At 39.1% G+C, this 72,089-nt stretch overlaps 1 protein-coding gene across 2 annotated transcripts; it reads left to right on the top strand.

Annotated features, from left to right (window-relative positions):
* Window positions 1-22,735: 22,735 nt before the first annotated feature.
* On the top strand, window positions 22,736-65,604 carry GCH1 (GTP cyclohydrolase 1). 2 transcript variants are annotated; one of them, XM_046009391.1, is made up of 6 exons: window positions 22,736-23,229; window positions 47,132-47,241; window positions 51,411-51,466; window positions 63,160-63,191; window positions 64,070-64,154; window positions 65,308-65,604. In XM_046009391.1, exons 1-6 carry the CDS (start codon window positions 22,890-22,892, stop codon window positions 65,432-65,434), a joined length of 750 nt encoding a protein of 249 aa, XP_045865347.1. In that variant the 5' UTR covers window positions 22,736-22,889; the 3' UTR covers window positions 65,435-65,604. The 2 variants fall into 2 exon arrangements, with proteins under 2 accessions (XP_045865347.1, XP_045865348.1); XM_046009392.1 differs by lacking the exon at window positions 63,160-63,191.
* The last annotated feature ends 6,485 nt before the right edge of the window (window positions 65,605-72,089 follow it).

Raw genomic sequence — 72,089 nt, 5'->3', positions numbered from 1 at the left:
CAGTGCAGAGAGCCACTGTTCCTCTGTCTTGTGGTCTGTGACAGCCAAGGAGACAGGCTGGCAGTGCCTGACGAAGGCAAGCTGGACACAGCTGGATCAGAAGTTAACATTTTCCATTTCTTGTATGACTTACTTTTCTTTAGGCTGTCCCCTACACTTGGGGCAAGATCATAACCTAATTTAATGTCTGTTACTAAAAATCCAACAGTTCTTTTTCCATTTGTTTTGACCGGAAATGAATCTCTCTTAAAACATATCATTCAGAGCACCTGTGTGGCTCAGTCGTTAAGCGTCTGCCTTTGGCTCAGGGCATGATCCCAGTGTCCTGGGATGGAGCCCCGCATAGGGCTTTCTGCTCAGTGGGGAGACTGCTTCTCCCTCTCCCACTCCCCTTGCTTGTGTTCCCTCTCTCGCTGTGTCTCTGTCAAATAAATAAAATCTTTAAAAACAAAACAAAACAAAAAACAACAAAAATCCATACCATGCATTTATCAGTAGCATTCAGTGATTGCTTAGTATATGAGAGGAATTGATCTCAAATAAATAAAATCTTTAAAAACAAAACAAAACAAAAAACAACAAAACCCATACCATTCATTTATCAGTAGCATTCAGTGATTACTTAGTATATGAGAGGAACTGATCTTACATCATCTTGAACGTGGTTCTATTCTCATCCTCGTTTTTTACACATAAAAGGGCTGAGTTTAGAAGCTAAATAACTTATGCAAGTTCACATCATTCGTAATATAGGTTTTTTTCAAGTACAAGCTAAGGAAAAGTACCTTAAAAGTAAAGAGTAATTTACTTATCTATGCCTGGTACAAATTTAAGACCCTGGCAAAGGTCATTTGAGAGTGATTATCCTTGAGTGAGCCTCCGTAGCTCAGGGGTTAGAGCACTGGTCTCGTATCCTTGAGTGATAGTGGATAATGATGTACTCTATTGTTAATAAGAGATTTATCAAAGTAACTGGATAGTAAGCTATTTTTTTTAAAGTGGCTACAAAAATTTTGTTGCAACATGGAAAAATTCATAGAATACAAAGCAGGTTGCCAATGGAATATAACAATATGAAATAAAAATAACCATCTATATACAGGAAAATAAAAAGATTAAAAAGAAATATAGCAAATTGATAACAATTGTGGTGAAGTTATAGGAGATTTTAACCCTATCAAAAACATCTATCATTATTTTTCAAATAAAAAAGCTGTACATTATTATTTTAAAATGATTAATTTGCTTAGCAATCATACAGCGAATACGAAGGTAAACATCTTTCTTACAAGAATCCAAACAAAATGAAGTTTTAAAAATTTGATTTGGAAGGATAAAGAGAATTTAAAGTGAAGGATATTTACACTTAAAACATGGAAAATTTATATACTATTTGCTAAATGGTTTGGCAATAACTTGACTGTTGTTTTGCCTTAAAGGTACTTGTCAGCCTGTTCCCAGTGGAAAGAAAGAGAAAATGTCAAGGTAGACTCTTGTGCAGAAAAATCAGATTATTTCCTGGGTCTCTCTTGGTCATCAATAGCTGTTGCAAGTCTTGCCTTTCCTCCCGGTCAGAAAATCCTGGGAGGGAATCTGTTCTGCTCTGTTTGCATGGCACCAAAATACCTACCCAGCTGCTTTCGCAGAGACTATGGTGGCCTTGGCTATGGCTCTTTGCTCTGTATCGTAAAATCCCAAGAGAAAGACAGTGTATAAACATAACATTTACTCATTTCCCTTAAGTAGGCATAATCCTAATGTTTGTGGAAGGTTACAGAGTCACTTGATGCAGGAGCCAGGTGGCAATAAATGACAAAGGAAATTCAGCTGAATTGGTTCAAGATGTGTGTTGCTGGGAAACTATGTCTAGGGGCAAATAATTGTATTGATTCCTGGGAAATGGTGACACTATGCAAGTGAACAGACAGGTGCAGCCGCACGCTCACAGTTAGGCTTTTTGTTCTTAGAGAGATGAGAGATTATATGAAATACAATTATTTTGCTCTTATTTTGTTTAAAGGTGATGGAAGATTTTAAGGGAAAAAAAGAATAAAGAATTATTTGCTACTGGGTGCCTGGGTGGCACCGTTGTTTAAACGTCTGCCTTTGGCTCACGTCATGATCCCAGGACCCTGGAATCAAAACCTGCGTCCGGTCACCGCTCAGCGGGGAGCCTGCTTCTCCCTCTCTGCCTGCTGCTCCCCCTGCTTGTTCTCTCTCTCTCTCTCTCTCACAAATGAATAAATAAAATCTTAAAAAAATATTTGCGGGCGCCTGGGTGGCTCAGTGGGTTAAGCCGCTGCCTTCAGCTCAGGTCATGATCTCAGGGTCCTAGGATCGAGTCCCGCATCAGGCTCTCTGCTTGTCAGGGAGCCTGCTTCCCTCTCTCTCTCTCTGCCTGCCTCTCTGTCTACTTGTGGTCTCTCTCTGTCAAATAAATAAATAAAATCTTTAAAAAAAATATTTGCTATAATCGTAATAATTATTAATAAGGCATTTTGCATTCATTATTTTCAAAAGAAATTGTCCCTTTTTGCACGTGAGGAAAATATCACCCAAAGAGGAGAGGTTAAGTATTTTCTCAAGGTCACACAATATAGAGAAGAGTTAGAAGATTTGGAATCTAGGTCTGTCAGACTTCGGCCTGGACTCCTTTCATCATAGCTGCCAAGTGATCATCTTCCTTGTGGTTAGAGGAAAATACTAAAATAAAATAATAAGAACTTCTCTATGGACTCAGAGGATATTGGACATGGCTTTAGATTCTGTTTGTGGGAATTGGATATATGTTTACCAGTGAAAAGTGTTTCTGATGTTTTCCTAATACATACTAGAGGAAAACAAGTGAGAACCATTTAACTTGCATGTCATTAGAGTTACTCATTCTCATCATACAGATGTCAACCTTCTTAACTGCCTCTTTGCAGCGTATCATAGATAAATATTGCGATGCCTGAGGAGGGTTACATTCTCTTGAGAAAGTCAGACAGGGGTCATGAAGGGCAAGTGGGACAAAAAAACTGCCACAGGCTGATATCCAAGGACTGAGGGACATCAATGATATGGAAATGGCCAAGCATCCCACTGGAATTTGGTCTTAGGGCAAGGCAACAGATGGAAGACAAATGGTGTGTGGAAGAAAGTGTCCCAGTGACAATCTAGGTTCTTGGTTGTCAGTCCTGGGTGACATTGGAGACAGGAGGGAAGTCTTCCATTCTTTTTCTCCTAGGACAGGCACTGTGTCTGGAAGAGAGACTGCTGATCGTTTGGCCTGCCTTTTTTCTCCACAGGGGCTCAAATGTGGGTTGGTCCAGCTGGGGCTTCATGATACTCACCAGTGGAACAAATTAGTAACATTCAGCAAATAAAACCCAGTTTCTTCCTCTGTAAAATGGGAATAACAATCCTTACCTCTGAAATGTTGCTTCCTGCTAAATTTCTCTGGCCTCTTTCCTAACAATTACCCCTGTTCGTTTATTGAAACTTGGCAACTCATGTTGATCTGTTCTTTTCAGCTGATAACAGAGATCTGATCCTAATTTTCCCCGGGGTCCAGGCTAAGCCCAATTAAGTGAACTTTCATATCTTGTTTAAAGGTACATTTGGCTCCTCTATAGGTGTCTTTTTTTTTTTTTTTTTGGCAATACTTAATGTTTCAGTTTAATTTTGGCACATTAAAGGGTGACTATCCGGGAAACTTGGATTGTGGGGTAGGGGAAAGAGGGCATTAGGAGTCAAGGGGAAGTAACTCAGGGCTGTTATTCCCTACTCCATTTTATGGGGTTCTCCAACTGCTGACATCCAAATAAACACAGGCTCAAATCCATAAGATCCTGTATCCAAACTGATGGGTAAATTGTGATAGTGAAAGAAAATGATGAAAATGAAGATTTCATTTTATTTTTAAATTTATTTATTTGTCAGAGAGAGAGAGAGCGAGCGAGCACAGACAGGCAGAGTGGCAGGCAGAGGCAGAGGGAAAAGCAGGCTCCCTGTCAAGCAAGGAGCTTGATGTGGGACTTGATCCCTAGACACTGGGATCATGACCTGAGCTGAAGGCAGCTGCTTAACTGACTGAGCCAACTAGGTATCCCTGAAGATTTCATTTTAAATGCCTTCTGTTATGTTGCAAGAAGGGCTGCCAATCAAAGCTTGATTAGATCAACCCCTTTGATTAGAACAAGGCTCGCCGCAGTTTTTCAATGGAAAAAATTGTGTGTTTAACTAGCAGAAACTGAATTTTCATTTAAAATGGACATAAGCAGGCCTAAATGGTGAATGGATCAGAGTAGAGGGAAAGATTTCAGGGTATCTCTAGTTGGACAAGGGAACTAGGCCAAGTGCCGTGTAACAGTACAATGGATCCTCTTCAGTTATATGAAACACAGTTTTTCACACCTTGCAGTTAGTTCCTCCTCTGGCACTAATAACAGTATTTCTCAAATGCCCATGTGGGCTGTTAATGACATGTTGTGCTTCTGCACAAACTATTGGAATCTTAAAATCTGGCTTCAGTCTTACTGATTTCTCAACTGCATGCCTTTCAACAGGCTTTAACATCTAAAACAGACAACAAATAACAACTGCCATTCACAAAGGGCCTAGAATCTCTCAGGCACAGTACTGGACTCTTCCGTAGGTCATTTCTTTCAATTTTCACAAAAATCAAATATACTTACATACGGAAACGTGCCCAAAACATAAGCGGAAAGCTGAGTCAGTTATCACTGCTCCCGTCTCTCAACGAAGACCCTCCCCTCTCTCAAAGATAGCCAATACCTTAACTTCTAACATCTCAGATGAGTTCTCCCTGTTTGTAGAATTAATATCAATGGGATCATATTATGTAGGTTATATTTTAAAAAGTTATTTCAGTAACTTTATAAGGAGGATATTGTTAGTCCCATTTTCCAGAAAATGAAAATGAAGTAGAGTGGTTAAGGGATCTGCCCAAGGCACAGAGCTTCGAATAAGTGGCTAAATTGTAATTCCTCAAGCTTGTCTGAATGCCAAACTGTTTTCTCTCTCTACACAATTGCCCAAATCAGGATGAATGGCTTTTGGAGGCTCTTCTTCTCAATCTCTGCCACTGCTCACAGGTTTCCGTGTAAAGGATCTATTAGCCTAGAGTGTAGCTAGACTTTCTCCTTTGAGAAAAGTGAGACTTTCTCACACTTTGAGGCAGTGTGGCTCGGGGATATGGGGTGAGGGTTGAGTTTCTCTGCCTTCTGGTCATTTCTTTCTTTTTATTTTAAAGCTTTTTTTTTTTTTAAGATTTTATTTGTTTGACAGAGAGAGACAAAGCGAGAGAGGGAACACCAACAGAAGGAATGGGAGAAGGAGAAGCAGGCTTCCCACTGAGCAGGGAGCCTGATGTGGGGCTCAATCCCAGAACCTTGAGATCATGACCTGAACCGAAGGCGGATGCTTAACGACTGAGCCACCCAGGCGCCCCGTGGTCATTTCTTGATTTGTGTTTGATCCTTATTTAGTTGGACACCATTCCTGGCCTAGCGACTAAAGGGCCTGTTCTCTTTTATGGTTTGAATCATATTTAAGGTAGGTGATTACAACATACAAAGTTGGGAATATCTCTGTACACCCCTCCAAGTTTTTGGTTGTATGCGGTGGCTCATGGAGCTTTTAAAATATCCTCAGAAATAAGGACAATCATGAGAGCCAGATGCTACTTGAATGACTGGAGCTTGGGATATACTGTTTAAACACATACTCCTATTGTGTTAGCATTCTGAAAGGTTTCACTGTTCTAAGTAAACTATGTTTCCCAAACTCACTCACAAATGTTACATCTGCCTAGTCTTTTAAAATTGTGTAGATTTCAATAAGAAGATATATGTATATATTATTGTTACACACAAACACACTCAGTTGGAAGTACATTTCATTTCTTTAAATAATCATTAATATTAGCTGATAACAAAAGCGAGAGGGCAGAGTTTGGCAGATGTGGAAGAAGCCAAAAGAAGAGGAAAGAAACGGGTCAAGTAAAACCAGGGAGTCAAGAAAAGGAAATTGACTTAGCCCTCAGAGGAAAGTTGATACAGCTCTCCTTATAGATTCTTCACAACTTTGCAGACCTACAGACCCACGTGATGCTATTTCCCAAGACCCAGGACTTAACTATGGTTGCTGGGATATATCCCTTTTTCTAATTCCATTGCTTAAGCCTGTCTCATCTCCCTCATACCTCGTAGCACCTGAAAGCCAAAGACAGCTCTATTTAGAGGCTGAAGATTGGGAGTGGGAGTTTCTTATTCATCGGAAACTGATGGGCACTGAGGCTTTCCTGCTTAAGAATACCTCCCTACCAGCCTAAATTGTAACAGTTTTTGTCTCTAGGCTTTCTCACGAAAATGTAAGTCTGAGACCTGAACAGGACAGTACATTAACTCAGAATTTTTTAGGGGGATCTGATGGGTATAAACAAACATATATAACATTGGTAACTCAGAATTTTTTAGGGGGATCTGATGGGTATAAACAAACATATATAACATTGGTATTAATGATCACATTCCTTAGATTTAGAAAAGCAATTTGTACTCTATAGTCGGAGTATGAAGAAATTGTTAGGGCTTTAGATTGTTAGGTTAATTAAACAAGGAGGCCATTAGATTGAGGTAACTTTAATGTCTTTGTGGCCTGAGCAAGCAAACCAAAACTCAAGCTTGTAAATGACTCAAGGGAAAGAAATCAAAACCCAAGGACAATCAATCACAAACAGCCAACTACACTTTCCCAAATAAGGTAACTGTTTAAGCTCTCGCCAACCAAATCATTTCCTTGCTTTGGTTCCATATCTTCTCTATAAAAGTCTTTTCCCTGGCTCCTTTTGGTGGAGGCTTCCTAACTACTTCCAGTTTGGTGCTGCCTGACTGGAATCAATTTTTGCTCAAAATCCTGAAAATTTAATATGCTTCAGTTTATCATGTAACAGTATAAACTCAATCCATACATCTTCAGTTAGGAGTTTCCTTTGTGGACCAAACTTTTCCATGGGTATGAAATGATATAGAACTGCTACAAATGGCTACGGGTTTGTTGAGGACGCTTTGGGATTTTGAGATAACATGTGTAGAGGGGAAAATGTTAGTTTGAGTTAATATAGAATTCTTTCCAGGGAAGCAAGTTGTCCATGATAAGCAAAATATCTTTTGGGAGTAGAAAGTACAGGATCATCAGGGCTTAGTGACGCTGAGACCTAGAGTATAGATGAACTAATTAACAAAATAAATGGACAGGAATGTAATGGTTGCCATGGTGGGCAAATAGAGCTAAACCTGAAAAGAGGGGAAGTGGTAAGAGAGGGACCTGGCATCTGAAGAGAGATGGGAGCTTAAGCAGGGCTGAAGTGGGATACGGCCAAAGGTTGTCTGATATTTTTCTATTATCTAGAGTGATGTCTACGTACTATAGTATGCCAGAGAATTCTTAAACTGTCATAGTAGTGGTGGGTGTTAGACTACTAATACAGTAATCACTAAAAATTTGACTTGTAACTTACATCTGTTGTGATTAGGTTTAACTTCATATAATCCAAAACCTGTAAATACCAATGGTATGAATACATAAATGATTAATTTTCTTTCTTGTAAAAGTCCTGAGGTAGATAGTCCAGGACCCCTATGGTTGCTCCACAACTATCCGGAGCCAAGTATCATCTTATTTTTCTAATCTGCTATCATTAGTGCACTCATTTTGAAAGTTTCCTCATGGTCCATGGTTTAAGATGGCTGTCAGAGCCCAGTCATCACCTTTGCTCCCAGGAATGGTAAGGGGAAATGTCAAAAGGGCTTCCATCAACTGTATGCCCCTTTTAATTAGTCTTCCTATCTATCTAACAACTTCCGTTTGCATTTCTTTAATCAGAACTACTATGACTTGTTTCTGGGTGGGAAAAATTCAGATAAAAAATTTCACAAAAAGAAATGATGAATAATGAGCATCTATTTCCATTTTTTTTTTGTTTTGTATTGAACTTCTGTTCAGATTAAAGTTCCATTATAAAGGAAGGACTAAGTGGTAAGAAACAACTTCCATGCTTGATGAGTACCTAACCATCTTTAAGATGCATAGCAAATGCTTCCTTCTCTATAAAGCCCTTTCCTAACTCAAATATTATTTCAAATTACTGCTTCCCCTGTACTCCCCAAATATTTCACACTTACCTCTTTAATTGTATTTATTATACTTTATTATAATTAGATTTACACATCTGTTTCCTTTAGTAGATGAAAAGGTCCTTTTCCCATTATCCTTTGTACTTCTCCAAAACCTAACATTATATTTGGCATACAATGGACAATCAACAAATGTTAGTCAAGAATGAAAGGAAAAAAAGTAGAAAGGTAGTTGTAGATAAAAACTCAGAAGCTCTGGGAAAAGTAACAGGGTATCATATTTAAAGCATAACTAGTGTAAACAACCATCCTGGTTTCTCAAGAATGAGGGGTTTTCTATGCCTTCAGTGCTAAAACTAGGGATGTACCAGGCAAACTGGGATGGGTGTCATCTTACAGTAGACCCTGGTTGTCAAATCTAGACACTCATACACTGAATCAAACAAGAAAAAACTAGAAAGTCAAAGGGAATGGCAAGATCATTTCTCTAATAGTGGTAAACAGTCCTTAACAGCTACAGAAAGGAATCTGGAGGCTTTGAGATTAGAAGTCATCAGAGAAGGGTCTAATTCCAGGAAAGATTCAGAGTTGTTTTTATTAAAATGTCGGATTTTCTCTAATCAATACAGAGTTCTACAACAATGATGTCCGTTAAATACTGACAAATCAGATAAATATGCAGGATGCCAACATCGTATGATTGACATTTCCATCATTTTTGGTCTGGCTCTGAGGTCTAAATTATATATCCCAGTTGTATTAATTAGAACATATGTTCTGTTTCCAATAATGGAATTCCAAAACACCAGTGACTTAAACAAGAGGGGAATTTATCTTTCTGTCAAGTATGTGACTGGACTGATATAGTGGTTCTGCTCCACAAAGTCACTAAGGCTCCAGGCTCCATCTATCTGGTTTTTCCATTATCTCTAGGGGATTGCTTTGTCTACATAATCCATTAAGCCCCTATGTTCCCATTCCAGGCTACAAGAAGTGAGATGCAACCTGAAAGTTGAATACATTCTTTTTCTTAACATCCCATTGTCCAGCTGAGCACCTATCCATACCCCCAGAAATCAGTGTCCTCATCTAAGTGTGAAGGTGTCAGGAAAGTATCTTCACTGAGGGTAGCCATGTATCCCAATTAATATTAGGATTCTATTGCTTTAGAAGCAGGGGAGAATGGAGATAGAGACATCTAGAATTCTCTGCTACCCAGTCAATATAGTAACCAGCAAATGTTTATGCCTTACTGTTATAATAAAACAAATTTACAATTTTTTAAAAGCATTAAGTACAAACATTAATCATTCCTACAGAGAGCCTGCCTCCATGGGGCCATGATGCCCAACCCAATCACCTTCTCACAGGTAGGTAGAAGGAGAAATACACAGCAAGGTCAACCAAAAACTTTAAAATCCCAAACTCATAAGGTAATAACAACCATGAGAGGGCAAGATCAGAATGAGGATGATGACAAAGAATGAAGAAAATTAACACTGAAGTAATATTAAAGTGTGGTAGTCAAGAGCTAGAACACTTGGATTAATCCTGGTTCATTCATTTTATTCATTCTATTCATTCATTCTAATTGCGTGATCTCAGATAAGATGCCTAACTTACATGTGCCCCCTGTACCTACAAAACTAATAGTTTCCCACTAACAGAATGAACATAATAGTAATCTTTTTTTTTAAAGATTTTATTTATTTATTTGACAGATAGAAATCACAAGTAGGCAGAGAGGTAGGCAGAGAGAGAGGAGGAGGCAGGCTCCTTGCTGAGCAGAGAGCCCGATGCGGGACTCAATCCCAGGACCCTGGGATCATGACCCAAGCCGAAGGCAGAGGTTTTAACCCACTGAGCCACCCAGGCATCCCCAAACATAATAGTAATCTTATGTTATGCTCTTGTAGTGAAGAATAAATCACATGATAAAGTTCTTAGAACAGTGTCTGACACATGACAGCATTCAAAAAGTGCTAGGTAGTATTATTGTCTTATGATTTGGGCTAGGCCTGGCTATCAGAAAGTCCAACTTTATGTATGCATGTGTGTGTGTATATCTTTTAAGAAAACCCTATGCCTAACATGAGGCTCAAATTCATGACCCTGAGATTCAGAGTCACATGCTCTACCAACTGAACCAGCCAAGTGCTTCTACAACCTAGTCATTTAATAAATTATTTATTTATTTATTTATTTGTCAGACAAATCACAAGGAGGCAGAGAGACAGGCAAAGAGAGAGGGGGGGAAGCAGGCTCCCTGCTGAGCAGAGAGCCCGATGAGGGGCTCGATCTCAGGACCCTGAGATCATGACCTGAGCTGAAGGCAGAGGCATTAACCCACTGAGCCACCCAGGCGCCCCCATTTAATCAATTTTTAAATTATTCACTTTCTTGAAGGAAGGATGATAAACAGATAATGGTAAAACCAACAAAAGCAATGTCCTTATTTGATGCACATTCTCAAGTGAGACAAGAAAAAGATGGTAAGAGTGTCCCATTTGTTTAACAAATTCCTTTTAGTTTTCATATGCCAGGCACCATGCAAAGTACTTGGAGTCATTCCTTTCTTTTATGTGCCTGAACTAGAATGGATTCTATAATATAAAATGCAAAGAAAATATAGAGGACCATTCTTCTTATCCAATAAGGAGTCTGGGGGTGGCAGAGCTCGTCTAGAATGACTTGGCAATACTCTCAATGGACAAGATTCCGTCTGTCTTCCTAATCTGCCACCATACTGCTGACTGAGGCACAGCAAGCAAGGTATAACAGAGACAATTTGATCAAATGCCTTGCCAAAACAGGGACCACTAGCTTTCCAGCTTCCCACAGGTGGATCTTTAAACCCCTCTGTCCAAACACTTAGTTTCCAATTTTACCTGTAGCTTTTGGCTTTTAATGATAGGGACCCAAACACTAGTGGCACAAATTGTTTCACTTTTCTCAAGTAGTGGGGAGACTGGAGGGCCATGGTCCGGGGCTCGAATGGAAGCTATGCGGTGCTATCAGGGACTTAGTATCTTCCTATCTTTCTGCTCAGCCATCTTGAACATGTATGTGGCTTCCTGGGTAAAGATGACTAATCCACTTCTAGCAAGGCTTCTGCATTCCTGCTAAGAGAAAGAATGTGAAGGACATAAAGAGCCTATCAGCTGAGCACCCATCCATACGCCGTGAAAGATCTTTCCCAGAAATGCCACCCAGTGACTGGTAACTCTTTGGGTAGAATGATGTCATAAGACCATTGAAAATGCAGAGAGCTTGGAAAATACGTGTTTTTAGCCAAGTCTAGCCACATTGTCTCTCTGAACTAAGCTGGAGATCTCTCAGTAAAAAAACAAGGCAAGAGAGAATACTGGGTAGACATCTAGCAGTGACTGCAAGAAACCAATGGTCAAGCCAGTGCAGGGCTTCCTCTTGCCATAAGACACCTCTCTGATGAGAGATCATGGCTTCCCTCTACATGTGATTCTGCAAAGGATCAACCACAATCTTGAAAGCATCAGATCATTACAAATTTGAATGTATCTTCCCAGACACCTCTTCGGGTAATAAAGATATTTTCAATTTATATAGGATTCTTTCTCTGGTTATTTAACAAGTTAGTGGAATTTAAAAATGTATTAAAATTGCTTCAGATCCATCACTGTCTTGAATGATGTTAGGAAATATTTGCCAGAAGCCAAACATTTGAACAGCTTTAACCATAGCATCAGAAAAACTACAATTACATTCAGGAAAGAACTGCTTGATGTGTGGCATTAAAATGCAGTTCCCCAGGCAACTGAGAGGAAGATACATTCAGTAACAACAGAGCTTCCATGAATGGCTAAGATCTTACAGAATTTGCAACACCTTTTATTTATTTTTCATTGACAGTTAAATTACCACTTGAAAGCATCTGCTGACTAGAAAATAAATCCTCTACTATGGGTAAACTTGGCATCCTCCAGAAATAAGTGCCATGCTAATTGATAGAGGAGGTTGGGAAAAGTGGAAATTCTAGGATGAGATGTGCAGCCTTACCCTCAGACATGGCTGTGTTGGGGATGGCGCTCTTTGTAGATATATATGGGTCAGTGTCCAGATCAACTTTGTCTCAGATGACAGAGCACTTCCTCATTCTTTCCATCATACATGAGTTTGCCAGACTTTCATGTTGAATCCTGCTGTTTCACAATGTCTGGATGGGAGCTCAAAGTATGGGCATTTAGTGGGACATGTTTCTCAGTGAATAGGTATAATTCTGTACTTCCATGATCAGAGGTTGTACAAAGTGCATATGAAAGATACCAAACTTACAGTATTTACAGTTTTACCTCACAATCTATTACTGAAAAACTTAAAACAAATATTCTTACATTATTTTAACTTCTGATTGATTTTCAGTTAATCATGAGATAATATTAAGCTTTTCTGGTCTGAACTTAGATTTCCTTGGGTAAATCAACACTTAAATACTCCTTGTCAAGGGGTGCCTGGGTGGCTCAGTGGGTTAAGCCGCTGCCTTCGGCTCAGGTCATGATCTCGGGGTCCTGGGATCGAGTCCCGCATCAGGCTCTCTGCTCAGCAGGGAGCCTGCTTCCCTCTCTCTCTCTCTCTCTCTCTGCCTGCCTCTCTATCTACTTGTGATCTCTCTCTGTCAAATAAATAAATAAAATCTTTAAAAAAAAATACTCTTTGTCAAAAGGATCTTTTGATAGTTAAAATATTCTTTTTGCATTTTAAACGCCTTTATCATTGACAATGGCTAATATTTATCACTCAATTGTTATGTGTCTAGTGCTATTGCAAAACTCTACATGGATTGTCTCACACCCTCAAAACAAATCTATGAAGAAGGTCTATTATTAAACCAGCCCATTTTCCAGATAAGGAAACTGAAGCTTTCAGAAGCTTTAAGAAGCTTCAGTTTGGGGCCCCTGGGTGGCTCAGTTGGTTAAGCGGCTGCCTTCTGCTCAGGTCATGATCTCAGGGTCTTGGGATCAAGTCCCGCATCAGGCTTCTTGCTTGGTGGGGAGCTTGCTTCTCCCTCTGTCTGCTCTCCCTCTGCCTGCTGTACCCGTGCTTGTGCTCTCTCTCTCTGAAAAATAAATAAATAAAATCTTAAAAAAAAAAAAAAAAAGTTAGGAGACTTGCCATAGTTACCAAGTTGAAAACTGTTGGAGCCCAGGCATGAACCCAGAAAGTGTGACACTGCAGGTTTTTTTCTTAACCACTATACGACATGACCCTTATCTTTTTTAGCTAGTGAACTTAAGTAGTGATACTTTTTTTTTTTTAAAGATTTATTTATTCTTGAGAGAGAAAGAGAAATCATGTGTGTGAATAGGGGGAGGGGCAGAGGGGAGAGAGAGAGAGAATCCCAAGCAGACTCCCCACTGAGTGCAGAGCCTAAGGTGGGACTCTATCTCACACCCCGAGCTCTAGGACCATAAACTGAGCTGAAGTCAGGAGTCAGGCACTTAACCAACTGAACCACCCTGGTGCCCCATACATAGTTTTACTTTTTAAGTGGCAATGGTCTCTAGGATTTTTCTGAAATCAATAATTTTAAAAAAGCAGATATGTTGTAGAGGTAGAAACAACAAAGAACTTGTTGAATGAATGAATGTAAGCTCCTTGAGCGCATAGAGTTTTTGTTTTCTTTTTTGTTCACTGTTGCATTCCCTGTCCCTTGCACAGAGTCTGACGTAGAGTACATGTTCACTAAATATTGGTTGAATGAATGAGTGACACCTGATCTTGATGACATGATGGGACTAATGGGGCCATAGTAATGGAACCCTTTCTGAAGTTTATTGACTCAGCTAGAGCAGATTGCAAGCTTAATTTTGGTAATCTCCAAAACCACAAATATTTTGCACATTCTAGGCTTCAGACCAAAAAGGGCCCACAAAACATACCTAGAAATTGACTAAAATCCTGAGAGAATCAACTCAAAGTGAAAGCATTTGGACGATTCATGAAACTTTACATTTCCCTTTCTTGGCTTGGGATTCTCAACCTTAAGGTCCACATCTGGTTTTGGATCCAATGCAGAATAGGGGATATTGTCTCTAGGGGTCTTCTGTTGGTGCCTACTGACATCAACAAAGTTAAATGGAACATGGATGGAAAGAGGTTTGTTGCGTTTTACAGTGAGTGTGCAGATCGTCCTGAGTCAAGGCAGTAACTAAAGGAAGGAATCCCAGGACTGAAGCCCCACTCTTACCCCCCCCCCCCCATTGTCAAGCAGACTAAAGAATGCTTCACATCTAGCTCTCCCTGTGAATTCCACAATGTTAGCACAAGTTAGGGTGGTGACGCATGTGTTGCCTGACTTTTTTCATATCTACTCAGGAAATAGGAACTTAGATTTTGCATTCTCCAACCGTATTTCCTGTGCTGCAATTAACATGTAGCTCATCCAGAGAAGAAACACAGCTACAACAGCCTTTCCAGAGTGACATTAACCTGATTGCCCACTCTGGGCATCGGGATCCAATCTTCAGTTGGGGTACTATGTGACTTATTCCATACTTGGGATTTTAATGGAATTTATAACTGAGCCTACCCTACAGAATACGAACCACATACAGTTTATTGGAGTGGTAACTATGAATACCATACAGTGGCATTCTAATATGAATTTTCAGCTCTTCACTAAAAGCTGGTTGAAACCCTTTGCCAAATGGCAACCTATCAGAAATTCTATTTTTAATAGAAACACATTCATTTTATTTTAATGTAATAGGAAGAAAAGGGATCTGAAGCAAATCTGAAGGAAGATATGTTGAAAAATCTGTATTAGATTTCTCCAGAGAAACAGAACCAATAAAATATATATAGATATATAGAAGAGGAGATTTATTATAAGAATTGGTTCATTTTGGTATGTGGCCAAGAAGTCCCACAATCCGCCTTCAGCAAGCTGGAGGGCCAGGAAAGCCTGTGCTGTACTTTCAGTCTGAGTCCACAGGGCCTGAGAACAGGGTGGATGAGGGGGGCTGGTGGTATAAGTCCTCATCTGGGTCAGAAAGCCTGAGAACCAGGAGCACTGATGTCCAGCAGCTGAGGGTAGAAGATGGATGTCTCATCCCAAGCAGAGAGAGTGAATTTGCCCTGCCTCCAGGTTTTTGTTCTATTCAGGCCTTCCACAGATTGGATGGTGCCCACCCACCTTGGGGAGGGCAATCGGCTAGACTCAGTTCACCAATTCAAAAGCTACTCTCTTCTGGAAACACCTCACAGATGCACCCAGAAGTGTTTTACCAGGTATCTGAGCAACCCTTAACCCAGTCAAGTTGACACAAAATTTCTTTGTGGTATTTCTTTTAACAATTCCTTTAAAGTTAAAAAAAAGAAATTATAAAAACCATGAAAAATTTTTGGATTTTTTACCAATATGTTTCTGCCTATTTTTATTTTTTTAAAGATTTTTAAAAAAAATGTATTTGAGAGAGAGCGAGAGCGATAGAGAGAGAGAGAGAGAGAGAGAGCATGCAAGCTGGGGGAGGGGCAGAGGGAGAATATCAGAGTCCCCACTGAGCAGGGAGCCAGACACAGGGCTCCTGGATTCCGGGACCCCATGATCACGACCTGAGGCAAAGGTAGATGCTTAACTGATTGGGCCACCCGGGTACCCCTAATATTTTTCAGTTTAAATAATATTATTGACTCCTTTTTATGAAGGGTGAAGACTACCCATCTCCCTTCTCCAAATCTTGGTTTTGGTTAGTCATATTATTCTTATAATGTCCAGGTTTCATACTGTTCATATTCTGTTCTATAACAATGATTTCAAAGTGATTTAGAATTGGCTTTGTACTTAGAATTGTTTTAATATTTAACAAATTTAAATTGATTTTATATTTAAATTTTTACTGTAACTTCTTTATTCTTGAGTTCTTTATTTTGACTATCTCTTAATTAGCAGGATGTCATATCAAGTGGTTTTCTTTTTTTTTTTTTTTTTTATTATTTATTTATTTATTTGACAGAGAGAGACCACAAGTAGATAGAGAGGCAGGCAGAGAGAGAGAGAGGGAAGCAGGCTCGCCGCCGAGCAGAGAGCCTGATGTGGGACTCGATCCCAGGACCCTGAGATCATGACCTGAGCCGAAGGCAGCGGCTTAACCCACTGAGCCACCCAGGCGCCCTCAAGTGGTTTTCTCAATAAAGAACTTATATGAGCTGTGTTTCCTGAGTTCATACATGTTTAAGACAGTGTCCCCTTGTACTTAAATGCTCTCTTGAGTAGGTATAACTTACTTAAAGCTATAAAGCTGTCTCCTCCAAAAAAAAAAAAATTTTTTTTTTTTCTTTTTTGGCAATGACTGTTGCTGTGGAAAAACCAGAGGATAGCTTGTGTCTTTACTCCCAAACCTTTTTAGGCAGTTTGTTGTTTTGTTTTTCTGTGGATGCTTTAAAAATTCTATCCTTGAAACTGTCTTTATCCTTGAAGTTTATCCAGCTTGGCATTAAGCATTCTGTCTCAAATTTTTTCTAGAACATATTGTTCTAGGAAAATTATAGATATATTCTGCAAATTTTATTTTTAGTTTTTAAGAGAAATATCCTTTTTATTGAGATATAATTCAGATACCATAAAATTCATCCTTTTAAACTATACAGTTCAATAGTTTTTAATATATTCACAAAGTTGTACAAATATCACCACAAATTCCAGGAGATTTTCACCACCGCAAAAGAAACCATACCTGATTAGTGGCATGGCAACTACTAATCTACTTTCTGTCTTGATGCATTTGCTTATTCTAGGTATTTTGTACAACAGAATTACACAATATGTGACATTTTGCATGTATTTTTTTTTACGCAGTGTAATATTTTCAAGGTTCATCCATGCTATTGCATGTATCAGTACTTCATTTTTATGGCTGAATAATATTCCAATGTGCATGTATATCACACTTAGTATCACACTTTGTTTATCTATTCATCAGTTGATGGACGTTTGGATTATTTCCACTTTTTGGCTATTATGAATAATGAATAATTGCCATGAATAATGGTGCTATGAAGATTCATGTGCAAGTTTTGTGGGTTTTGTAACTCCTCGGTTTCTACTTGCTGTGAAATTGCTGGGTCATATGACAATTCTATGTTTAACTTTTTGAGGAACTGCAGACCATATTCTAAAGCAGCTACAATGTTTCATATTCTCGCTAGCAGTGTATGAGAATTCCAATTTCTTCACATTCTCAGAAACAATTGTTATCATCTTTTTGAATACAGCTGTCCTGGGTTGTGAGGCAGTATTCACTCATACCCTAATTTGCATTTCTGTGAAGGCTAATAGCATTGAGAATCTTTTCATGTGCTTCTTGACTATGTATATCTTTGGGAAAACATTCATTCAATTCTTCTGTCCACTGAATTACTGCCTATCAGTTCTTGGTCTTTTTACTGAGTTGTTAGAGTTCTTTTTTTTTTCCTAATATTTTATTTATTTATTTAAAAGAGAGAGAGAGATCACAGTACGCAGAGAGGTAGGAAGGGAGTGGGGGGAAGCAGGCTCCCTGCTGAACAGAGAGCCCAATGTGGGCTTTGATCCCAGGACCCTGGGATCATGACCTGAGCCAAAGGCAGAGGCTTAACCTACTGAGCTACCCAGCCGCCCTAGAGTTCTTTATATATTCTAGATACTAGTCCCTTATCAGATGCATGATTTGTAAATATTTTCTTCCATACTCTGTGTTATATTTTCCCTTTTTTGACAGTGTCCTTTGAAGCACAAAAGTTTTAAATTTTGGTGAAGTCTAATTTATTTTTTCTTTTTTCCTTAGTTACTTCCGTTTTGGGTGTCATTTCTAAGAAATCTAATTGGGTGATCCAAGGACATGAAGTTTTATGCCATGTTTTTGTCTAAGAGTTTTATAATTTTGGCTCTTATGTTTAGGTATTTGATCTAATTGACTTAATTTAGGTATATGATGTGAGATAGTGATCCAACTTCTTTCTTTTTTTTAATTATAGTTGACATACAATGTTATATTAGCTGCAGGTGTATAACATAGTGAATTAACAGTTCTATTCATTATAGAGAACTCACCATAATAAGTGTAGTCACATTTGCCACTATATGCTATTAGAATATAACTGACTACATTCCCTGGGCTATACTTTTTGTCTTCATGATTTATTTATTTTTTTAAATCTTTTTTTTTTAAGATTTTATTTATTTACTTGAGAGAGGAGAGAGAGAGAGTGAGAGAGCATGAGAGGGGAGAGGGTCAGAGGGAGAAGCAGACTCCCTGCCGAGCAGGGAGCCCTTTGCAGGACCCGATCCCAGGACTCCAGGATCATGACCTGAGCCGAAGGCAGTCGCTTAACCAACTGAGCCACCCAGGCACCCCATTTATTTATTTTATAACTGGAAGTTTATACCTTTTAATCCCCTTCACCTATTTCACCAATCCCCACCCCAGGTTCTTTTTTTTTAAACTACATACAAGAGGATGTCCACTTGCCCTGGTACCAATTGTTGAAAAGACTCTTTACCCCATTTAATTGTCTTGACACTCTTGTTGAAAATCAACTGCATATAAATATAAGGATTTTTTTCTGGTACAGAAATATGCTTGTATTATATCTTTGACTACATTCTCTCTCATTTGTTGAGCTCTCTATCTTTGGAACCCTAATTATTCTTATGCTGGATCATCTTTGTCTTCTCTAAAAGTTTTCATCTTTCTCTCTTATTCTGCATTCATTCACCTGCTTTCTTAATGTCAGTAATTACATTTTCTGCATTATCTATTTTATATATGGTTCTTTTTAAGAAATTCCATCTAATGATGGTCCTCAATTCATTTCCTTAGATCTTTAACTCCTTTTTCAATTTTATTATTCTATTATCTGTTATTTTTTATCATACTGAACTCATATTTTTAAAGTTGTTTTGTAGCATAAAACATTTGTGAGGAATTTTCTTCTGTTCCAGGAGCTTTATTTCCTACTCAGTTGCATTCTTTGTCTTCGTGTCTTCTATATGGTCCATTATTTCCACCATTGTTTAGTTTTGTTTGTTTGGCTATTGTATGTTTGCTATGGTTACCATGCTGTTTCTCTGTTCCATTCATGCATAATATTATTGAGGATGACTTCTTTGTGTTCACATTACTGTGGAAGCTCATTTGCTATCCTGACTCTGCTACAGTTTGGGGGTTGAGGTAACCGTGATATATGTTTTCTTCTGTAAGGGACTGTGAAGTTTGGGATGGTGTTCATCTGTCATAGAGCACACTCGTTATTAGTATCCCTCTTTTTAGCACATGCTAGTTCTTTTGAGGTGATTTAAGATCCTCTGCCAGGGACATGTGACATTTGGCATACATCTAACCTTCCCTTGTGAGGTAATTTTGGGCTGTGGACACCTTCCTCAACTCAGTATAGAGCCCTTGATCATTCCTTTCCATCTCAGAGAATCAGCTCAATGTTCCATTTTTCTCTCCAAATGTTGTTCCATTCCTCCTCAGTCAGAGGAGAAAAAAGATAAGGGCCTCAATTTAGTTTGCTTCCCCTGACATTTGGGGGATTTAGTGAGACATTTCAGGATCGTATTGACTTCACAGTCCTACTTCTGGAAGTTAGGAGTGGAATGATGACACTGTTCTTGTCCATCTCTCCACATTAATCAAGAAAATCCTCTAAAGTTTGAATCTCAAATATAAAATCTTCATCCAATGCATTTAAAGAAATTTTACTTTTTTCCAGGTACCATTGCTGAATGCCTAAGGTTAGTTTACCTGTTACCCTTGGTAAGTAACTATATATTTATATAGCATTACAGTATTCAATCTCTGTGTATCTTACTCATCTGCTTCTCTGTTCTGCTACTATCCTAAAAATGGGAGAATTAAAAAAAATTCCTTGGTTTTTTGATAGAAAGCAATTCCCAGGTTGGGTCCAAGGTGAAAATGGGTCCCTTACTGGATTAGAAAACCTACATGCCATTACAATTTCTGGCTGAGAAAGCTCATAGTTTTACTGTTGAAATAATTTGTGCTAATAAATTCTGGGGAATATGTCCCTCTTATTTTAGTTTATTCCTCCTTCTTCTCTCATTTCTACTTATAACCACCCTCACCAACAACCTACATTTCACTGTTAAACTGTGTCTATAATGGTGATTGTAAAGCTTCCTTGTATTACCTTCGGGCATTTGGCTGAAAGGCACTGCCTGCATTTAACAAGTAAATATTTCATAGAACAAATCCAGAGACTTTGTACTATTTGGTAACAAAAGTGCTGATGCCTCAGTGGCAGTGTTTATAAGGAAATTTAATTTTTAGGGTAAAAATTTAATTAGAAATTGTCTTTAGAGAACACTAGGTTAATGTTTACAAGTGCTTTTAAAGGTAGGCACAAGATTGCCACTAAAAAATCTTATTGAAAATGTCTCCACGGAATCCTTCTGCTTTTAAAAGCACCTCACTTGGTGTCTTTGTTTTCATTTGCTAAAACAAGGCCATTCTGTAATGTTGTCTCCAACTATGCTGAAACACTTTGAGATCCAGTGGATAACTCTGACCAGAATACCAGAGGACAGTGGGCAGTGCAGTTACAGGGAAAAAATGTTGCAGGATCTTGCTGGGGGGGGGGGGGGACTCACAAAACTGTTAGCAGACTAACAAAGAGCTCAAGGGATGGTCATATTTCTTGATTTATGTAGTTTGGTATTTAATGCATATAGAAATCCAATAACTATCTTTAAAAATCACATTGGCAAGAACACTTCTATTTTATTTATTTATTTTTTAAAGATTATTTATTTATTTATTTGACAGACAGAGATCACAAGTAGGCAGAGAGGCAGGCAGAGAGAGAGGCGGAAGCAGGTTCCCTGCTGAGCATAGAGCCTGATGGGGCCTGGCTCCCAGGACCCTGGGATCATGACCGGAGCTGAAGGCAGAGGCTTTAACCTACTGAGACACCGAGGCTTCTATTTTAGACTAAAACTTCTATTTTAGACTAAAGGTGCCAAGGTGGCCAAGGAATTTCCGTAATTCCTTCCTTGATGCTTAGAACAGGGCTATGTCTGGAGCAGATATCCAATAGATACTAATTAGTAATTACAATGACTGAGCCACTGTATTCGTATGGAACGATTTCAGTGGCTTCTCTCCTGGTTTGTATGATCTGAAGCTTTTTAATATCTGTATATTTGTCAGAAAGTCAGCATTAGAAACCCTCTGCAGCAAATCATACGTTATTAATTTGATTCGTGTTTTAAAACTTACCTTTGGCATTATGAAATAATTCCTCAAGTGAGGAAAACAGCCAATTAAAAAAAAAGCCCATTTTTTTTAATCTTAAGGAAAACAGTCAAAGCAGATGTCCCTGGTTACAAATCCAGCTGATCAATAACGTTTCACAATTTGTACCAACACTGGGGGAAAGGAGAGAGCTTAGCACGTCACTCTAAACCGATCAGTACCAAATTTCCCCAGAGCACAAATGGGTTTTTTTTTTTTTAAGATTTTATTTATTTATTTGACAGAGAGAGATCACAAGTAGGCAGAGAGGCAGGCAGAGAGGGAGGAGGAAGCAGGCTCCCCACGGAGCAGAGAGCCTGATGCGGGGCTCGATCCCAGGACCCTGAGATCATGACCTGTGCCGAAGGCAGCGGCTTAATCCACTGAGCCACCCAGGCGCCCCCAAATGGTTTTTTTTTTTAAAGATTTTATTTATTTATTTGACAGAGAGAAATCACAAGCAGGCAGAGAGGCAAGCAGAGAGAGAGGAAGGGAAGCAGGCTCCCTGCTGAGCAGAGAACCCGATGTGGGGCTTGATCCCAGGACCCTGGGATCATGACCTGAGCCGAAGGCAGAGGCTTAACCCACTGAGCCACCCAGGCGCCCCGACAAATGGGTTTTTAATCAAAGTCCTAACTTTTCTTCTCTTGTAAATCAATTTTTCTCCAGGCCCTCACAAACACCACCGTCCTAGATACAGAGACTCACAGGAGGACCACTTGGTGTAACACTCTCCCTCGGAGCAGCGAGAGGGTTCTCCTAGGTGGCAGGTGCGTGGGAAAATTTTTAACTAACCAACGCAGGAGTTTCGTGTCATATTATTCTCTTGCCCAAAAGCTTAAGAGTTGGTTTCCTTATCCACAGTCTGTTCCCCTCGAGGCCACCTGTTGGGGCCATCTTTTGCAGAGCGAGGGAACCAGAGCACTTCTGAAGCAGCGTTTTCTTCGCCCAAGAGAGGGCGGACCGTGCGCGCAGAGCATGCCCCCCGGTCGCCGAGGTTCCAGCACCCGACGCCCGCCTCCTTTCGGATTCGGTTCACACGGCAACAGCCCGAGTGGTCCACCCCTTCCTCCCGGCTGGCGCCGGAGGTGTCCTCTGCGAGGCCGCTTCACCGCCCCCGGCGGGGGTCTTTCCGGAGCTCGCCGGGTCCATTTCCCCCGCGCGCCCCTCCCTCGGGGCCGCCCCAGTGAGGAGCCCCGCGGAGGACAGGCGAGGGGGCGGGGCGAGCGCCTGACGCGCGGAGGCTTCGGCCAATGGGAACGCCCCGCGGCGCCGGCCGAGCCTCCCGCAGATAAAAGGGAGGCACGGCCGCGCTCTCCAGCCTGCCACTGTCCCTGGCGGAGGAACGTGTCCCTGGCCGGTCGCCTACTTTCCTCAGGTGATCCTGGTCACAGCTTATTGCCTGCGGCCGCCGCGCGCTTGACTGTCACTCCTCGAAGCGTCCCAGAGTCCCTCCGGAGCGGCAGCGGGCGGGTCCATGGAGAAGGGTCCGGTGCGGGCGCCGGCGAAGCCGCGGGGCGCCAGGTGCAGTAATGGGTTCCCCGAGGGGGAGCCGCCGCGATCCGGGCCGAGCGGGCCGGCCGAGAAGCCGCCGCGGCCGGAGACCAAGAGCGTCCAGCCGGCGGACGGCTGGAAGGGCGAACGGCCGCGCAGCGAGGAGGATAATGAGCTGAACCTCCCCAACCTGGCGGCCGCCTACTCGTCTATCCTGCGCTCGCTGGGCGAGGACCCCCAGCGGCAGGGACTGCTCAAGACGCCCTGGAGGGCGGCCACAGCCATGCAGTTCTTCACCAAGGGCTACCAGGAGACCATCTCAGGTCAGTGCGCCCGCCGGCGTCGTGGGCGCGGGCTGCTCCGGCTTGCGGGCACGGAGTAGGTGGCCGCGGGAGGCGCGCGTCGGCTCGGGGAAGTTTCCGGAGTTGCCTCACTCTTGGCAGAAGATAGAGTGTTGTCACCTCCAAACCCCACCTTCGGACCTGGCCCGGCTCTCCCGCCCAGGCGAGGGCCCTGTGCCCGGCGTCCGGCTCAGCGGTCCTTGCGGGGTCCTCCGGATCCCGCGCGCAACCCTCTCCTTGAGCCTCGGGTTGCGGGGACCGCGGTCACTGAGCTACCTGCCAGGTGGGAGGCTGGAGCCCCTGTCGCCCAAGCGCCCAGGGCCGGATGCTTGAAGCACTTGCCGAACCCAGACTTGCCAGGATTAGGATCGCCTGGCGCTTGTGGAAGGGAGGGCTTCCTAGGTCGTCCCTCTTCTCGAGGTCTAATTTTTTGATAGGTCTGGGGTGAAGCTTTGGCTTGGTCTGCTTGGAGCGCGGGGGTGATTCTTTGTGGCAAACTCGGAGACCCGCACTCTCAATTGACTTGCTAGGGCACCGGAGTTTTGGGGAAAGTTCTAATTTTCTCTGGTCCACTGCAAGTTAACTCCCATCTCAGGACTTTCCCAGGATTTGGCCCAGCTCAGGGCATGGACTTGCCCAGAGTTTGAGGCGTGACGTTTTGCTGTCCCCATTCTAAAAGCTCAAAATCAATAAAGTGACTCTCTGGGAGTCGGGAAGTTTCGCTGGGCTCTGGGACCCCGAATCGGAGTACCTCTAAGTTGGATTTGCCCAATGTTATCCGTGCCTGAGGGGGGTCAGACTTTCACCCAGAAGGTTGGAAAGCTGTAGGGGATGGGGGAGGGAGAATGGAAAATGAGGACTTTAGTGCCTATTTGCTGGGCGAATGGTGCTGTTCTTTACAAAAAAGAGAAGGAAAGCTTCTGACTTCTGCGACTGGGACCAAGGATGTTGTTTTCCAGCTTAAATCTTTGGTGCCTCTTGGTGACATTTAGTTATTTGGCCTAAGAAGCCTCTACCTTCATTGTGTCTCAAGGAAGAACAGTGTTGCTTTGCAAGGTAACTTCCCTGCCCCCGTTATTTTCTGGATGGCCTATCCGGTGACTCCAATAGATCCCGGGAAGAGCTAAGTTATTTTTGCTCAGTCTTCCACACCCCAGAGGAAGGGTGGGAAATCAGTGTGAGAGGGGTGGGGCCCCAAAAGGAAATAATACTACATACTAAAGCCAAGAAAGTCCTAGTTCTGTGTCCAGGTTCTCTTTTTTACCTCTTGATGGTAACAGTTCAGAGACGGAAAATCCGAATTTCAAACTGCAAAGACTGAAGAATAAGCAGCCTTCATTTGGTGAATATTCTATCATTTTGTAACATTCCACAATGTAATGAAGAAACCTCTTTTAGGGACTTACTCATTCTGCCTCTTGTGGACACTGAATGCAGTCCCCTTCATAACATGGGTCAGACTTTGGGAATCTTGACCAAATTCACAGGAGAGAGGTATTTCTGACTCTCAGACAGGTCACAAAATTACCTAAAGTGGTTCACAAGGTTTATTTAAATAAGTGGTGAGCATACGTTTGTCTTATGAGCCATAGGGCTAATGAATCCAAAAAACACTTGAATCTACCTTAGAAAATGGTTTTACACCTGTTAACTTATTACTTCAAAAGTGCATGGGCCTAGATACAGAAAGCAGATTAGGGGTTGCCAGGCCCTGGGGAAGAGGGTAGAATGGGGAGTGGCTGCTTAAAGGGTTTCCCTTTGGGGTGGTGAAAATGTTCTGAACTAGAGAGTGGTGATAGTGGTGTTTGCACAACACTGTGAGTATATTAAATGCCACTGGATTGTACACCTCAAAATGGCTAAAATGAATTTTTTAAATGATAAATTTTATGTATAGTTTACCACAATAAAAAGAGTCCACAGGCCATTTAAGAATTATAGTAGCCGTTAACTGAATACTTTTTATGTTTTAACTGCCTTATGCGGAAGGTCTTGGTTAATCCTTAGTTTGAGGTAAACACTGTTCTTTTAACCCCATGACAAGGAAACTGAGGCAGAGAGGTTAACATCTTCAAGTGGTAGGCTGGTATTTGAATTCAGACAGCCTGAATGTGGAACTCTTACCTACTTTCTCATGTTGTTATTTTGATGTGTCAGTGTACCTTATCTCTAAATATTTCAAACTGAACTATGACCTAACAGCTGGGTTAGCAGCATTAAAAAAAAAAAAAAAGGTGGAGTAGAATTGAAAAGTTCAGTTTATCATAAGTAGTAAGGTTACAAGTTGTGAGGAGCTTCTGTGTGGGTTTTGTAGGTTTTTTGTTTTTGTTTTTTTTTGGGGGGGTTTTGTTTTTTTGTGTGTGTGCACTGGCTCCAGATGTAAATATAATTAACTGTGGATTGTGGTAAAAAGTTTGAAAGCCTCTACCTAAAGGCTCACACTTAAGGGCTTAATACATTTCTTAGAGGCACATAGTTAGAAGACAGAGAGGAGAGGACAACAAGGACAGTGCTGAATTTAAAGGAATAAACCTCAAATGGTGGTGGTCTAGACCCTAGCCCAGCCTGGGTGGGAGAGAGAAGGAAGGATATTTTAAATCTGTAGACAATATGGCAGAGAGTAATAAAACAATCCTGAACAATCCCTAATTTTTATTTCTTTAGAGAGCATAAGTTAGTGACCACTATAAATTGTTTTGGGAAGAAACAAACTTCTTTAAAACTCTCACTTTTCTTTACTTGTAAACAAGATACTCTGTATCTTTCATATCTCTTATGGTTAATGGTGTTGACTTCAGTGTTGTAAAATAGAAAATAAATTGGTGCTTTACATTCCTCAAATAATTTTTTGTTACTTCCCTCCTTAGTAGATTGATGCTAACTTCTGGCATTCTGGGGAATTTGTCATTTCTCCCTGTACTGCCCCTTCTCTGCATAACCCTTGCCTAGTGTACCTTTCATCTACTTTCTAATGTGTACCTTACCATGGGTACATCTATGATCACCAGTGATGGGGTTTTGTCAGGGCTGTGCAAGTCTTCTGCTCACCGTTCACCACTGGGTTAGGAGGAAATGCTGAAAAAGACACTGCGCCCTCTCCCAGGAACTCGCTCTCTGAATCTGCCACTACATCGTGATCCTTGGACCAGCTCATCTTTCTCTGTTGCTGTCCTATTTCCATTTAACACATCATAATTCTCTTTTATATTCTAAGTTTTACCTTGATGAGGTCTCCTTTTTTTTTTTAAAGATTTGTTTATTTATTTTAGAGAGGGGGTGGAGAGGGGCAGAGAGAGAAGGAGAGAAGCAGACTCCCCGCTGAGCGCAGAGCCTGACACAACATGGCTCGATCTCAGGACCTGAGCCCATGACCTGTGCCGAAATCAAGAGTTGGATACTTAACTGACTGAGTCACCCAGGCCCTCCAATGAGGTCCCCCTTCTAACAGGGAATCTTCCCTGTATGTCCAATATCTTATTCAGAACTTTAAATAAATTGGAGGGTCTACTGTTCTTTGAGGTGCTTGGTCTTCTTGTCCCTGTGTCTGATATTTCCCATTCCCTGTTCCGCCCTGGGTTTAGATGGGAATAACCTTTTAATGAGCATTATCTACCAAATGTTAAGGGCATCTACCTTTTTTCATCAATTGTCTTCTTTATGCGTTTATGGGAATACACAACTCTTGTGTCGTATTTCTAATTAATGTAGGTTTTAGCTTGTCTTATCCAGGATGCCAAAACAGTTTTCATAAATCAGTTTTTAGGAAACACTTGAGCGTGTGTGAAATGCAGCATGAGGAGAGGTACCACAGGTGATGGACTTCTTGACTGTCTTCCCACCAGGGTTGAGGAGCCCTGCCTCAGTAATTTTCACTGCAAGATGATATCTATCCTTTAAAGATAACACAAGGCAGGGCACTTCAGTGGTTCTGTTGGTCAAGGCTCTGACTCTTGATTTTGACTCAAGTCATGATCTCAGGGTTATGAGATCACCTGTGTGGAGCTCTGCACTGGGTGTGGAGCCTGCTTAAGATCCTCTCTCTCCCCCTGTGCCCTCCCAACCCCCCACCGCATGCGGGCACTCTCTCATTCTCAAAAGAAAAGAAAGAAAGAAAGATAATACAAAGCAATTAGAGACTTTGTTTATCCAAAAATGAGTCTTGCTACTTCATGCTGAAATGTGCTAGTACTCACAAAAGGTTTTTTTCTCTTTGTGAATCACAAATCCTTGTGATTTACCACCAATGATAAACTAAAAATTATAACAATTTATAAGGTATGAATGGGGACAAGAATCAAATTATTTACTATCTCTCCCATATTGTGGGTAAAATGTCAGTTTATGTTCCAAGTTTTAAAGTATATTAAAGAAATGTTAATTTCATCATGGAGAGGTGCTATTTTTGGATGTGTGTAGTTCATCTAAATATTGATTCACTAGTAATTTTTATTTTAAATCATTTTGCTAATGAATACTTTTATAGGACTTAGTTCTATTTACTGCTAGAAAGTGTACTATGAATAAAGAAGAAAAAATAATGAAGTTGTTGAAGTTCGTGCCTGGAATTTAGGAATAGTCAAAGTTGATTAAAGCTGTTAAGCCATTGAGAATGAAGGAAAACAGCTTGTCCTAATGGTTTCTTTTATTTTTTAAATTATTTTTTAAAGATCTATTTATTTATTTGGTAAAGAGAGAGTGGGTGGGGGGAGGGGCAGAGGGAGAGCATCTGAAGCAGACTCCACACTGAGCGCAGAGCCCATCTTGGGGCTTGATCTCACGACCCTTGAGATCATGACCTGAGCAGAAACCAAGAGTCAGACACTTTACTGACTGAACCACCCAGGTGCCCCCTAAGGTTTTCTTTTAAAAATATATTATCTATTAACAATTTTTCTGTCCTGGGAGAAAAAAAGTTCACTACAGAAATACTGTACAGAAATACAGAATACCAAACAAAGCCATCACTTTGGTACCTGTTTTAGTTTCATTGGGTTGGTATAAAGTACCACAGACTGGGCTGTTTAAACAACAGGTATCTATTGTTCCGCAGTTCTAGAGGCTAGAAGTCCAAAAGCAAGGTGTGGGTGGAACCATACTCCCTCTGACAATTGTAGTGCAGAGACCTTTTTTTGCTCCTCCCAACATCTGGTGGTCAGTATCAAACCTCGGTGTTCATTTGCTTGCATTATTCCAATCTCTGTCTCTATTGGTGTTCAAATTTTATTCTTTTAAAGACACCAGTCACATAGGACTGAGTCTATTGTACTCCACTATGTCCCTTCTTTCTTTAGTTAATTACATCTGCCATTACTCAATTTCCAAATAAGTCACATTCTGAGGTACTGGGGTTTTGGGATCCGATTTATCTTTTTGGGGAGGGAATATGATTCACCTTATACCTATACCAGGGCTAAATTCTGTTCTTCATAAGATGGGCAACTTTACAGTTTCATGTAACAAATTTATTGAGTGCCAGGCCCTGCACTGAATGCTTGGAACACAGGATAAGTGAAGCCAGGGTTTCTGCTGTTACGGAATTTACAGACTTTTGGACAAAGACCGATATTCATCAAAATCACATGAGTGAGTGTGGGATTCCAGATTGAGAAATGTTAAGGATAAAATGGACAGAGCTCAATGAGAGCACTTAACAAAGGAATTTATCTGTGCTGGGAGATAGGAGCGTGGATGCCTGAGCTGACATGTGAGTAAAAACAGACACTACTGATGACTTCCTAGGTGCTGAGTTCTTTACATATATCGTCTCGGTTGCCCTCACAGTAGCCCTAGAGGGTAGGCGATGTATTCCCATTTTACAGATAAGAAAACTGAGGCACAGAGAGGACCTGCCCAAGAACGTATCTTGACAATAGCAGTGCGGGGAGGATGATAGAAAATGAGAGTCAGGGGCGCCTGGGTGGCTCAGTGGGTTAAAGCCTCTGCCTTCGGCTCAGGTCCTGATCCCAGGGTCCTGGGATCGAGCCCCACTTCGGGCTCTCTGCTCGGCGGGGAGCCTGCTTCCTCCTCTCTCTCTGCCTGCCTCTCTGCATGCTTGTGATCTCTGTCTGTCAGATAAATAAGTAAAAATTAAAAAAAAAAAAAAAAGAAAATGAGAGTCATATTCTCTGGCATTCTATTTAATCATAATACTGTGCTGATTTATTTAAATTCCGTCCTCCTCCTCTCCCTTTTTGTATTTTCTCTGCCGTTTTCTTTGTTCAGCTCTTGAAACTCTTCCATGGCTGGGTTTCCCCCACTAATTCATTTGCAATATACTCCTGTAATTTGAGTCCCATATTAGGTTGAGTCAGACTGCAGTATTAAAATTTGCCAGGAGAGGGCAACTATCTAATCTTTGATGAATGCTAGATTATGAATCCTGGATCATATGAACCATTCCTAATTCTAGTTTATATAAATGAATATATTCCCTGTGGTTCTACATTCTCTTTTGCATCTATGGCAGTTAGATCTGGGGATAATTTGGATTTGGTTAATCAAAGATTGTCTGAACTGAGGTAAATTTGTTATACTCAAGGCTGAGAGGACATTTACTCACTGGAATTTTGTCTGATTATAAGCCTCAATGGCAGTTTTTTAGGCCCTTTTAGAGAAGAAGGACTGTTTGTACTCCACGTTGAATCCCTAGCAAACTTCTCAGCATGTGTTTGAATTAATTTCATAAAGACAAAGACCCCTTCTTAACTCTTATCTTTTTTCTACCACAATCCTCTCTGTGTAGGTGCTCAATAAATACTACTTGTTTTATACACTGAAGAAAAATTCAGAGGACTTGTCTTTATGAAAAAAAGCCACAAGTTATTCCAACTGGGCCTCCTGAATACTTTTAGGCCAAAGGTCATTCTTTATTTTATTTATTTATTTTTTTAAAGATTTTATTTATTTATTTGACAGAGAGAGATCACAAGTAGGCAGAGAGGCAGGCAGAGAGAGAGAGAGGAGGAAGCAGGCTTCCCGCCAAGCAGAGAGCCCGATGTGGGACTCGATCCCAGGACCCTGGGATCATGACGTGAGCCAAAGGCTCACCCAGGCGCCCCCAGAGGTCATTCTTTAGACAAGTGTGTAGAGTCAGACAGTCTGCACTGCAGAAACTCACCTGTTTGAGATAGCTCCTAGAGTCAGTCAACATATTATTTCAAGGTATCAACTGAAGTGACTGGTCTGTTCCCTGGCGCATAAAAATTATGGGGAAGGATCTCTAGAAAATTTGTCAAGATTGCAATCAGTTTTTAAGCCGTCATAGAAATGTTCAAATGTACACAGCGGAGTATAACGAGCTGCTGTGTACCTTCTAGCCTCAACTATTAACATAAACATAGGTCTATCTTATTTCAACCCTTCTGCCTCACATTCCCTCACTGAATTGTTTTAAAACAAATCCCAAATATGTCATTTCATTGACTATATCTAAAATAAAAAGACCTAAAAAATTATGCTTGAAATTAACAGTTATTCCTTACTTCCAAATTTCTATCCAGTGTTTAAGTTTCTCTGATTTTTCCACAGGTGTCTCTTCACAAATTGGTTTCTTTCTTTCTTTTTTTTTTTTTTTTAAGATTTTATTTATTTATTTGACAGAGAGAGATCACAGGCAGGCAGAGAGAGAGGAAGGGAAGCAGGCTCCCTGCTGAGCAGAGAGCCCAATGTGGGGCTCAATTCCAGGATCCTGTGATCAGGATCTGAGCCGAAGGCAGAGGCTTTAACCCACTGAGCCACCCAGGCACGCCTACAAATTGGTTTCTTTGGATAAAGATTCAAACAAGATTCACACATTGTATTTGATTAATGTCCTTAAGTTTCTTTTAATTTGTTACGATTTGCTATTCCTTTTTATCCTCTATAATTTGTTGAAGAAACAGGGTCATTTGTCCTATAGAATTTTCCACATTATAGGTCTTGCTCATTATTTTCTCATGATTTAGTTTAACATGTTCCTTAAATACTAGTGGAGTTAGAGGTGTGCCTCCCTGATCCCACCCAAAAATAACTCTTAAATTTAGTAAAGAATAATTTATAAATTGTGGCATATGCTTCCATCAGGAGGTGACTAAATATCTAGTTGTCTTTTTGTGACATTAAAATTGATCAGTGTTAGGTGTTATCAGCCTTATTCATCCATTACAAAGTGCCTCACCAGTCTTTCACCTACTACTTTTAATGGCCATTGGTGATTGTCTAGACCCAGTAATTATAATTTTTCAAAATAATGATGTTTGGTTCTTTAATTCCTTTTGAATTCATTGACTGAATTTCTATAAAGAAGATATAGAACAATGTCTTAGACTATTGCAACTATTTAGTAAGTTTAAAAGTATTTAAAATAAAGCTTAAAAATATGACTGTTAATTTCTTTTATTCTAAAGTAGAGCTCTACCTTATTATGACTTAATCTAGAAGACATAAAAGAAAATAATTTAATTACATAAAAACTATGAACTGTCACGTGTGAAATAACAACATGAATGAAGTCAAATGACAAAATGGGAAGAAATATTTACAACTCCCCTTGAGACAACAGGGTAATCAAACTAATATAAAAAGAGAGGCTAGAAATTAGTATGAAAGGTCAAAACCAGAACTGAAAATTTGAGAAGACCTGTAAGCAGACAGTTCGTGGGGCAGGAAATACAAATGACTTACATACTTGGAAAGATGCTTGACCTCACTTTCAGTAAGAGAAATGCACACAGACATTTCTTCCTTGTTAGATTGACAAAAGTCCAAAAATTTGATATTGCATTATGTTATTGAAGTGCTAGGGCAAAAACTATTACTGTTGAAAGGATACTATCCTTATGGAGGATAATTTGGCAACATCTATCATATACAGAGTTATATATGCTACTTGAAAATCCAGCCTCTAGGAATTTATCTTAGATAGATACTTGGACACATTAAATATGTATGCTCAAAGTTAGCCAGTATAGCCTTGAATGTGGAAGTAACCTCAATGTCTAGGCCTTTAGAATGGCTAACTCAGAGGAGTTATATTTTGTAGGAAAAATGGGGTATGGGGGACAATAAAATGTTGCTTATATTGGTATTACATGTTAATCAGAATATGAACTGGGCAGATAGCACATAAGTATAGAAGCAATACTTTTCACTATTTCCAGTTTTTTATTTTTGAGGTATGTGCATATATTTTCAAATAGGTGAAAATATTTTGGCAAAGTTGTTTCAAATCTAGGAGTAAAATAAATACAACTTTTCCTAAGGGCTAGCTAACAAGAAAAATCTGATAACTGAAAAACGCTTACCCTGAAATTATAGAAAAATAGTGTATATATATATATATATTTGTGAGCTTGATCTTCATTGTGATTTTTTTTTCTTTTAAAGATTTTCCCGCTTAATAGGAAACTGGATGCAGGGATGCAGGACTTGATTCTGGGACTCCGGGATCATGACCTGAGCTGAGGGCAGATGCTTAAGGGAATGAGCCACCCAGGCACCCTTCATTGTGATCTTTATTGCTTGTAGAAAGAGACTGAGTTTGAATGTGACCTTCTCTTTTAACTATGCATGTAATTACTGGCATGTTTCTAAAGTTTAATTGTCATTTTTCCCCTTTTGTAAAGGGTGGTATGGAAATACCTGCTCTGCCTGGGCTCATCTAAGTAGTTTGTGACTACAGCATTCATGTTCTAATTGACATCATGCCCCCTCAGTTTTTAGGTGCCTGTGTTTTCATATGAAGATCCACTTAGTATGTGAGGATCATAATATGTAGGAATTCTGTTTTTCTTCCTGAATCCTGGCAAAGAGAAAGCAGGGTCTGTAACAGGGACCAAACAGTAAGTTCCTGTGGAGAGGAGCATATGGAGTTTTGTGTGGTCAGAAGGAGGCAGATGCTTCTGGTGGAGAGACTTGAATCCGCAGATTACTGTGGAGGTGGTAACTTTTGAGCTGAAAGTAGAAGGAAATTCATTTTGAGGATTTAAAATTTTTTTTTTTAATTTTTTGTTTTTTAAGTCCTCTCTACACCCAACTCAAGGCTCGAACTCTCAGCCCTGAGATCAAGAGATGTATGCTCCACTAACTGAGCCAGCCAGGCACCCCAAGTGTTTTTGTTGTTGTTGTTGCTGCTGCTGTTGTTTATTTATTTATTTTTAAAGATTTTTATCTATCAGAGAGTAAGCAAGAGTGAGAGAGCACGGGGAGTGGGGGAGGGGTGTGGGGGGAGCAGAGGGAGAGGGAGAAGCAAACTCCCCAATGAGCAGGGAGCCCACATCAGATCATGACCTGAACTGAAGGCAGACGCTAAACTGACTGAGCCACCCAGACACCCCTTTTGTTGTTTAAACAGAAATTGTCCATGCTGGTTTAGAGAAGGCTACCATCTAAGTGTTCTGGATTAAAAACAATATACTAGTATTCATAGTTGTTGGTACCATGGAGTTAAAATTAAATGAAATTTTTAAAGCATATTATTGTCTACTTTTTAAAGGTCAAGATGGAAGGCATCAGTGGGCTCCTTTCTCTGATGTTTTTAAAATCCATTCTGGCCAGTCAGCCCTTCTATGAACTTTACCTGAATGCATGTTGCTAGTTGGCGTATTTGGTTTAATTGGTCTAGTCTTTACAGTCTGGTTGTTGGTTTTATCTGTGATTCTTCTGGTTAATCTCCTTGCTTACTTGTGCTCCAAGTCCTGACTCTTGTACTTTTTGAGTATCTCTAGACTCTGTCTTATCTTCTCTTTGTCCTCTCTCACCAGAAGTCCAGTGACATCTTAACTTCCCAACTTACTTCCTAGCTGTTCGTGCCACTGTAATTTTACTAAAATTGAACAGGTCTCATCCTTCTGAAAATACTTGCCTGATTTTTTTCTTCACCATGGCTGTGAGGTTTTGTTGTGCTCCATTCTCTCGACTGCATTCTTTCCCCCTTCTCTTCCATCACTGCTCCTCTCATGAGGGCCTTTAATTTAGAGCACAGTCTGTCTTGAAAAATCACTCTGCCTCATTCCACACTGGAGCTGGAGATCAAGGCAGACATTCTGCCTGAGGCTCGTTTTTCCAAAATATTTGGCCCTTATTATCTGTTCTCTTCCTCTAAATCGTTTTCACTGTCTTTTCCGGATTTTAGTTGCTAACCATGAGGAGGTCCACCCACTACCCATTTATCAACAGCTATTGCTTCTCTAGAGTTCTGTGAACAAGAAACCAGATTTTGGTGAGGAAATTGGCTGTTGCTGAGTTCTGCATTGAATTTTTTTGAGGTCCAGTTGGTCCAAATGCGGTTTCAAGTGAAGAGCTTTGCCAGAACATATGGCTCTTCTCTATGAGGTATGATATGTTTTATGTACATCGATGAGTATTTATTTTTCTAAGTTGGAATCAGAACCCATTTCAACAGAGGCCATTGACAAATGTCCCAAACAAGGAAATTCTCTACTAAAAAAGATTAAAATGCAATTATGCCTATTGTATGGTAAGCTGTTCATGAGCAGAGATGAAGGTGTTAGGTGCTGGAGTTCAACTGAGAGTGAGGACTTTGCCAAGGGGCTGACTGACTACCCCTTCAAAATATTCGTGTTTTCCACTAATGCACAGGCAATCATGGAAGTGCCCCTGATTGCTACCAGAAACAATTTGCCTTTCAGCAGCAGAGTGATTAGCTTCCAGCCGTTAGAGCCCTTGCTCTGCATAAGCAAGATAAGTCATGCTTATCCCACACTGTTTTTTCCTTTCATTGTAATATCCATTTCTTCCTATTCCTCCACCATTGCTATAAACTGAGTTTTTTGAGGGTGGGGCTGTTTAGAAGTGAAGTGCTTTATAAGAGAGATGTTTCAGCTTTATAGTTAGTGTGTTAGACTTTGTTCGCTGATAGAATCCTGAGGTCCAGCTGGTGTTTCTTCAACTATTTTAGTGTGTGAACAAGTTCATCCTGGTATAATGGAAAGAACAACTAGTCTGGACTAGTCACAGCATCCCCACTAACTAATTTAAGCCCTAACAAGTTCTTTTCAAGGCTTTCTGGATCTGGTCTACAGGAGGGGCAGTTGGACTAGGAGTGGAATTGTCACACCTAGGTGTACTACAGGCATGTTTGTCAGAATTGTTTCATTGCTCACTCTGATGACTTCCTTCAGCTGACACATGAGGTTCTACCTCAGGCTTCTTTCATGACTAAAGGTGCTGTTTTCCTTTGAAGCATTCAACCACACAGATAGTTTCTATGGTAACACGTCTCTCTCTCTTTTTTTTCTTGTGACGCAGATTTTTGAAAATGTTCTTCATCTATATGCTCTTTAGGCCTGTGATCTTTCAATCTATAGCCCCATGGATGAGAGAAAGCCTTCATTTAAGGACTTTTTCCTCAGAAAGATTAAACAGTTGCTAGTCATACTAGTGCTTGAGGTTTAGTCTGTTAATAAGGTTTCCTATTCATTAGAAGTGGAATTGTTGGATTGCCTATTAGCACAGTAATAATAAGAAAACCAATGTTCTCTGTCAGGATTGTGACATTTTATTATTATTTAAAAAAATTTTTTTAAAGATTTTATTTATTTCAGAGACAGAGAGCACACTTGTAGGAGCGAGAGAATCTCACACAGACTCTGTTGAACATGGAGCCCAAAATGGGGCTCCACCTCACTGCTCTGAGATCATGACCTGCACTGAAACCAAGTGTCGGATGCTTAACCAGCTGAGCCACCCAGGTGTCCTATGTCATTTTCTTTTACTTTTACTTTTTATTTTTTTAAAGATTTTATTTATTTATTGACAGAGAGAGAGCACAAGTAAGCAGAGTGGCAAGCAGAGGGAAGGAGAGAAGCAGGCTCCCTGCTGAGCAGGGAGTCCAAAGCAGGGCTCTATCCCAGGATCCTGGAATCACGACCTGAGCCGAAGGTGGCTACTTAACCAACTGAGCCACCCAGGCGCCCCCCTACTTTTAATTTTTTTATATAAAATTTTCACACACAAAAATGGACAAAATTGCATATGGACCGCTAACATACTTACTACCTAGATTCAAAATTTATGTTTTGCCCTATTGACCTGGTCTATTTTACTGAAAACAAGTCAGACATTTATTTAGTGGTGAAATGTCACCCTAGAAAGTGTTTTTCTTCTTAACCGCTTCTACTATCTTTACTAAAATTAACTATTAATTTCTTCATATCATTTAATACCTCATCTACATTCATAATAGTAGAGTTAACACCTAATTCTACACCCCCAATTGTCCCAAATGTCTTTGACTCATGATTTGTTTAAACTAGGACCCCCTCAAGATCCATACATTTGCACTTGATTGTTAGTTTTTTAAAAATTTATTTTTTATTTTCATTTATTTGTTTTATTGTTGGGTTTTAATCTAGAAGATTTCTTCCTACCTTTATCCTGTGACACTGACTTACCAGAGATTGTAAGTTGTCCTATGAGCTATTCCACCTTTGAGATTTGTGATTGTTTTCATTTAACTTGTTTCTCTGCCTCTCATATTCCTGGAACTGGAAGTTAGGTCTAAAGACTTGATTAAATTCAGGGAAAACATTTTTAACAAGAATGCTGTTTTCTTCATACCATATCACACCAGGAGACATAATATATTTGGATCTTGAAGATTTAAAGTCTGTAGTTAGTTTGAAAAGTGATTCTTTACCGGTTTCCTAGGATAAACTTCTATAGAGATGTTCCTTTTTCTTTTTTTTTAAGCGTTTTTATTAGTTTGAAGTTTTAATGGGATTCTCCTTTCCCCTGAAACTGTTCTAGTTTCATTTCAAAAAGTAAAGGTCAAAGTAGCATTAAATTACTGAATTTTCCCTCATACAAACCAAATAAATAGCTGGTAAAACAGTCTTTTGCAAACAATGTGCACCAGCTCTGGGCTCTGGCAGCCTCTGGGTATCAGGCTGCACTTTCTGTCTGCTCTCTTGGGCTGATGGATAGCTTCTCTCCTTCAACCCCTGTGTTTATCACTCATACAACTTCTATTTTAAAACATCAGATTTTGGGGCACCTGGGTGGCTCAGTGGGTTGAGGCCTCTGCCTTCGGCTCAGGTCATGATCCCAGGGTCCTGGGATCGAGCCCCACATCGGGCTCTCTGCTCGGCGGGGAGCCTGCTTCCTCCTCTCTCTCTGCCTGCCTCTCTGCCTAGTTGTGATCTCTGTCAAATAAATAAAATATTTAAACAAACAAACAAACAAACAAACATCAAATTTCTTCCCTTTGTTTCCTTTGCTGTCACAGGCTTTAGGCTTGTTACCTTGTGGCTGACTGTGAACTACAGCAACTCCTGATTTCCTGCCTCTGGGCTTTCCCCCTTGAGTTCATTGTTCTTGTAGGCCAGGTTCAGATTTCTGGTGGCTGGTGATCAGGCTGTCCTGTGGAAATCAGAAGATGGGGTCAAAATCCAGCTATTATACTAGCAGGTATGATCTTCTTTAGCAGGCACGTAATGTTTCCAAATAGAGCATCAGCTCATCTGTAAAATGGGAATGATAACTATTTTTGACAAATGCAGAGTAAAGCAGGGCTTGAAAGAAGTCATGAGCAAAATGTAATTTTAAATTTGAAAAATGCTCTAAAATAGAAGGTTATTTGATTTCTATCCAATTCTAGACACTCAGGCAAGGCTTACTTTTTGTTGTTTCCTGTTTTTCTATATTTTATTTCCTATAGTATCTCCCTTCCTTTTTTTTTTTTTTTTTAAGATTTCATTTATTTACTTGACAGAGAGATAGCAAGAGAGGGAACACAAGCGGGGGGGTGGGGCGGTGGGGAAGGGAGAAGCAGGCGTCTTGCTGAGCAGGGAGCCTGATGCGGAGCTCCATCCCAGGACCTTGGGATCATGACTTGAGCTGAAGGCAGACACACTTAACGACTGAGCCACTGAGGTGCCCCCAGTATCTCTCTTCCTTATACCCTCTGGAAAACCCTCCTTTCTTTCCATCCATCTTAAGGCCTGGATCAGATCTTTATGCTCAATATAGTCACATGTTTTTTCCTAGTCCATAATTTTTCCTTTTGGTAAAAATTGTTGTTTTTTTTTGTTTGTTTGTTTGTTTTTTACTACTGCTTCTGTAGTCTAGCTTCTAGGCATTCTCTCCATTTTGGGAGGTTTATTTTACAAAAATTCTAATATAATTAACAGGCAGTGTTCCATTAGTTTCAGGAGTACAATATAGTGATTCAACAATTCTATACATTAGTTTCAGTTTAATTGATGCACACCCTGCTGGTATTTATTTGTCAGACAAATTACAGATGGTTCCATAACATCCGTCTGTATGCTATTTCATGGCATAAGTAAATGTAGGATGATAAGGGATGAGCCTATTAAAAGCTTCGGAAGCAAATGGATAGTTTATCAGATTGGTGTGTTCTTTCTTTAGAACTGCTGTGAACCAGACCTTGTTACCACCATCTGTTTTGTAAATTCCATTTACAGTTTAACAGCTGGATTGTGAAAGATATATAAAATTATCCAATTAAAAAACTAAATTTGGCAAGTGTGCCTCTTTTTTTTTAATGACTCCTTGAATACACTCTTCTTTCTTTCCTTGGATAGCCTTTTAAGGTTCTCATTTTTGTCTACCACAAATTTTCAGAGTAGTAAACTGAGACCAGATTGGGAATACTTAGGAGGTTTGGATAACTTTGAGAGTTAATAATGTGCAGAATTGGCAGCCTTCAGTTTTATCCATGAAAAAGAAATCTGAAGTTTAAAACAGGTGCTTTTCCCTACCTCAGTACAGAAAGCTGTTATTTATTGCCTTCGCCTATCTCAAAAGGTGACCGATCAGTGGGGGTGGGAAAATAATTGTGTTGTAATTTGGCATTGATTTCTAACACCCCTAGAACTGTGCAAGTGAGGAACCTGGGAGTCCTGTTAAATTCCTTCTCTAAAACCGTCCTCTTACCTGTGAGGAGCCTATAGCTCAGGTCACAGTCTGTACAACGTTCAAATGAGAACATGCGTCTTTGGACTTTTATTTATTTATTTATTTATTTTTAAAGAGAGAGATCACAAGTTGGCAGAGAAGCAGGCAGAGAGAGAGAGAGAGGGAAGCAGGCTCCCCGCTGTGCAGAGAGCCTGATGCGGGGCTTGATCCCAGGACCCTGTGATCATGACCCGAGCCGAAGGCAGGCAGAGGCTTAACCCACTGAGCCACCCAGGCGCCCCGGGTCTTTGGACTTTTAAAATTCATTTCTTCTCATTTGCCATTCTGCTTTTTGGACCACTGTGTGTGTGGTTTTCCAAGAGCCAGTTAAGTAATGGTGTCTGAGTAGACGTTGTAGAAATTGTAGGCACTTCCATTTTCTCATTTCAGTACCTTATAAATAAACCACAACAAACTGTACTGTTGTAATGAGGGAAAACTTTTGTTTCATAAAGATAATTTCATATATGAAAACATGTCCCTCAACAACAAACACTGTGTTCGTGACAAGCCCATCTAAGAGGATGGTAATAGTTCTCTAGTATTTTATTTGCTGAATAAAACATGCATATTAGTAATATTTTGAGGGCAGCCAGTACATTTATTTCAGTATCCTTGGCTATATTTTTTGAACAGTTTTATTGAGATATAATTGACATGTAGCACTGTGTGAGTGTAAGGCATACAAGAAGTTGATTTGATACACTTACATCAAATACACTTGATATTGCGATGTAATTACCAGTGTAGGTTAGCTGATACCTCCATCACCTAATTACTGCTTCTTTTTTGTGATGAAAGCATTTAAATCTACTTTCTTAGCAACTTTCAATACGTAAACAGTATTGTTAACTATATTCAAAAAGATGTGCATTTAAAAAAAAAGCAGCGATGTATTCATCTTTAGCTAGAAGTGTGTATTTTTTGGCCAACATCTCCCCATTTCTCCCACCCTCCCAGCCTCTCGTAATCACCATTCTAATCTGTTTGTAAGAGTTTGGCTTTTTTTTAGATTCCACATGTAAGTGAAATCATACAATATTTGTTTTTCTCTGACTTATTTCACTTAGCATAATTCCATCAAGATCCATCTCTGTTGTCTTCCCCATATTTTATTTTATAATTTTTTTTTTTTAAGATTTTATTTTTAAGTAATCTCTACACCCAGTGTGGGGCTTGAACTTAACAATCCTGGGATCAGGAGTCATATGCTGTGCTGACTGAGCCAGCCAGGCGCCCCTTTGCTGTATTTTAATTGCTTACAAGCAACACGGGAATTTATCTCTGCGAGGGAGGACAAGAATGAAAATTTCCAAAATAACCGATTTTTACTTTTCTCTGCAATGCATTAGATCTGTCCTGCTGACAAACTTGCAGTTTGTGAAATAAGTTCATGGAGCATATGAAAGCTGTGCCACAGCTTTGTCTACTCCAGCAGATGGTGTGAATGGTTGTCTAAAGTCATCTTAGTTTCCACCGTTCTATCAGTCTGTGGAACGTTTGAATTCATGCTTATTTTGGCCAAATTTTACAAATGTTAGCTTTGTCTTGTTAAGTGCAAGAAGCTGTGAGTGTTGGAAGTGCTAATAAGTGGTGTACCATCATGATGGACATGAAAGCAGAGATAGTGACTTACACTTACTTGTAGGACAAATTTTTCAAAAAGGGGGTAGAATGCAAAATGTTTTATCACCACAATGAGGGCAGACAGAAGCCTTTTTTTTTTTTTTAAAGATTTTATTTATTTATTTGACAGAGAGAGACCACAAGCAGACAGAGAGGCAGGCAGAGAGAGAGAGAGAGAGGGAAGCAGGCTTGCTGCCGATCAGAGAGCCCGATGTGGGACTCGATCCCAGGACCCTGAGATCATGATCTGAGCCGAAGGCAGCGGCTTAACCCACTGAGCCACCCAGGCGCTCCGAAGCCTTTGTTTTAATTGCAGAGTGTGATCTAGGGAGGTTTCTGAAGGAGTTTGCAATGTTGCATGAAGCTGGCTCTGTCTTTCCTGTGTAATTGATCTCTAGCCAGTTACCTTCTATGCAAAGGTAACCTCAGTATCTTGCTTTTTTTCAGGAAAAACACCAAAACACCAGCACATGCATGAAAAACTCAATAAATTTTTTTTAATTAATGAAAGGTCTGAAATATACAAAGAAAAGCACAAAGAATTTGTTTAACCAACATTTATCTAATTTGAACAACTCTTAATATTTTGCTGTAATTGCTTCTGAAAATACAAATGGAGTTTCATAGATACCTCTTTCTAATCATGTTATCCTTCCTCTACGGAGTTAACCACTCTCCTGAATTTGACCTCTACTCTCATGTCTATTTTTATACTTTTATTTCATATGTATGTCCATAAAGAACATGTAATTTTGCTTCTAGTTCATGTAAAGGGATCATACTGTATATATCTGCTATTGCTTTTAATACTTGCTTTTTTCATTGAACATTGTTTCAGGAAATAATTCAGCTTTGATTCACTTACTTTCATTGTTGGGTCATATTTTATTACATGACCCTATCCAAATTGTGTAATTGTTCTTCTGATGCACGTTTAAATTCCTAATTTTGCTCTTACCAATAATGTTGCAATGATAATTCTTCTATGCCCTTGGCCATGCAAGTTTCTTTGGAGCCCTTTCTTTGAAATCTGTCTTAAGGAAGTAAACTGGCAGGGTAAAGACTGACATATTAATTAGATCAAGTGGAAGTTCTGTGTTTAAATCTGATTCTGTGCATGGCATATGGGGCACTGTGTGGAAACTTTAAAGCCTTAAGCTACAATGCCTGCTTCCAGGGTTGGGAGAAATTACATGCATGACAGTGGTACCAGGAGGTGTGATGAAGTAAGGGGTGTATGCTGGTAGAGGCAGCTCTGATGTTGGAGGGTTTGGGCCAGTGATTCAGACCTTTCTCCCTCAAGTCAGGGTAGGCTTGTCTTTGTTAGCCCCGTGAGATGATTTAATTCCAGCCAGGAGCAAAGAGGTTTTTTATGCCTTTTTAGCTCTCACTCTGTGTTTTGCTGTCTTAGTTCTAAAATTAGTAGGCAGACCCATTCCCTTCACTATCCCTTAGGATGGATGCACATTCAGTGTTCCAGGCTTTCTTCCATTGTCTGCTAACATCGTTCTCCAGGAAGGTGCATGGGATCTGAAATTCTGGCTTCTTTAGAGATCTCTAATTTTTTTAAAAAAGATTTTATTTATTTATTTGACAGACAGAGATCATAAGTATGCAGAGAGGTAGGCCAAGAGAGGAGAAATCAGGCTCTCTGCTCAGCAGGGTGCGGGGCTCGATCCCAGGATCCTGGGATCATGACCTGAGCTGAAGGCAGAGGCTTTAACCCACTGAGTCACCCAGACACCCCAGAGATCTCTAATTTTTAGTGCTGATCACCAAACATCCTAGATTATGTTAATTCCTATTACCATTCATTCAAAAGAAATTCCATGAGTCAGCTTTTTTTTTTTTTTTTTTTTTTTTTTTTTTTGTGGGGAATCTCCTCGGAAAGGATTCTGCCTCCTTTTACCTTTACCCTTGCAGAAGTAGGCCCATGTTTTTTATATGACTGTGTTTGAGTAGGAGCATGTTGAAGTTGTGAAGATTTTGATAGCAACGCAAAACATGGACTAGAACTTTAATACAGGGGCTCTCAGAGTATGGTTCCCAGAGCAGGGGTGTTCGCATCTTCTGGGAACTTGTTAGAACTGCCAATTCTCAGTCCCACCCAAACCTACAAAATCAGAAACTTTGTGAGGGGGTCCAGTGATTTGTGTTTTAACAAGCCCACTGGGGGAGTCTGAACAGCACCCTGCTTCAGAGGGTGCTTAAATAGGAACTTGGGCTCCTGTTATGGATCTGACTTACTATACTTTAAGGAAGCGACTTAAGACATAAGGGATGGCTGTCCATCAGGGCTATTTGTTGGCATTGCTTAGTCATTAATGACATGAGAAAGGTATACTTTTACATTTTTCTTTGTGTGGGGCATTGTAATAGACAAACCTTTAACTTTTAGAGGCCCTTTCGGTTTCTTTTGTTGGTTATGACCAACAGTAGGAAACAGAATGCCATAAATCCTTGTTTCCAGGGTTACCTCTTGCTGCTGATAACAGGCAGGAAATTAAAACAATCTGTGATAGTGTTTTGTTCTTATTAGCCACAGATGGTAGCTTTCAGATACGTTGGAGCAAAACATAAATAAATATAGCAGGGAAACTTCATTATTGAAGAAAAATGATTTGGCTAGGTCAAGTTTATAGTCTGGGTTCACTTTTATGAAATGGGATATAGGCAACATTATATTGCTCCATTACCACAAAGCATTAAGACATACGAGGGTCACTAGTTTTTTTTCCCTCCTTTTGATTTAATTTTCAGTATGTAAAACATTTACATGATTTCAAAGTCAACCGAGTGACAAATTATGTTTAAAGACATCTCCCTTCTATCCATATCTCTTCTCTCCTGTTTTCTTTGTCCTTTGGGTTCATCATTTTTATTAGCTTTTTGATTTATTCTTCCAGTGTTTCTTTTTCAGATAAGCATGTAAATGTATATATGTTCATATCTCCCCCTTTCCACTTTCTTTACACAAAAGGTTGCAGGTTATTCTACAGTCTTTCAAGGTTATCTTAAAAAGCTCACTCCGTTAAGGGCTACCTTAAATTCAGTGAAATTCACCAACTTGGTGTGTACAATGTGAATGTTGACGAATGTGCGCAGTTGCACAACTACCTGAAGGTATAGACTCTTTCCAGAGCCCAAAAAAGTTTCATTGCACCCTTTTGCAGTCATTCCCATCTCCCACCCTCTGGTCCCTGATAAGCCATCTGTCTGCTCTCTCTCTTTATACTTCTCTTTCCTAGAATTTCATATATAGTTTTTTGTATGTATGTATATGACTTCTTCCACGTTGTATAATTCTTTGGAGATTCAGCCATATTAGGACAGATATTAGTAGTTGTTCCACTTTATTGTTGGGTATTGCTCTATTGTTTTTATATTCCACTTGGTGGACATTGTCCTGTTGCTTTTTTTAAAAAATTTTTTTATTTTGAAATACTATTTTTTTTCCCATTTTATTTATTTTTTTCAGCATAACAGTATTCATTGTTTTTGCACAACACCCAGTGCTCCATGCAAAACGTGCCCTCCCCATTACCCACCACCTGTTCCCCCAACCTCCCACCCCTGACCCTTCAAAACCCTCAGGTTGTTTTTCAGAGTCCATAGTCTCTTATGGTTCGCCTCACCTCCCCAAAATACTATTTTGAAATAATATTAGATGTATAGAATACTTACAAAGATAGTACAGAAAGCATCTATATGGCCTTGCCCAGCTTCCTCCCATGTTAACATCTCATATGGCTTATGGTACAGTTACCATCCCTTAAGAAAATAATATTGGTACAATAATATTAACTAAGCTACAGGCTTTCTGTGGATCTTAGTTTTCCCATTGCATTTAGTTTTCATGTTTCTTTAGTCTCCTCTAATCCATGACACTTCTTCAATCTTTCCATGTCTTTTTAAAAGAGTACCTGTTGGGGTGCCTAGGTGGCTCAGTGGGTTAGAGCCTCTGTTTTCAGCTCAGGTCATGATCCCAGGGTCCTGGGATGGAGCCCTGCATCAGGTTCTCTGCTCAGCGGGGAGCCTGCTTCCCTCTCTCTCTCTGCCTGCCTCTCTGCCTGCTTGTGTTCTCTGTCTGTCAAATAAATACATAAAATCTTAAAAAAAAAGAGAGTACCTATTGAAGTATTTTGCAGAATGTCCCTCAGTTTGTCCAGCGATTGGACTACAGTTACACACTTTGGGAAAGGAGACCATAGGGGTGATGTGCATTTCTCATTGGATTATACCAGGAGCTACATGGTATCGATATGTCTTATTACTGGTGAAGTTAACCTGGATCACTTGGATAAAGTGGTGTTTGCCATGTTTCCTCACTGAAGTTAATGGCTTTCCTTTTCTGTGGTCTGTCTCTTAGAAGAAAATTATTACTTTTAAAATTCTGATGTGTGTTCGTGTGCACAGGACACATAGTTCAGTGACTCTCTCAACCTTACTTATAATAATAGTAATAACAACAGCTACCTCTCACTCCACCTGCACACTTCTAAACACATATGTGTTATCTCAGTTAATCCTTGGGATACCCCTGAAAAATGTAGGCACTATTTTCATGTCCATTTTATAGCTTAGAAGATTGAGGCATGGAGTACTTTGCTGAGGGTCCAACAGCTGGTTAGTGATGGCCCCAGATGTTAACTTGGCCTAACTTGAGGACCAGACTTTAACAAGGTCCATATGGTTGTTGTCAGAGCTTAGAAATGGGGATGCCCTCATTCTATGCCAGAGAAAACAAATAAATGCTGCTTTTTGATCATTCTCTTTTGTTCTTTAAGAAAAGAACTTTGTTTTCCTTTCAGGATCTTTTCTTAGGTGACTAAAGATTTTAATAAGCTATGCATGACAGTAATCTTACTTTAAAATCTTAGAGAAATCCAGGATACTTCGGGGAGCACTCGGGAACTTCTTTCAGAATTATGACTGAAGTTTAGGGCAGAGTAGTCAGTATAGAAAGCTGATTGTGGAGAAGTATTTACTTCAAGAATCAACTTTTCGGGATGCCTGGGTGGCTCAGTTGGTTAAGCCGCTGCCTTTGGCTCAGGTCATGATCCTAGGGTCCTGGGATCGAGTCCTGCATGGGGCTCCTTGCTCAGTGGGGAGCCTGCCTCTCTCTCTGCCTGCGTGTGTTCTCCCTCTCTCTCTCTCTCTGACAAATAAATAAATAAAATCTTTAAAAAAAAAAAAAGAATGAACTTTTCTTCCCTGGATTTTATCAGCCTCTCCTACCAGTGCGGTGTTTGTCTGTGGCTATCTAAACCCTGCATGTTCACTTTCGTTGACCGCACTAATGACTTTTCCACTACACAATCACATGTATCTCAGAATAGCCTGACTCAGGGGATGATAACTGTAGTTAAACGATGACTCAGTATCTGTGAGCCTCTATTCTAGTAGCAGCGGAGCCGCTGAAGGTCAGGCTGTGTGGGTGGACGTTTGCATTTCTTCCCTGTGACTCACTCTGCAGCCCGTCTTTCTGAGGGGAAATATCGGTAGGTCACTGCACACTGCTGCACGACGCCTCCCTGCTCCGTCTCGTCGTACTATGTAGATGGGTATCCCCAAATCCTTGAAATCACACAGCGTGGGGTCTTGAATGTGTGTAGGCTGCCAAGATGTCCAGATACCAGTGTGCGTTTTAAAAATAAAGCTTTTTTGTTTCTAAATGTCTGTCATATGCCTGGCCATATGTACCAGAGTCCAGAGGTCAAAAGCCAATCTGGACAGGCATACATGTAAGAATTGTAGCATTTATTTCCTTAGGGAAGAAGGCAACTGTTTAAGTCTGATGCTTGCATACAGTAACTAGAAAATTCTGTAAGAGTAGATGATTATTTAGGGGATAGATAACATATCAAGTTTATGGGTGTCTAGATCTGGCTTAGAGTCAGATGGCTAAGGCCCTCTGGCCTCAGAAGTCAGATATGGTTTTCTACACATCTATTATAGAGCAAGTGTTAGGTACAAGAAAATGTAAGGAAGAAAGTGAAAGCGACTCATTTCCATCACCAGAAATAGCCACTCTTTTGTTTCGCATAATTTCTCCCTTTCTCCTTCTGTCATGCAGCAAACACATTTGTTTGTAATCCTGCATTTGTTATGTAATACTATATCCTAAGGATTTTTCTCATCATTAAAAAAAAAAAAGACTTTGCTAATTTGGTGGGAGAAAAATAACTAGTTTTAATTTGTATTCTCTTAATATTTTAGTTAGGATGAATGTTTTGTCTTTGTTGACTGTCTATATTTATCCATGGAGATTGTTACTTTTTCTACTCCATCTCTTTCTATAAAATCAGAAATGTTACTAAAGCAAAACTCTTGATTTCAGATGTCCTAAATGATGCTATATTTGATGAAGATCACGATGAGATGGTGATTGTGAAGGACATAGATATGTTTTCTATGTGCGAGCATCATCTAGTTCCATTTGTTGGAAAGGTAAGGTTTTCTCTGTTTCCTAGTAATTTTAAAAAGCACATTAAAGTTTTAAAATTAGGATTATTATATTTAAAATCATTACCTGCTAATTCCTAACATCCCAGATATGTAGAGTTACACAAAAACATTTACTCTTTATCAACTTGACTAATCTAATAGTTTGAAGCTAACCAAACAAGGGGCACCTGTGTGGCTCATTTGGTTAAGCACCTGTCTTTGGCTCAGGTCATGACCCGGGCATCCTGGGATCAAGCCCCATATGGAGGAGCCTGTTTCTTCCTCTCCCTCTGCCTGCCACTCCTGCTTGTGCTCGGTCAAATAAATAAGTAAAATCTTGGAGGAAAAAAAAAAAACTAACAAAACAAAAACAAAGTAGCAGAAAGTCTTCAGGGCAAACATTTCATAGTAAATACCATGTTAATAGGTTAAAATAATGAGATTAAAGTTTCATTTTTTTCCCCAGGTAGTTGCTACAGGCTCTGAAAACCTTTGCTCTTTATTTTGACTAAATAGTGTTTGGTCCAAGATTTACTTTTGTATAATATGGCATGAGCAGCAATGATTGCAGAATTTCTTGTGGCAGAGGTCATAGTATTAGTGGATTTAATTTGTTTTCAACCTTGTCTGTATTAGGAAAAATGAATCTAATGCAAGCTAGATAATGTTATCTAGCTTGTTTTACTTAAACATCTCTGAAAACATGTGGATTTAAGACCAAGAGTAGTGCTGTCCTTACCCCCCATTATAATTTTATTTTGACTTTTTATTAATAGTTTTTAAACAGAAGACTTACAGGAAATAGTGTTATGAGTACCTATATACCCATCACCTAAATTTAATATGTTAACATTTGTGTCACTTTTTTTGTTAAAATATTTTATTTTCTCACTTTAATAAGGTGAAACATAGAAAAATGCACAAATTATAAAGGTATTCCTTACTACTTCACAGATGGGGAACTAGAATATTATTACTATCCTGCAAGGTCGTCTTGTGCCCTTTTTAATCCCTAACCCATCACTTGTCCCCATGGGTAATCCATATATCAATTTCAAACACGATAGTGTTTTTGCTTGTTTTTCAACTCATAAATGGGAAGAATCTATAGCATGAAATCTTTTGTGTCTGGCTTTTTTTGGTTGTTGTTGTTCCCCATTGTCAAAGTCATATTATTACCTGTCATTGTAGCTTATTTTCATTGCTATGTATTATTTCATTGTACAAACATATCACAATTTATTCTGTTCTTGGTAGATATTTACATTATCCTCTCTGTCTGTCTGTCTGTCTGTCTCTCTCCTATTACAAACAATACTGATACCAGCATTCTTTGCGTGCATATGTGCATGCATTTCTGTTAGGAATATACCTAGGAGTAGACTGACAGGGTCATGGTTATATGCATATCCAATTTAATAAATACTGATCTTGAGTTTTCCAAAGTAGTTGTACCACTTTAGACTTCATGTACTCTAAGGTGAGTCTCAGTCATTTGACATCCTTGCCAACACTTGGCACTTTCAGTCTTTTTAAGTTTAATATTTTCATATGGATGTAGTGGTATCTCTCTTTTTAAAAACCTCTTATTACAGAAAAGTTCGAACATATGTAAGAATGGAAAGACTAGTATGATAAAGTTCCATGTTTCCTAAAACCAACTTCAATAGTTATCGATAAAGGGCCAATCTTGTTATATATAAGTTCCCACTGGGAACTTTTTGGAGTTTTTGGAGAAAATCCTTTTGGAGAAAAACTTTTTGGAGAAAATCCTAGATATGATATTATTTTTTTCCATCTCTTCTTCTAGTATGTGTCTGTAAAAGATAAGGATTTTTAAGGAAATGTAACTCTGATTTGACTATCAGCCTGAAAGTTAGCAGTAAATTTTTCAACATATTAGAGAATATAAAGTATGTTGTAGACGGCATGACTCCTCATCACTAATTATTAATACACATTTCTTTTTTTAATTATTAATACACATTTCTAAAATATTTTCTTATCCATAGTAGCACTACCATAAATAAAAGTAATTCCTAAATAGCATCTAGTAACTAACCCTTATATTTACTTTTCTACAGTTGTCTCAACTGTCTTATGGTTGGTTTGTTTAAACCAGAATCCAAGGGCACCTGGCTGTCTCAGCTCGCTAGAACATGTGACTCTTGATCTCAGGGTTGTAAGTTTGAGTCCCATGTTGAGTATAGAAATTACTTAAAAATAAAATGTTTAAAAAATAAATAAATAAACCAGAATCCAAATAAGAGTCACACATTTGTATTGCTTTGGGTTGTTACACTTCCCAAGTCTCTTATTTTAAAATAGTTCCCCCCCTCCCACATCCACATTCTCTTACTGAAGGGATGGGGCTGGTTGTCTTGTAGAGTGTCCCACCTTCTGGATTTGTTCCATTCAACCTCTGGATTTCCTATAAGCTAGACTAGATCCAAAACTTCTTAAGATTAAGGCTAAACATTTTTGATAAGAGTAGTTCATGAGGTTGCTGAAGGCTCTGTATTTCATCTCATCAAGAGGAATGCACGGATTGGCAACCCCACAATTAATCATGCTGGCCATGTGACATCAGGGCATAGGTTTTTCAAGGAGGGCACCTTTGAGCTTATCTTATTACCTTTTATTGTAAATGGGGAATTTAGGGCCGAGAAAGCCTATGACTTGTCCGAGAGGACAGAGGGAGTTAGTGATTTGGTTGGGGCTAGACCTAGGACTCGGTCTGCGCTCAGTCTCTCACCACTATATCCTGTTACCTTCTGCTATGATTATCTCTGTTTGTGTTCTTGTTAACTTTTTAAAAAATATATTGTTCGGTGAGGATTTTCTATAATTGACATTTAAGTGACTTAAGATCTTCAGAAAGATAAAAAATAGTATAAGCAATAAAGGATGGCTTTGCATATAAGTATAAAAATTTCAAGTTGGTACAGAAGCTCTAAGTTCTGTGGGAAAGTTTTAACTCTTTTTTTCTTTGAAATACCCAGTGTTCAGGTGCTACTTTATTTTCCCCTTCTGCTGACCAGGAAGGTGATGAATTATTATTCTTAAACTCTCAAAGCAAAGTGCTAATAGATGAAAAGTTACTAATAACTACTAGATCGATTATTCACATATGTAATAAATATCAGCTGAACAAATGCAACAAATGCTGGCAAACCATGATGCAAATGAATCTGTGATTTTATATTAGGCTAATTGCTGGCCTACAAATGACCATTTACTTTACTAGGTTTTTTAGAACTAATGATTTCTTATAATTGATACATGGCTCAAAGAGAGGTAACATGGACATAGGAGATATTAGTTAGTGACATTTAAAATTACAGAATTGGCTTGGCGTTATGTATGTCCAGTAAGAGCTTAGGTCTTAAGGTCCAGGTCTTGATGAGTCACATTTGTATCTGTGTCCTTTATCTCCCACCAGGAAGATAGTGTTCTCCAGCAGCTTGGAAATGAGGCCACCAAGCATGACAGAGAGCATGGAGACCCTCTTTCTGTGCAACAGGGTGGGATTTTAAAGGTGGAACGGCAGTATTTATAGTTACAGTTTCAGCCATTTAAAGGAAGCTTTCCTGGAGTTCCTGAGTGGCTCCGTCAGTGAGAGACCAACTCCTGATTTTGGCTCAGGTCATGATCTCAGGGTTGTGGAATCGAGCCCTGTGTCTAGCTCCATGCTCATCATGGAGTCTGCTGGAGATTCTCTCTCTCCCTCTTCCTCTGCCCCTCCCCCTGCTCATACTCTCTCTCTCTCAAAATAAATAAAATCTTTAAAAAAAAATAAAGGATGCTTTCCTGGCTATATTTTAGTGTTGCTACAGGATACTAGAGTGTGTCCCCTCAATGGAAGAAGGACTTAAAGAACTATATGAAGAGTTTAATTTCACCAGGAAATACCATGACTGTATTTCAAATTTGCCATTTCATTAACATTCATGTATATTTTTCTTTTACTGCATATATGTAATTTTCTAAATGCTTTTGTAAGTTCTTCATTTTCTAAGTCTTAATATAGATATCTTAAGGATACATTTTCATTGTGTTGAATTACATAATGCATATACTGTATTATGTTTCCTTATTTCCTTATTTTGTTTCCTTATTTGTTACAAAGAAGCATTGGATTTTCACTCATGATTTCTGTCTCTTCTTTGAAGGTCCATATTGGTTATCTTCCCAACAAGCAAGTCCTCGGCCTCAGCAAACTTGCGAGGTAAGTATGACTGTGCGGTGAACAGGAAAACAGATTTGTAGAACTTGTCCCTATACGGCAAGAATCTCTTAAGGCTTTCTTGACTGGTGTGGCTCTAACCTGAAAGTCACATTGCTACTTAAAATTTATGGTTGCAGAGACAAACGTATTTGGAGGACCTGAAACACAAATCCCTTTTCTTTTCAGCCCTCCCTGCCTTCCTCCCCCACCTCCCACCCCTCTGCCACCAACACATCCTTAAAAAGTCTTAGCTCATACCTTTCTCTGCAGGACCTTTCTTGACTGGAAAGGATCCAAGGGTACTTTCAGTCCAGTCCCCATATTTAAGGGTGGTTTAGCTAGCGGGTGGGAAAAGGAAATCTGTGCTGGGATCTAATTGCACTACACTGTTTTCAGACTTTTAATCAGACTACTATAGGGGTCTCAACCCTGTCTTCCACTGCATCTGGGTGTCTCCAGGCATCTCTTTGGGGGTCCTGCAGGGCCATTCATTCTCTTCTGGTTTCTTTACTTCTGCAGACACACGGCTGTACTGTGCCTTTCTTGGCTTTCTCAGCAATATTCCAAAACAATACTTACTCTCCTATTTCTCTCTTTTCTACTACAGTCTTCTTTTCCATTCTTTATCCTGTGGGTTCATGCCTTTTAAAAACTTCCTTTGCTCCTATTTTTGTTTCAGCCTTAGGAAGGAGAAGTAATGGATAAGTACAGTCATCTGTGTTTTTAAGTGGAGATCAACTTGAGGATCAGTGTTCATATCTCTCTGCCAGGTTCAGTCACCAATTCTTTCTTGCCCCTAAATGTTCTTTTTTGTAATTTTTTTGTATGGAGTTAGTGAGTCCTAGGTATGGGCAAATGTTGGGAGATGTGTGTGTGTGTATGTGTGAAGAGAATTAAGAACAAAATGGGGGAGAGGTGCCTGGGTGGCTCATTTGGTTAAGCGTCTGCCTTCAGCTCAGGTCCTGATCCCAGGGTCTTAAGATCGAGCCCCACCTCAGGCTCCCTGCTCAGCGGGAAGCCTACTTCTCCCTCTTGCTCCCTCTGCTTGTGCTCTGTCTCTCACGTGCACTCTCACTCACTTTCTCTCTCAAATAAATAAATAAAATCTTAAAGAAAAATAAAATGTTAAAGAAAAAAGAACAAAATGAGGGAACAGGTGATGAAAATATAGTCAAGTTCCCCTTGCCCCTTAAAATAAACCGAGCTAGGTGTGGATAATTGGATGGTGTAGTGACTGTATCAAAATTGGAATAAATGAGTCTTTGTGACTGACTAACTATCCTATGGCTCTGATGGGTTCCTGCTTCTTCACTTAGACATTAGGATTCACTACAGTCCTGAAATGGTGGTCCAGATCTTTTTCAATTCTGTGTTGGAATCTGTAAAAACCACCCTGCCAATCTGACAGCTGCTCTCCACAGCTTTTCTTTTTACTTTGTTTTCACTTCCACTTTCTTACTCATTTCCTCTATGAATTAAAGAGAGAGTAGGTAGAAGAGAGCCATTTAAGTTCCCTAGTTTCTGACCTCGTGCCTGCTCAGCACTTTCTGCATCAGACAGGGCTACTTGGTACCATGAAAAGATGTTCTTACATCATGGCTGTAATCGCTGCACTGAAGAAAGGCTCTTTACACAAATACCGAAACATCTTGCCGCTTTTCAGTGATCTGTACCCAGGGGCAGTGCCAAGGGGTGGCTGAAAAAGGGTATTGGTGATGATGGGGGGGAAATAATCCCACTATAATTTCTATTAGCAACCCCCTCCCTAGCAATTTACTCCTAAATAATAAATAAAGTCATGTCAACAGTGAACAGAAGCGTCTTTACTAAAATTGGTTATTCTTACTGTTTTATAAGACATAGTCTAAGTGAAGTCAGTGTGGTTGCTGTGTAAACCTAGCTCCTGGCCCAGCCCCATGGCATGCTCCTTTCCTGCAAGATTGCTAACCCTCTGCCTTTCCTATGTAGAAATTCTGGCACTGCTGATGTTTTTAACACACTGTCCAGATGTGAGAGGTAGGTTGTGGATAGTTTCCAGATTATAAGGAAGCTTGATAGACAATATTAGACCTTGGTCTTAATGTAAGTAGCCTTCCCTAGAAGACCACGCTGTGTAGACCATGGGTAATACTTTATGGAAATGGATTCTTGAGTAATCCAGTGAGACCTTGGAATAAATGATAATTTAGGGGTAGAAAGGAATAATCTTTGGTTACTTCCTTTCCTACGGAAATGGAAAGATCTCCAATAATTAAGCTTTTATGAAACAATACAAAGGAGTTGATTATTAGCGTAGGGATTTGTCCTTATGCTAATGGGATTAAAACTTAAAAAAAGGAACAGTAAACCAAAGAACAGAGTGTATGTTACTTTCAGATATTTGTTAAAAAAAATTGACTGAAGGGTCTATTAAACAGGAAAGGAGGCTAAGATTTTATCCAACTGCTTATTTCTTATAAGAAGTAGGAAGATTTAGGAAATGAAGAATAATAAAGAAAGCTGGATATCCTAGCAAAACTTCACTGCTCATTTTAATCTTGTATGTGAAGTCTGTTATATGCTTGCCTTTAAACGAATGACCTTTCAGTGCCAGGGAAGTCAAATATCAAACAGTAAAGCCTTAAGTAACGAGAAAATGCCAGAAGTGAGTTGATCTGGTTTAACTCTAGTAGAAGTCCAGAGTGAATGCAGTTTGAATAGAAATTCCTTTTGTTGGGGTCCCTGGCTGGCTCAGTTGGAGGGGTGTGTGACTCTTGATCTCAGTATCATGAGTTTGATTGATCCCTGCGTTGGGTGTAGAGATTACTTAAATAAATCTTTAAAAAAATAAAATAAAATTTTATTTTTAAGAAAAAAGTCCTTTTGTTACTGAAATTGAATATATCTTCCTTTTCTTGCCTTAGAATAACTGAGTGAACATAATTAAATCTTGAATATAGAACTGAAGTGCCTCAGGGTAGCCATGGCTCATCTACCAATTGAGCATCTACTGTGAAAAGGTATTGTGTCAGCTACGATGACTGCTAGAGAGGACACAGTCACTGTCGTCAAGGAGGGTGGACAGCACGAGGCAGTAGGTACCACTGAGATTCCTGGTTTGGAGCTTCAAGTTCAGAGGACCCAAGACGACTGTGGTGTGGCAGGGTTGAAGAGACTGAGAGGTGGAAGACTGAGCAGAATTCTAAATGAAAGAGAAATTCCTTTAGGTTAATACATAATAAGCAAAAGCAAATAAAAGAGTAGGCACAAGGCATATTCCAGTGAATGGGGAGCTGATTAATTGATACAACTAAGAGATTTAGGCAAGGATGAATATAAGATAGTTGGAATGATAGGGTGGGTATTATATTACAAGGAGAACATTCTTTTTTCCTCTTTTATTATAAATGTAACATACTTACCAATTAACCTTAAATATGAATGAGTGAGTAAAGGGAAAGTCTTCCTTTCTATTTCCATTCCTCATAGTTAAAACTAGAGATTTCTTGTCTCTTGACTGGAGATTGTCCTTCTGGAAAATTTCTTTGCAAACACAAACGTGGAGCTCTTTAAAATTAGCAAAACTAAACAGCAAAAAAGGGAGCTCATACCCACATTCTGTACTACAACCTATGTTTTTTGTTTTTTAATTTTTAATTTTTTAAAAATAAATTCATCATGGGGCTCAAACTCACATCCCAAGATCAAGAGTCACATGCCAGGTGCCCCTAGTTTGTTTTTTTAATTAAAAAACTTTGAAATCCCTTGGAGATCTTTTAGTCCCAAAAGTCTGAGTCCATTTTAATGACCACATAGTATCTCTTTAATTGTTCTATGTAATTCATTTAACCAGTCTTTGATGGAAGTATACTTTATACTTTGAGACTATTGTCAGAAAAGGGGAAAATGCTTTCATGAACATGTTTTGTATATTGTAAATTATGGAAATTAAATTGCTGGGTTCAGGATAGCTGAATTTTTGATGTTGTCAAATTGCTCTACAAAGAAAAGCGTATCCGTTTATATGGTCAACTGGTGTTTGTTTCTCCACTTTTGCCAACACTGGGTTTTCATCACACTTTTCAGTCTTCGCTAAACTGATTAGTGGAAAGGGGTACCTCGTGTTTTAATGCACACTTTAAAAACTTGCATTTCTTTAATAGAATTTGAATCTCTATAGAAGCTTCCTGCTTTTAGTTAACCTTTGCTAATTTTCCCATTGTACTGCTTGTCTTTTTATTACTGATTTGTATGAGCTCTTTGAATGTTAAACCAGTTAGGTCAGGTGCTGCAAATAATTTTTCCAGGCTTGTCATTTGTCTTCTGGTTTTAAGATATCATTTTTCCACAAAGAAGTTTTAAAACTTTTATGTAGTCATAAACTCATGTTTTTGGTTTATTTTTATGGCCTTATTTTTATATTTAAATCTTCACTCCATCTGGAATGCATTTGGTGCAAGGAGTGGGGAGGAATGCATCCATTGCCATCCATCCTCACTGACCTCCTGCAGCACCCCCATTTCCTTCCTGTTACCATGCTGCCTTCTCGCTATCCTTGCAACCACTCTCTGTTGGGCCTTATTTATGTTCTTTCTGGACTATAAAACTCTGAACTCCTCTTTGACTCTAATCTCTCAGTGTCTTTAAACCTGCTCTCGTACATTGCTAGGATGTACTTTCCAAAGTGTGGATTTGATGATGCTTATCCTTCACAGCTCCCCATAGCTTTTAAGATAAAGTTCAAACTCCTTACTTTAGCTGACAAGTCCCACTGTGATCCACCTCTACCTCCTGCTGCGTTTTGCTCTTTGCTGTGACCGTAGTTGAGAATTTGCAGCTTGGTGACAAGTCAAGTTACATGAAGGCATCAAAAATACCATTAAAATTTGCAAGGGTTAAATTATACCATCCACCTGCAAAGGAGTTACCAGATTACTTTCCTAGCTACCAGAGGAGGAAGAAGAGGTGAGGAAGCATAATGCAATACAGGAAACAGAGGACCTAGCATAGATTTTATAAGACCAATAAGTGGGCAAGTCCAATAAGATGTATACTGGGTTAAATCCAACACCGGATCATGTCCCCTTTATTAAAAAAATTATAAAAGTTAAAAATAAAAAGGTAAGTTTATCAAAGGAGACTGGGTTGGCCCTCTTATATTGAGGAAGTTTGTATAATAAAAAGTGGTCATGAAATTTTTTTTTTTTTTTTTTTGGTCAAATTGGTTTTGAAAACAAAACAGAAAACAGAAACTGGGCTAAATGCATATAGAAACTGACAAACCTGAAAGAAATGAGTGAAATACTAATTACCTCTCAGCCTTTGGTTGGGACAGACAAAAGATTATACAAAGCAGAGTAATAGGATTTTGGCCAAAAGACAGACTTTAAGTTAAAAAAAAAGTGAACAGGCTATTGTGTAACAAGAAAACTAGAAATTAATACAAAACTATTTTTAAAAACTGGCTTTTTGAAAGTTAAAGTTCTTTTAAATTCCTTTGATATGACAATCATTATGATGCAAACACTGTATGTCAGTGTATATAATTCGAAGTAAAAAACTGTACTTTAAAATTAATACTAATCCTCCTCAAATTCTTCTAAAAAATAGAGGGGAATACTTTCAAACTCATTTCTCGAGGTCAGTATTAAACCCGGTATCAAAACAGAAAGGAAACTACAAGAAAATTATAAGTCGATATCTCTGATGAACATATATGTAAAAATTCTCAACAAAATATTAGCAAACTGAACTCAACAATACTTTAAAAGGATCATACACTATGATCCACTGGAATTTATTCCAGGGACACAAGGATATTTCAATATCTGTGAATCAACCAGTGATAAACCACATTAACAAAATGAAGGATAAAAATGATAGGGTAATCTCAATAGATGTAGAGAAACATTTGGCAAAATTTAACATGCATTCATGATAAAAATTCCCCATAAACTAGATATAAAGACAATGTGCCTCAATATAATAAAAGCCATATGTGAGAAGCCAACAGCTAATATCATACCAATAATGAAAAGCTTTCAGCTAATATCAAGAACAAGACAAGGACACCCTCTCTCACCACTTCTATTCAATATAGCATCAGAAATACTAGCCAGAGCAGTTAGACAAAGCTGAGGCATCCAGATCAGAAAGGAAGAGGGAAAACTGTATTTGCAGATGACATGATATTATATATAGAAAACCCTAAAGACTCCATCAAACAACTGTTAGAACTAATAAATTCAGTTAAGGGATACAAATTAATATGCAAAAGTTAATTGTATTTCAATACATTAAACAACAAGTTGTTAGAGAAATTAAGAAAACAATCCAATTACATTTGCACCAATACCTGGAAATAAATTTTACCGAACAGGTGGAAGATCCATACGGAAAACTTGAAGACATTAATGAGAAAATCTGAAGAATATAAAAATAGATATCTCATGTTTTTGAATTAGAAGAATTAATATTGTTTAAATGTCCATACTACCTAAAAAAATCTACAGATTCAATGTAATCCCTCTCAAAATTTCAATGGTATTTTTAACAGAAATAGAAAAAACAATCTTAAAATTTGTATAGAACCACAAAGAACCCCAAATAGTCAAAGCCATCTTGAGAAAAACCGTAAAAACTGGAGACTTCACACTTTCTAATTTCAAACTAAATTATAAAGCTATAATAATAAAAACAGAATGGCATTGCCATATAAATAGATACATAGACCAATGGAATGGAATAGAAAGCTCAGAAATAAACCCACGCATTTATGGGCAATTAATTTATGACAAAGAAAGAATAGGGAAAGGATAGTATCTTCAGTAAATGCTGTTAGGGAGCACCTGGCAGGCTCAGTCAGTAGAGTGTGTGACTAAGCTGATGTAGTCGACTCAGGTTCATGAGTTTGAGCCCCACGTTCAGTGTAGAGATTAATAAAAAATAAACCTGGGGCATGTGTGGCTCAGTTGGTTAAGTGTCTACCTTCAGCTAAGGTCATGATCCCAGGGATCAATTCCCGCATCAGTCTCCTCGATCAGTGGGGAGCCCTGCTTCTCCCTCTGCCTGCCACTCTGCCTGCTTGTGTGCTTGCTTGCTTTCTTTCAAATAAATAAAACTTAAAAATAAATAAAAATTTTAAAAATTATGTTGGGAAAACTAGACTCCCTTCTTATACTGTACACAAAAACCCACTTAAAAGGGATTGAATATAAGACCTTAAACCATAAAACTAGAAGAAAACATAGGGGGTAAGATCCTTGACATTAGTCTTGGTGATGATTTGACATGAAATATAAGCAACAAAATAAAATATAAGCAAGTGAGACAACATCAAACTAAAATGCTTCTTCATAACAAAGGAAACCATCAACAAAATAAAAAGGCAACCTACAGAAGGGAGAAAATATTTGCAAATCACATATTTGGTAAGGGGTTAATGTGCAAAAAATACAAAGAACTCATATGATGTAATAGCAAAGAATCGATCCAAATGGGCAGAGGAACTAAATGACATTTTCTCAAAGAATGTATACAGATGGGCAACAGGTACATGAAAAGGTGCTCAATTTCATTAATTGTTAGGGAAATACAAATCAAAACCACAATGAGATACCATTGCACAACTACAGCTACAGTACTATAAAAAAGATAAGATGTAAGTGTCGGTGAGTCTGTGGAAGAAAGGGAACCCTTGTACACTGTTGGTGGAAATATAAATTGGTGCAACCACTATGGAAAACAGTATGGGGATTCTTCAAAAAAATTAAGACTAGAACTGACATATGATCCAGCAATCCTAATTCTGGGTATATATCCAGAGGAAGTGAACATAGGATATTAAAGAGATAGCTCTACTTCAGTGTCCACTGTTTTCACTGGGGTGGGGTGGGGGAGAAAAATATGTGAGGTGACGGGTATATTAATTAACTGGATGGGGGATTTTTTTCACAATGTATACATATAATAGATCACAATGTATACTTTATCTTTACAATCTTTGTCAATTATACCTTTTATCTTTAAAATTATACCTCTTTATCTTTACAATCTTTGTCAATTATAGCTCAGTAAAGGTATAATTAATTAAAATTAATTTAATTTAATTTAAATTTATTTAATTAAATTTAAATTCAATTAAAATTTATTTAATTAAATTTAGCTTAAATTTAATTAAATTAAAATAATATTTCAAAAATTTAAAATTTAAAATTTTAAAATTTAAAAAGAACCTGTGCTTTGGAGATAAATTTATAGCCACAAATGCTTTCATTATCGAATAAGAAACCCAGCAAATAAACTAAACTTCAATATTTTTTTAAAGAAAAAACAAGCTTAATAGGACAAATGGGAAAGAAGAAAGAAAAATCAAATGATTAAATTATAAAATTTAAAAAAGAACAGGAAACATAAATCCAAAAGATCATATATCATAGATTGCTTAGCGGTCTGATTGAAGGAGAAATACATCTAGAAATGAGAGGTTGTGTAACTAAAAATATGTTTTAGGAACTTTCAATCTTTATGAATTAGTTAAAAAAGTTGGAGAGAGAAGGGAATGAACCAAGAGTTGGAAAACGTGGATAAATTAGTAACCATTGGAAAAAGTCAAATTAATGTTAGGAGTGCGGTGAGAGGGAAAGGGATGGATGGTCAATTTAATAGACAACTTCCAAGTAACCACTAATTCCAGTGTTGTATAAATTATTCAAGAGCATGGAAAAACCTGAAAAGCTATACCATTAATTTGATGAAGTTGTATATCCCTGATGAAAGTCTGATAAAACTAGCATTTAAAAAGATGATAGACTGATCCCACTTATTAATATAGTTGAAGAATTCCAAATATCAATTCCTACTTTAACAGGCACAAGTACTCTTTCCATGATGACCCAGGGAGATTTATTCTAAGAATACAGAAATGGCTTAGATTAAAATTAAGAACTACTGATTCTGGGACTGTGGTAAACTAGATGGTAATGATATCCCTCCTAGTATAGCATACAAAGTTATATTGTGTATGAACATTTCAAACATTGGGGGAAATTCCAGTAAGAATTTACAAGAATTAGCTGCCACTGGAGTCAAAGGCAGGGTTCTCTCCTCCCTATTCAACCCCACATTGGAAGAGATACTACCTGTTAGCTTTGTTCTGGGAAGAGCAGGAAAAAGAACCCATAGCCATATATTCACAAGGTTTAGGCTCAGAATTCATATCACCATGGGTGGTCCTCAGAACACCCAGGGCAGTAATTTAATTTAAAATGTTGCCAAGGAGGTAGCCTTTTAGCACCTAGCAGAAACAAGTGCTCTTTTTCTGATGCACTTTTATTTTGGCTTCAGAGAATTCCCACAAATGATATTCTAAGGAGCATGAATTCACCAAAAGTAAAGGAAAGGCCACCATGAGGCAGAGTCAGCTGAAACAAATGGTCAAAGAGGGCAGAGGCTGGTGCTAACAGATACAGAACATACAACAAAGATGTTAGAATATAATAATACTGAAGGGCACCTGGGTGGCTCAGGCAGTTAAGCATCTGACTCTTGACTTTGGCTCAGGTCATGATCTCAGGGTCTTGGGATCGAGTCCAGCTCCACACTCAGTAGGGTGTCTGCTTGAGGATTCTCTCTCTCCCTCTCCTTTTGCCTCTCCCTAGGTTCGTGCACTCTTTTTCTCTCTCAAATAAATAGATACAAATAAATAATACAAATAAATACAGATTGATAGATAGTAGGTTAGACACAGCCAAAAATAGTGAACTGGAAGAAAGGTCTGAAGCAATTGCATTCAGAGCTCTGTGGAATACATGGGTGAGAATGTAAGAGATGTGGAAGACTGAGCAGGTCTAATGTGTCCTTAATTGAAACTCCAGGAGGTAACAGAGGCCATGGAATAGGTGCAGTATTAGAGAAGGTGATGACTAAAAACGTTTCTGGAGCACATGCAAAAAAGTCAGTCTTCAGATTTAGGAACCCTAATGAATCCTGAACAGGATAAAAAAATTAAATCCCCACCTAGACACGACATAGAAAACCTCAGAGTACACATACTGAAATATCTTAAAGCATCTTCATAGAAAACATAACCTACAAAGTAACAGCAATTAGACTGATGATTATTTGCCAATGGCAATATTAAAAGGCAGATGAATGTTAGTATCAAATTAGAATTCTATTTTCAACAAATACTCTAAATACATTATCTTCAAGAAAGAGGACAAAATAGAGGTATTGGGGGCTTTTTGTTTTTTTGTTTTTTAAATTCAGGGAAGCTATATAATTATCTTTAGCGCTGAGAAGACAAAATTTCAGTGCCTTCTGCTTACTTGGAAAACTAAATAAACCAGGGATAGATTATAAACTCTGAGCATAGGGATCCTGTTTATCCCATAATCATATACATAGAAGGCACTCAATAATGATCTGTGTGAATGGCCTTCCTTTGGTATGAGAGTGGCTATCTACCAGAAACAGGCAGGTATCAGGGATGATAGTAAAATGTTACAGACATTCCTGTTAAAGTATAGAGCAAAATATGGGTGTCTAGTATTGCCAAAGTTATCTAATGTTGTACCTGAAATTCTAATCTAGAGAAGGAAATGATGACTATGAGAAAAAAAAAAGATAGTACTAATTTTTAAATCAATGGCATCTCCTAGTCACACAACAGAAACTAAATACCTAGAAAACTATAAAAAGTAATATATAGAGATTTGACTCAGAAGAAATAAGACATATTTCCTATCCAAGGAGCTTGAACAGCATCCTTCTTCAGGTTTTTGTTCTAAATTAAAAATATATAATTATATTCATTCAATGTTATAAATCTAGAAACAAGGAGTCAGAGTGCATCCTGCCTTCAGTTTGAGTGGTAAACAGGCCACCGTATCTGTTACTGACTTTATTGGTTATAATGGGTATAAAGGAGCAACTTTGTAATTTTATCTGAGCACCATATGGAGGGGGGTGCAGAGGGAAGAGCTGTAAAATGCCTCCTCGGTGAAGTGATCCTTAAATCGAGTCCAAATTCATGACTAGAAGGCCAAATTTTAAGAAAAGATCCTTAATGTGAATTGTTATCCTCAAATATGTAATTCATGTGACCATCTTTACATTTCACAACTAGAGTGAAAGGTGTTAAAAGGGGAAAATCTGTCACTTGACAGATTGTGTTAGAAGCCGAGATCAGGAGGCTCTTATTTGGGGAATTAATCATACAGAGTGCTCATACAGACGTAGCTTATAAAGAGATATCTGAAGAAGTCTGTTCAGTCCTAATCCCATTACCCTAATAGGTTTAGTGGGTACAGTAGCTGACAATGGCCTGCTATTAATTAACAAATAGTCTTTTTATTTTTAACTTGAACTTTGAGCTCTGGTTAAACAATATGACTAATTAGAACACTTGAGACTTGGTCTAAAATTGATGACTTGGGAGCTCTAAATCACTGTGTTTGTCCTTAGTGAATATTCTTGTAATTCTCTTTCTCTTTGGAGACATAGGGTACTAGCACTCTGCGTCACTCTTGGTGGTTTCCTCAAGACCCTCCCTCTTCTCATTTCCATGTAGTTTTTGTATCTTTCTTCCTCTTAGAAGCAGCGATCTCCTGCCCACACCTACAATTTCTTCAATAAAGTCCTTTTGGTCCTTTGAGGAAGCCAATTCCATTTCTCAAATTTATGATTAACTAAAACAATTCTTTCTTTTCTAGGATTGTAGAAATCTATAGTAGACGATTACAAGGTAAATTTTTAAACTTTTATTTACAGAAAAACATTTTCTTCTTAAGGAAAAAAATATTTTTTGTTGTTCTTATTTCACATGTAATACATATGACTTAAAATCTCATAGGAATATAATATAGAAAGGGAAGTCTGCAGTGTTTCAGGCCTCTAGAAGAAATCATTGTTGTATTTGCATATTCCTTCATATTTTGTGTGTCTACCAACATTTTAAAATCAATATATGACATTTTTTAATGGGCTCATACTGTATGTAATGGGCTTCCCCCCCCCATTTTTTTTTTTCCACTTAAATCAAACATTTTTTCTCCTACATGCATGTAACTGTCTCATTCATTTTGCTGGCTGTGCTGGGGCTTGATTTAACCAATCCCTGCTCTAATAGACGTTTGCAGATTTTTATCAGTTTTCAAATAGACACGATGCTGCAGTGAACACTCTTAATATGTTTTCAAAGACGAACTGTTTATTCAGCACAGGGACCGCATGGTTTAGGTTAGATTGTTGGCTTCGAGCTCCATGTACAATTCAATAATTGGGTTTAGTGCCTCTGTTAATCCTGTCGCGAGCGATTTATTCATCTGCGTGGTGGAGCTCATTACCAGTTGGTCTTCCTGCATGCCTGGGACAGTTGTCGCTCGCACCCGTTCCCTGCGGGGGTGCCAAAGACTCTTCAGTACTGGATCTGCGGGTGAGGGAACTGAACGGCTGCCTCCTGTGGGCCGCAGCCAAAGCAGACCTGTAAGAGCTGGTGCGTCTGGGTTCTGAAGCCTCACAGAAGTCTGCTTTTTAAGATTTCGAATATTCCAAGACAACAAATATTCTCAAGACCGCGGTTAGTGTCAGACTCTTCAACGGAGCTTCTTGTCGCCCCCACAGTTCAAGAGCGGCTGACGAAACAAATTGCCGTAGCAATCACAGAGGCCTTGCGGCCTGCTGGAGTCGGGGTGGTGGTGGAAGCCACGTAAGTACGCACTTGCCCTTAACGATTGTCCTTGTGGTGCCCGGAAGTGGTATTTAGTGTTGCTCAGTTTTTCCAGCACCCCGTGATGCCACATTATTGACACTGTCATGTTTTCTGCCTCTGACCTTAAGCTTTCTTTACCTCTTGCATCGACTGCATGGCCAATACAGGAACCAGATGGGAGACTGGTTTTGTGTTGTTTTCCGTGGGGCTGGTGGCTGTGTCGGGAGTCATCAGCCTAAGCGGAGCAATGTGTGCAACCAGAAGCATTTTATGACTTCTCTTGATTTCTTCTTTAGCTCAGCAGACTTTTCCTAATATTTGGTCACACATTTTTAAAAATGGAGCAAAAACTGGGTGTGAAGGGCATCTGAAGACACTTCTTTAAGTCAGAATGAATTACGAGAATTGCACTGTCCCTTCTTCCGACAGGGCATGAGCTCTGTGTTGTGCATGCCATCTAGCTTCACCAGGTTGCTCACGTGCACTGGGGCCACTGTTCTCTAGATTCTGCCTGGTGATACCACATACTTCAGTATTTCTCCAAATACCTAAGCTAAGATGGTGCTCTTTGGGTCTTACAGATGGAGCAAGTGAGAATTCTGGTTTTGTTTTGTTTTTTTTTTTTTTTTTTAAGATTTATTATTTTTTTGACAGATAGAGATTACAAGTAGGCAGAGAGGCAGGCAGAGAGAGAGAGAGGAGTAAGCAGGCTCCCCGCCAAGCAGAGAGCCCGATGCGGGGCTCGATCCCAGGACCCCGGGACCATGACCTGAGCCGAAGGCAGAGGCTTTAACCCACTGAGCCACCCAGGCGCCCCAGCAAGTGAGAATTCTGAATTGCTTTTTTATACCAAAGTTGTTTTATCTCTATGGACCCCTTGTATTATTTTCACCTACGGAGAAAATTCTCTTGTTTCTCCTTCTGCTAGATGCGTCAAAGATTCAACCGCTGCTGAGAATGAGAGCCGTGGGACTAAGAAACATAAATAAAACATTTTAGGTCATGTTTGTCCAAGAAGTGACATTTGGGTACAGTTGGTAGCTGTGAACTCAGTATAACCAGATTTAATTTTGGGAGCTGCTTTTGACTTTAAAAACCAAACCAGCAACTGTCTATCCCTTTAAGCCACCTCTGTTGTCTTGTTTTGTAGACACATGTGTATGGTAATGCGAGGGGTACAGAAAATGAACAGCAAAACTGTGACCAGCACGATGTTGGGTGTGTTCCGGGAAGACCCAAAGACTCGGGAAGAGTTTCTAACTCTCATTAAGAGCTGAACTTCAGCGTGTGTCATGTGCTTTGAGGATCGTGCCACTAGTAGCATTGTTTGGTCTTAATTGTTTGTACATTGCATTTTCAATTGTTTCAGACGTGAATGTTGTTCCTTGTCACTAATGGTGTTTAATAATTATTTATAGCAAATCAAATAAAAATAATTAGCAAAGGGGTGAGACCTCTACTTTCTTCTTGCCACCTTTTAGTGGTAACTATCAAAGAAACTGCCCATCGTGTAAGTTACATGCACAAAACCACTGCCATTTGGATAACCTTGAGGGTGATGGGAAGGAAGAAAAATTCAAGTATTTTGCTCAAATACTATGGTAACTGGGTTCCTAAGCATAGGAATGTTGGGAATGGGGGAAAACTATGGCCAATACTATTTTTTTCCTTCCCCAAACAAAAATGGTGTAGTGCTTAAAAGAATTTTTGTACACTGTGCAGCATTGCTCTGCAAACTCAGAGTCCAACAGGCTTCACTTTAATTACATTTATGAAACTGCCAGGGCACTTTATTTTTTATATATTTATTTTTTGAGTCTCCAGCTGTGACGTTAGTCACCAAAGGAAGGTGGTGGAATATCTATGTTTTTGATTATGTGAGTTAAAAAGGCACATTTCTACTTTCTATTCTTTTTAAAATTCAAGTACAGGGAATTAGTTCCTATTGTTTACAAGTGTATTCTCATGTGAACATACAGGGATTTAGACATTTAACTCTCTGTGCCTTGATGAGAATATCACACCACTTAGAGTGTAGATACCTTTGCCTTTTTTAAAAAGCCATTATTTTATGAGACTTCAGTACTGACCCTGCAAGTAACTAGTCCTCACAGTTTTAACTTTAGGAATTTCTTGCAAGCTTACTTTGTGTATTCCTTGGAGATGTCTCAAAACTTTTTTTTTTTTTTTACCTTAACAAATATTTTTCTAAGTATTTCCAGAAACTTTTGAAAATGTTCCTCACTTTCAGGTCTGCAGAACCATAGCTTCTGTGTACAGGAAAGCATGCAGAATGAACTAACTGTGGACTGCACTGTGAGTGATAGCCAATGTTCAATGAAAGCTGCATTGTTGGTATCTGTGAAAATGCTCTATAATTTTCTGGAATTATTGGAAATTATTAGAAGCCCCATACTGGTTCCTCTTGTGCTCCATATGGGTCTCGTCCTCAGTGTAACTGTTCAAGTGGTATACCAAGTCTTTTTGTCCAGGAAGCTGTTGCCTTATTAATGACTACTTAAAATTTCATCCACTGGGGCAGTGTGGGCCAAATTAAAACAAATAAAAAACAAACCCAACTCTCTGCAAAAACAAAGCTACAGTCATTCCATGGAAAAGTCTCTTATTTGGTTGACATTGTTCATCCACTGGGGCAGTGTGGGCCAAATTAAAACAAATAAAAAACAAACCCAACTCTCTGCAAAAACAAAGCTACAGTCATTCCATGGAAAAGTCTCTTATTTGGTTGACATTGTATCCTTCAAATTTATTCCATTACCTGAAGAAGAACTAACTACAGTGATTACTCTAACCTTGGTAGTCCTGCCTCTGCCATTTTGATGTCATTTGCCTAAGGATGGGGACAAGTTGGAGAAGTGCTGTTTGTTTGTTTGTTTTTTACACTTTCCTACATCTATTTCCTATATTTTTCTATGGAGTTTCTGAAGTACAGTGATAATTTATTTTGAGTTACCTTTAAAATCTAATGTGATATAAACATTATCCTGCTTAATAGACACTTAGAAGTAGAATTAAACACTCTATTCATGTTTGGTATTTTAAAGTAAAAACAGATGTGACTTGGAGGACCAAAGAAATTGTTAGCTATAAATTCATCTTTCTGAGATCAATTGTATTTCTTTTTAATGAGTCTCTGTTCTAACAATGCCTGGAAGTGTTCTCATAAAGGTCTAATGTATCTGCAGGCTGTCGTCTTATTGGTAAATGCAAAGTAATAACCTTGTCTGTTTTACTCTAGTCTGTAGTACTTCAAAATTACCTTTTCATATCCATGGCCTCAACTCCATTTTGGGGATTTTTAAGAAGTTGATGCATTTAAGTACACTGTTCAATTAAATTGTTTGAATTTAATGTGTGTGTGTATCTGTTCCTGAAGTTGGTTCTATTGAAATTATTAAAGTGTTATAACTTAGTTTCTTGTGGAAGTAGTTTCTTATTGAACCATTTGTATAAACATGCCAATAAATTAGATTATTTTAATTGTATTCTCTTTTACCAAAGATACCTGTCATAAGGGTTTCCCTGATAGTCATCAAGCTATTAGAATGTAAATCCCAATAGTGGTAGAAATAAACCTGGGGTTCTCTGTCTTCCTCTGGTATTTCGTTTGACTATTACTGTCCTCACCCTCTGGCTGGTAAGGGATAGAGGAGGTCTGGGGTAAGAGTGAGGAATCTGAGTGGCCCTCATGCCTCTGTTATCCTAAATCTAAGTTTGGGAAGCTGCCGCCTTCTGAGAACTGGCACTGTTTCTGTGTAGGAGCTATTGGAGAAGGAAGAGCAGACTGGGGCAGGGAGCTGGGCAGTGCAGGGAGCAGAAGAGATTATCACTCCTTCTAGGCAAGAACCTGCCCTGGACAAGGCTTCTGAGTAAATGCAAAGGCTTTGCTGCCTCTTTTCTGTCTGTGGCTGGTGACCTCGTCAGTTCCTCTTTTGGGCTGTTCTTCTCCCCATTCTCTGCTCTACCCAGGCAGAGGCCCCTGCACTTGCTGGTGTCAGTATGCCCAGCTGTCAGGGATCTGGAGTGGCCTGCTGCTCCTCAAAGGACTTCATAGACTGTTGGGTAGTGAATCTAGTCACCCAAACTAGGGATGTTTATTGTATAAACATTCCTAAAACCATAACTCACAGGTGTCAGTAAAACAATGAGCTGCTCAGCTGAGCCTGAGTTACTGCTCCTGAGTTTTTTCACGAAAGACTGGCCAAGTACCCTGTTTTGTTACTTATGGGAAGAGCAGTTGCAAACACCAAAGGTATGAGAGAATGTCATCAATACAAACTTAGATTCACCCTGAAGTTGCTGATGGTGAGAAGAGGGAGTCTCAGTAGATGAGTTTAATGCCAAGTGTAAATACCCAATAGCTCCAACCCTCCAGAGGCACTTGCTTTATTTTAGTCTTTATTACAGAAAAAAAGCATATACAGCATAGACTGTACATAATTACATGAACCCCTCCTACCCATCACCCAGCTTTAGTAAGTCTCAACTCATGGCCATCTTGATTCCCCTGTACTTCTATCTCCACTGTATTATTTCAAAGCAAATTCCAGATATTATTTCACCCATAAAATATTTCAGATTATCAAAAAGGAGAAGAATCACATTTAAAAAAAACCCATTCATTATCACACAAAAAATTAATGCTTTAATATCAAATATCCAGTCAGCATTCAGTTTTTCTCTATTGTCTCATAAATTTATTCATCGCTTATTTGAATCAAGGTACAGATGAGATCCATACATTGCAATTGGTTGATCTGATGTTTTTTAATTGTAAAAAAATTCATAGGGGTTTCTGAGTGGCAGAGTCTGTTAAGCACCCAACTCTTGGTTTTGGCTTAGATCGTGACCTCAGGGTCATGAGATTGAGCCCCACAGCGGGCTCCACACTGAGCAGGGAGTCTGCTCGAGATTTTCTCCTCCCCCGCCTCCCCCTCCCCTGGTGCACACTCTCTCTAAAATAAATAAATCTTAAAAAAAAAAAAAAACCCACGTCCTCATATCAGAAAGGATGAATACCCAACTTTTGTAGCAACATGAACGGGACTGGAAGTGATTATGCTGAATGAAATAAGTCAAGCAGAGAGAGTCAAGTATCATATGGTTTCACTTATTTGTGGAGCATAACAAATGACACGGAGGACATGGGGAGATGGAGAGGAGAAGGAAGTTGAGGGAAATTGGAAGGGGAGGTGAACCATAAGAGACTATGGACTCTGAAAAACAACCTGAGGGTTTTGAAGGGGTGGGGGGTGGGAGGTTGGGGGAACCAGATGGTGGGTAATAGGGAGGGCACGTATTGCATGGAGCACTGGGTGTGGTGCAAAAACAATGAATACTGTTACGCTGAAAAAATAAATAAATAAAAATTTAAAAAAAAACACAGAAAATTTACTATCCTAAACATTTTTAAGTGTACGTTTAGTAATAACTATATGTATATTGTTGCAAAACAGAGCTCTAGAATTTTTTCATCTTGTAAAACTGAAAACTTATATCCATTGAACTCTTTTTCTCCCTCCCCTCAGCTCCTGGTAATCACCATTCTACTTTCTATTTATGAGTTTGACCACTTTAGAGTCCTCATATAAGTAGAATCATACAGTATTTGTCTTTTTGTAACTGGTTTAATTTCACTTAGCGTAATGTTCTCAAGACTCATCCATGTTGTAGCATATCACAGGATTTTCTTCTTTTTAAAGGTTGAATAATATTCCACTTTAAGTATCTAGTACTTTTTTTTAAAAGATTTTATTTATTTATTTGACAGACAGAGATCACAGGTAGGCAGAGAGGCAAGCAGAGAGGGGAAGCAGGCTCCCCGCCGAGCAGAGAGCCTGATTCGGGGATTGATCCCAGGACCCCCGGATCATGACCTGAGCCGAAGCCAGAGGCTTTAACCCACTGAGCCACCCCGGTGCCCAGTATATAGTACATTTTTTTTAATATAGTACATTTTTAAAGATTTGTCAATCTGTTGATGAGCATTTAGATTGCTTCCACCGGGGCGCCTGGGTGGCTCAGTGGATTAAGCCGCTGCCTTCGGCTCAGGTCATGATCTCAGGGTCCTGGGATCGAGCCCCGCATCAGGCTCTCTGCTCCGCAGGGACCCCGCTTCCTCCTCTCTCTCTCTGCCTGCCTCTCTGCCTACTTGTGATCTCTCTGTGTCAAATAAATAAATAAAATCTTAAAAAAAAAAAGTTTTAGATTGCTTCCACCTTTTGACTATTGTGACTAATACTGCAATGAATATGGGAGTGCAAATTATCTCCTGGAGAGCCTGCTTTCAGTTCTTTTAGACATGTACCCAGCAGTGGGATTACGGAATTTTTATATTCTCTCTATATTATTTCTTAAACATTTTTGAGGAACCTCCACTTTGTTTTCCATAGTAGCGCTACCATTTTACATTCCCACCAACAGTGTACCAAGTGTCCCAATTTCTCCACCTTCTTGCCAAAACTTGTTATTTTCTGACTTCTGTGGATTGTGGCCATCCTAAGGGCATGAAGTAATAGTTCGTTGTGGTTTGGATTTGCATTTCCCTGATGATTCATAATGTTGAGCATCTTTTCAAATTCATGTAGACCATTTGTATATCTTCTGTGGAGAAAAGTTTACTCAAAGTCCTTTGCCCATTTTTTTTTTAAAGATTTTATTTATTTATTTGACAGACAGAGACCACAAGTAGGCAGAGAGGCAGGCAGAGAGAGAAAGGGGGAAGCCGGCTCCCCGCTGAGCAGAGAGCCCGATGCAGGGATGGATCCCAGGATCCCGGGATGGCGACCAGAGCCGAAGGCAGAGGCCTCAACCCACAGAGCCACCCAGGCGCTCCCTTTGCCCATTTTTTAATCAGGTTATTTATTTTTTGTTGTTGTTGAGGTATGGGAGTTCTTTATAACCCCTTATCAGATAAATAGTTTGCAAAAATTTCCTCACATCTTACAGATTGCCTTTTCATTGTGTTGATTGTTTCTTTTGGTGCACAGAAATTGTTAAATTCGATGTAGTCCCATTTGTCTATTTTTGCTTTTGTTGCCTATGCTCTTGGCGTCATATCCAAGAAATCATTGTCCATTCCAATTTGTAAAGATCTCCCTCTGTGCTTTTTTTCTAGGAGTTTTATAATTTCAGCTCTTACATTTAGATCTTTAATCCATTTTGAGTTAATTTTTGTGTATGGTATAAGGCAATGGTCCAACTTTATTCTTTTGCTTGTCGATGTCTGATTTTCCCAACCCCATCTGCTAAAGAGAATCCCTTCCCCATTGTAAGGTGTTGGCACCTTTGTAAAAAATCATTTAATTATATATATGCAGATTTATTTCTGGGCTGTCCATTCTATTCCATTGGTCTATATGTCTTTATGCTAGAACCACACTATTTTGATTGTTGTAGCTTTGTAGTATGTTTTGAAATGAGAAAGTGTGAGGCCTCCAGCTTTGTTTTCCTTTCTCAAAATTGTTTGGGGTATTTGGGGTCCTTTGAAATTCCATATGAATCTATTTCTGCAAAAAAGGCTGTTGGGATTGCATTAAATGTAGGTTGCTTTGGATAGTATGACTATTTTAATAATATTTAATAATCATGAACATGAGATATTTTGCCATTTATTTTTTTTAAATATTTTTTTATTTGACAGAGAGAGAGAGATCACAAGTAGGCAGAGCAGCAGGCAGAGAGAGAGAGAGAGGAGGAAGCAGGCTCCCTGTTGAGCAAAGAGCCAGATGCGGTGCTCAATCCCAAGACCCCAGGATCATGACCTGAGCTGAAGGCAGAGTCTTTAGCCCACTGAGCCACCCAGGCGCCCCTGCTGTTTATTTTTATCTTAAATTTCTTTCACCACTGTTTTATAGTTTTCACTGTACAAGTCTTTCCCTATCTTGGTTAAATTTATTCCTAAGTATTTTA

The sequence above is a fragment of the Meles meles genome, chromosome 6 (assembly GCF_922984935.1).
Source record: "Meles meles chromosome 6, mMelMel3.1 paternal haplotype, whole genome shotgun sequence".
In the NCBI taxonomy this organism is placed as follows: Eukaryota; Metazoa; Chordata; class Mammalia; order Carnivora; family Mustelidae; genus Meles; species Meles meles.
This window is presented reverse-complemented; position numbering and strand designations above follow the sequence as displayed.

Bases quoted from the DNA above. Each gene is read 5' to 3' on its own strand.
- GCH1 (XM_046009391.1), top strand. From the start codon at position 22,890: ATGGAGAAGGGTCCGGTGCGGGCGCCGGCGAAGCCGCGGGGCGCCAGG. The intron at 47,242-51,410 runs GTAAGGTTTTCT...TCTTCTTTGAAG, and splicing joins TAGTTCCATTTGTTGGAAAG to GTCCATATTGGTTATCTTCC. The intron at 64,155-65,307 runs GTAAGTACGCAC...CTTGTTTTGTAG, and splicing joins GGGGTGGTGGTGGAAGCCAC to ACACATGTGTATGGTAATGC.